The sequence below is a fragment of the Dipodomys spectabilis genome, unplaced genomic scaffold (genome assembly GCF_019054845.1).
Source record: "Dipodomys spectabilis isolate Male_0828 unplaced genomic scaffold, ASM1905484v1 ptg000069l, whole genome shotgun sequence".
NCBI lineage: Eukaryota > Metazoa > Chordata > Mammalia > Rodentia > Heteromyidae > Dipodomys > Dipodomys spectabilis.
In genome coordinates this window covers 24045001-24098305 of record NW_024870746.1, presented here as the reverse complement: position 1 = coordinate 24098305, position 53305 = coordinate 24045001, and the positions used below count along the sequence as shown (strand labels likewise).

Here is a 53305-nt window from a genome sequence, read left to right as displayed (position 1 = left end):
CAATGGTCTCTGTTTACTCCATCATGCCACCAACATTACTTCTCTAACAGCAAGTCTCAATCTATCATGGCACTGTTTGAAGACCTCTGAAAGTTCTCTCCTTTCAGATCAGACCCTAAAGTTTTCAGCATGGCACACAAGGCCTTGATAACCAAGCTACAACATCGTCTATCAATTTTCATTTCCCATTACTTCCCAATTCATCCTATTGTTCAACCACAATGACTATCTTACTTGGAGTACTATCCTGATGCTCCTTGAAGCCTAGATCAAATTCCGAGTCATCAGGAGAGACTTTATCCTCTAAGGGAGCATCAGTGCCCTTACTACTATGGTAGTTTGTTCACCCCTAATTCTTATAGCAGAGTTGTGGCTGGAAGCCCAGAATCTGAAACATGGCCACCAATGTGTGAGTTTCTCATTACATACTTTGTTGCTTTGTATCCAGGTGAATGAGAGTAATGAAGTTTCTGCCTCATAGGGTGGTAGTGAGGACTAAATGGACATGTGTAGACTTTAAAATGGTGTTCAGCAGGCAGCAAGCTACTATTTGCTATCACTGTTATTCATATTTGTCTCTCACCCCCAAGACTTCAACTTCTTTAGACATCTCTGGTCCTAGCCAAGTAGCTGATGCCTATAGGATGCCTTTGAAGAATGGAGGTTGAAGCTGGGGACCGGTGGCTCATATCTGTAACCCTAACTAGTCAGGAGGCTGAGATCTGAGGATCACTGTTCAAAGCTAGCCTGGGGAAGGAAAGTCTGTGAGACTTTTATCTCCAATTAAAAAACAAGTCAGCTCAAGTGGTAGCGTGCTAGCCTGCTAAAGGACAGCACCCAGGAGCCCCACTACTGGCACAAAAAGAAAGAAAGAAAGAAAAATAAAATAAAATGGAGAGACCAGTCCAGCTCTAAGGTTGGAGCTACATGCAGGTCCTGATGGCTCTGCCTCTTGGATGTTGAACATGTTGTGTGGAACACAAGGCACATACCTCGTGGACTGTCTGTGCAGGGTGGATCCGGAAGTTGATTGTTGCCTGGGCCATGGAGGGGATGACATTCACCTAGGGAGAGAACCACAAAACGGTACCTGAGCCCACTTCAAGTCTTCTGCACCTAACCCCTGCCCAGAAACACGAATTGCCTCCAGGAGTGACAGAGGAAGCTGTTTTACTTTGAGGCCCCAGGGCTTAATTTTTAGTCTGCCTTTGTCTTCTCTGAGCCCTTGCTATGTGGTTACATTTAGAACTAGAGGTTAGGTCTTGGTCCTAATGGGGTCATAGGAACTGCATAGCAGGGTTCTTCTCTGTTTTGGCTCTGTGCAGTGCTATCAGAAGCCTTCTGTATGTCCTTTTAAGGGCACCCTGGATATTTTTTTCTTTTTCTTTTTTGGTGGTGGTGGTGGTGGTGGTGGTGGTGTGTGTGTGTGTGTATATGTGTATGTGTGTGTGTGTGTGTGTTTGTGTGTGTGGGGGGGGGGGTACTGGTGATGGGGCTTGAACTCAAGGCTGGGTTCTGTGCCTTGACTTTTCACTCAAGGCTGGCACTCTGCTACTTGAGCCATACTTCCATATCTAACTTTTTGGTGGTTAATTGGAGATCAGAGTATCATAGATTTTCCAGCCTGGGCTGGCTTTGAACAGTGATCCTCAGATCTCAGCTTCCTATGAAGCTAGGATTACAGGCATGAGCCAGTTTAGCCGTGTGATTCTGATAACTGTTTCTTCTTTGAGCCTCTATTTCCTCAACTGGCAGTTGGGGCAATGCTATTCATAGGATTCTTAGAAGGGTCAAATAGAGTGACAAATGTGGAAGCATGCTCGGGGAGAAAACCTCCCACTTTGAAGCAAGAACATATATCACTCGATTGGAAAGCAGTACAGGCAGCTGGTCAGGTCACACACTGAACACACCAGTTAGTTATGCTAGGAATTCATTCGGAGGCACCATTCACTCATATCCAACTTGGGCTTCAGATTACCAGTGCTCTTCAAGGTCATATTGTCCCCCAGGCAGATGGCGCCCCCAAGGGTGCTTCCTAAAGATGTACTGGTGTTACTGATGGTTATAGGAATGGCCTAAGTTCCAAGATTCCAGGAAGGCCCCTGGCTTGATTCTTTGGTGTCCCTTAGTGGCCAATCCAACTAGAAGTGGACCAATTTACCAAAAAGTCACTTTTGGAGCAAATGTTGTCTTTTTTTTCCCCCAAGGTATTGACTCACCTGAACTTATCTCTAGAAAAGTAAACCTCATATAAAAATTATGTTTGCTAAGGCCATCTAATATTTAGTAGGTTTTGGGAAAAGATAGCATGTAAGTTTTAAGTGCTATATATATTACACCTATTAGGTTTTATAAATGCAAGGGAGCTTCTCTTAATTTAGTATTACATCAGGAGAAAATATATTAATTACTCACTAAATCAGTTAGGTGGATAAGTCCTTTTTTTTTTGGGTCTGGTTGTGGGGCCTGAACTCTATGCCTAGGTGCTGTCCCTCAGCTCTTCAGCTCAAGGCTGGTGCTCTACCACTTGAGTCATAGCACTACTTCCGGCTTTTTTTCTTTTTGCTTATGTGATGCTGAGGAATCGATCCCAGGGCCTCATGCATAAAAGGAAAGTGCTCTACCGATGAGCCACCTTCCCAGCCCCTGGATAAGTCTTTTTTTTTTTTTTTTTGGTCCGGTAGTGGGGCCTGAACTCTGGGCCTGGGCGCTATCCCTCAGCTCTTCAGCTCAAGGCTAGCGCTCTACCACTTGAGCCACAGCGCCACTTCCGGTATTTTTCTTTTTGTTTATGTGGTGCTGAGGAATCGAACCCAGGGCCTCAGGCATGCAAGGCATGCGCTCTACCACTGAGCTACCTTCCCAGCCCTGGATAAGTCTTTTAAAACATGGGAATGCTTTTTTTTTCATACTTGGATTTTGAACTCAGGGCCTCAGGTTCATGTAGCTTGCTTTCTTGCTCATGTCCTTAGCCTGGTCTTTTGCTGGTTATTTTGGAGATGGAGTCTTTTGGCCTTTTCAGCTCAGGGTTGACCTCAAACTTGTGCTCCTCTGGATCTCTGCCTCCTGAGAAGCTAGGATGACAGGAGTGAGCCTGACATTGAGAATGATTAAAAAAAAAGATCTCTGATGGTAGAAAGGTTAGAAACCTTTAGTCTATCTGATCATAGTGGTAAGTAAATATTATCCATGTTGAATTCTAGCCAGAGTACAGATCGCAAGATGCAACTTGCAAACAGCTCCTCTTCATATGAGTATAATGGTTGTTTGAGGAAAGAAAGTTCCTCTCAAGGTCACTAGATACTCACCACTGAAATGCACATAGAGAAAATTTGGCCAGTAATTTCAAGGGCTTATAGACCTAGCTAGACCTCTTGACTCTTGAGGACAGAGGACAATGATAGAGAACAGCATTTATCCTTATTATTCAAACTATAGCTAGAAACAAGATAGATAGTCCAGGAATGGAGGAGGAAGTGGGCAGGGAGCAGAAGGCACATGTGACAACCTTGCCTCTGATAATCATACCTTGATCCCTGCATTGAACATGGTGAGCGCCGTGGTGGTCCTGACCAGAGCATTGGTTATATGATTTCTTTCCATTAGCCTAAAGCAAAGGGACTGAGGTCAAATGGTAGGAAGAATTAGCCAATGGGGAGAAAGAAAGGATTGGAAGTTCACCCACTTTTCTATATCATAGAGATCTTTAAGACTGAGAGAGGTAACCCATATATGTATATTATTAGATGTAGCATCTATGGATTGGGATTAGTCAGGCCTGGGCAGGCCAAGGAGAGGGACTGAGTGGTTTGTAGGATTGGGGTGGGGGATTCGGAGGAAGATAATACTTTACCTGCCTACAAGGGGTTGAAATAGCCACAGATTGTTCAAGACCACATTGGTAGGAAAGGGAAACTGAAAGGGAAAGAATAGGTTAACAGGATCAGAGGGACTGGCCCAACCTTGGGGCTGTCGCTGAGGCCTGAGTCTCCCTATCCAGGCTTGCTTTGGGGCCTTGAGTGGTCAGTTCAGTTGGCTCAGACCCTGCTTAAGGGCGAGAGAGTTTTTGTCTGTCTGGATTTTTAGCTGATTGGTTAGAACAATTGTTTAGCAGCCCCAAGGATGAGTTGGAACCAACTTCTAGAGACTGGGTGTGTTAGGTCATAGATACTCCCAGAAACTCCAGGGAACAAGCCAGGTCTCTTGATCAGGTTCAGCTGTTGGCTGGGAGTGGGGAAGCATGGCAGAACACTGGTCAGCACTAAGGTCATTTCCTTACTCCAAAGGTCCCTTCTCTGCCACCCGGTGGCTCATCTTCCACAGCTAGCAGGAAGTAAGTGATTTTTCTCCCATACCTCATTTGCCAGTTGCTTTATTGTCATCTTCAATGGCCCACTTCCGAACATGTTTGGCATTGGTGTCTTCTCTAGTCTGAGAGAGAAACAGAGTTCTGAAGAGCTAGCCACTCCAGCCCAAGATCAGAGGCCCAAAGAGGAGGAGGGAGATAGGAGGATATTTTAACAAGCCTGATCAGAAGGTCTGCCATTCACCTCCCCATCGCCTCTACTAGTGCAGCTTTTCTGAAGATCTGAAGGCCCCGTCTGGACCACCTTTCCTCTATACTACCAGCAGGAGCTTTTCCTTTCCACCAGGTCCAAATTGGGCTCCCTTCCTGCTCCCTCCCCACTGCTGCTCTGACATCCTGTGTGTCCACACTGCAGCAGAACTGTTAGTCTCTGCCAACTGTGACTCTTCAGGCCACCTAATCTTTCATTCCTTACTGTACGTCTGTCCCCTGGAGCAGAGCCTTCACTATGGTCGCTACCCATTTAATATTTGATGAGTATCATTCTTCCTCTTACTTCCTCCCTCCCCGTCTTTTATCATTTTTTTTTTTTTTTTTCTTGTGCCAGCCCTAGGGCTTGTGCTGAAATCTCTAAGGTTTTTCACTCAAGACTGGCTCTCTTCCACTTGGGCCACACTTTCACTTCTGGCTTATGGGTGGTTAGGGATAGAGGTCTCACAGACTTTCCTGCCTGGGTTGGCCTCACACCACGATCCTCATATCTCAGGCCTCTGAGTAGCTAGGATTACAGGCCTGAGCCACTAGTGCCCAGCTTCTTCCTACTTTTCTTTTTTTTTGGTCTGGTCATGGGGCCTGAACTCTGGGCCTGGGCGCTGTCCCCCAGCTCTTCAGCTCAGGGCTAGAGCTCTGCCACTTGAGCCACAGCACCACTTCCGGCTTTTTTTCTTTTTGCTTATGTGGTGCTGAGGAATCGAACCCAGGGCCTTATGCATGCAAGGCAAGCGCTCTACCACTGAGCCACCTTCCCAGTCCCTTCTTCCTACTTTTCTAAGCAGGTGAGTACTACTCTTGCTGTCCTGGCCCACAGCTGCAGTCTTTATTAACCTTCTCCTCCTGCCAAACAGGCAGAGAATGTAGATAGCTCTACTAGTCATTGCCAGCTTGTGATTTCTAACTGTTTACCTGGACTCTGAACTACCCAGCTCCCTGACCTAGCTTTTGTGGGCTGCTACCTGTGAGTCCTGTGGAAATACTCATCAATCTGACCCCAGCCCCTGTTTGGGTGCTAATGGCTTCTCTAAGCCTTACACTGTGACTTCCCATCTCAGCTTCAGGGCAGGAGGATTAGTCTAAATGTCACTGGGAAAGTGCTAGGTCTTCCATCTGAAGCAGAGCATGGGGCCAGGAGATGCTTACCGGCTGACAGCAGCAGACAGGATACCAATGCTTGTCTCCTTCGGAGGAGCTGAAGAGTGGCCCGGAGTCATATTTACTTTCAGCAGGAGGTCAAGTGCCCCCTTCTCTGAGACTGAAACCCTATAGAAGAGGATCACAGAGGGCCCTCCTGTGCTATCCCAGAAGCCCATGGGCCCATGGGCGTGGTGGTCTGATGAGCAAGAAGGAGAAGCCCGGGTAGTGTGAGGATCAAAACATCTAAGGGTTAACACTAAAAGGATGTTGTCTCAGCAGGGTTTCCAGATACTAGTCATCTCAAATGGGGTGAGATCCCCTTCCAAGATGGAGGGTGGGGAGCTTTACTCACATGGCAAAAGGCTTCTTGAGGCTAGGAATAAAACCATCCAAGACGAAGCTACCCTCATCCACAAGGAAGGCTAGCTTGACACCCCTTGCCTGCAGCAGTGCTGAGATCTTCAGAGCTCCTTTCATCCCCGAGACCTGTAGACATCCCATTCAGAACCATAGTCTTTCTCAGTCAGAAATAGCTCTTAAGATAGCTAAACTAACACTGATTCAGCTTAGCTAAGAGTTCTAGAACCTCCCTTCTTTATCTTCTTCCTTTGGAGGTGGGCAAGGCCTAAGGCAATTCTACTTCCCAGAGTCCTTCAATGTCAGAACTGGAAACCCTCCCTACCCCGACTTCACAAATGAAGAAACTGCGACTCAGAGTGTGATGTGATTTGCCCAGGTTCAAAACCAGGAGCATTACTAGAAATGAAACAGATGTTTCCCAGGTGCAGTTGACAGCCTGTCTCAGACATTATCAGAGATCTGAATATTAACTATTCACATTTACAACACAGAATGGGGAATCTGAATGTGTGTGTATGAGGGAGAGGGGCTGGTACTGGAGCTTGAACTCAAGGCCTTGAGCTCTCACTTGGCTATTTTGCTGGTTAACTGGAAATAACAGTTTCTCAGATTTGTCTGCCTGGGCTGACATTGAACCACTATTGTCAGATCTTAGCCTCTGGAGTCGCTAGGATTATAGGCATGAACCACTAGGGCATGGCTCAGGAATCTGAATTTTGTTCACAGTCCGTAGACAATTCTGGCACCCAGATCACTGGAGAAGTTGGCAAACAATCACACCATATCATCATGGAGGCCTAGCAGTTGGGGAGCACACTGGATTAGGGGGAAGCCCCCACCCACCAGAGATAGCTATTAGGTGCGGCAACTCTACCTCCTCATCATGGCCCAGTGAAATGAAGAACGATCTCTGTGGGATATAGTTTCTGATCAGTAGGAGCTCCAAGGCCTGCAGGATTGCCTAGAGGTTCAAAAGAACAATGGAAGCAGAAGAGGGCTTAGAATCTAAGCTGAGAAGGAGAAACATTCAGTTGTGTTGAATGTGTCATCAGGGCTGGTGAAAACCGGACTTGATAGACTCTCTTCAAGAGAATAATTGGTTCAGGGGACCAGTCGTTCAGGACGTCGTTTAGCTCTGCACAAAACTTTTGCCACCAGGAGAAGAATATAAATATTGGAGCTGAATTGTCTACTCCAATCCCTATACAAGGTCCAGAAAAGGGAAGTGACAAATGGATGGCTGGAACCCAGGTTTCCTGGAGCCAAGATTCTTTCAACGGGAGCCTCCTTCCTCCTAGAAGCTAGCCAAGTGCTCCCATCCTGGAAGATTCTTTGGGCCCCAAGGCAGAGGAATCAGCATTACAGACCATCACGGAGTTCTTGTTGTCCAGTGTGCCCCGTCCATGGATGAAGCCATCGCGTTCCAGCCCAGAGAACGGGGGCACTTCCCAGCCATCTTCAGGGGCAGGCACCACGTCAAAGTGAGCCAACAGCATGTAGGGCTGCAAGCTGGGGTCTGAGCCTTGTACAGTGAGCAGGTGGCTGTACTGTCCCACGACTTCATGTTGGACAAAGCTGGTGCTGAACACTTTAGGAAAAACTAGATACAAAGGGATAAAAAGCAGGAGAGGAAGCTGGCTTCCCATCATTTCCTACTGCTTATTTTTTTTTTTTTTTAAGTTAACATGCATTATCCTTTAGGAAGCTTGTGGAAAAAAACCAGGCTGGATTCTGCAGATCCAGGTCAATCTCTCAGATTCTTCTTCCTCATATTTGAAAATGCTGTGTAATGACATGCAACCAGCCCCATCGATAAGGTGTTCAGTCTCCCAAGTCTGGCACAGTTTGACCTACATACTACCAAATGTAGAAACCTTTGCCGATGAGGGCTGTATTTATTTTGAATACAGTACTTTGCATTATCTAGGTTACTCAGGATCCAATCTAAAACTTATATTTAAAAATTACTGCCAGACCTAGTGGAACATGCCTGTAATCTCAGCACTCAGAAGGCGGAGACAGGAGGATAAAGAGATTTAAGGCTAGCTTGGGGTACATAGCAAGATTCTGCTCCCTCAGCTCCCCCTCTAAAAAAAAAAAAAAACAAAAAAAGAAAATTCAAAGCTGAGTGTAGTAATTCACACCTGTAATCCTTGCTACTGAGAAGGGTGAATTCATGAATATCATGGCTTGGAGGAAGCTGGGGTCAAAGTGTGTGAAACTCTATCTCATTCAATAAAAGTCATGTAATTAACGGTCACCCCACCTACAAACGTAAGACCCCATCTTAAAAATCATGACAGCAAAAAGAGCTGTGGTTATGGATCAATTGGTAGGAAGTCTGCCTAGAGTGTGTGAGTTCAAAAATCTCAGTACTGTAAAAAATTCAAAGAAGTTTTTATTTTAATAAATCAGCATGCCTACTTATTATATTTTATGGAGATAAAGTTTACTTTGTCTGGCACAAGGCCACAGTACTGCATACAGGGGTGAATGTTCACAGGGTTATTTAAATCACAGAAAGGCTTAAGCAAAAGAAATTCAGGAACATTGCCCAGATCCTGGGGCTTGAACTCAGGATATGGGCACTGTTCCTGAACTTGGTTTTTTGTCGGTCGTGGGGCTTGAACTCTTGTCCTGGGCGCTGTCCTTCAAGTCTTCACTTCAAGGCTAGCACTCTACCACTTAAGCCACAATGCCACTCCTGGCTTTTTTCTGCTTATGTGGTGCTGAGGAATTGGATCCAGGGCGTCATGCATGGGAGGCAAGCATTCTACCACTGAGCCACCTTCCCAGCCCCTCTGAACTTCTTTTGCTTAAGGCTGGCACTCTACCACTTAAGCCACAGCTCTACTTCTGGTTTTAGGTAGTTTAGTGGAGATAAGAGCCTCACAGACTTTTCTTCCCTGGACTGGCTTTGAACCCAATGTTGGAGTTTGAACATTCACAACATTTTCCCTAGCTACATGCTATACATTAGATACTAGAACACTAGCCTTGAGCACAAAAGTCCAGGGACAGTGCCCAGGCCTGAGTTCTAGCCCTGGGACCTGTACAGAAAAGAGGGGGGTGGGGGGGGGGGAGGAAAGAAGGGGAAGGAAAGAAGGAAGGAGGGAGGGAGGGAAGGAAGGAAGGAAGGAAAAGAGAAGGAAAATAAAAATAAAAAGACAGCTTCTAGATTTATTGAATTTTTAGTGTTCTGCCACTTGAGCTCCACTTCTGGCTTTTTGGTAGTTAATTGGGGATGGGGCACAAGCTGGCTGCAAACCCCAATCATCCAATCTCAGGCTTCTGAGTAGCTGGGATTACAGGCGTGAGCCACTGGTGCCCAGCCTCAGGAGCCTTTTTCTTTCTTTCTTCCTTTCTTTCTTCCTTTCTTCCTTTCTTTCTTTCTTTCTTTCTTCCTTTCTTTCTTCCTTTCTTTCTTTCTTTCTTTCTTTCTTTCTTTCTTTCTTTCTTTCTTTCTTTCTTTCCTTCTTCCTTCCTTCCTTCCTTTCTTTTTTTTTTGGGGGGGGGGTCATGGGGCCTGAACTCTGGGCCTGGGTGCTGTTCCTCAGCTCGTAAGCTCAAGGCTAGTGCTCTACCACTTGAGCCACAGCGCCACTTCTGGCTTTTTTCTTTTTGCTTATGGGGTGCTGAGGAATTGAAACCAGGGCCTCATGCATGCAAGGCAAGCGCTCTACCACTGAGCCACCTTCCCAGCCCCATGGAGCCTTTTTCATAGCAACATAAACATGAACATAAGCTAAGATCATATGCTATATAGCCCTTGACAGAAAAAAAAAACCTGTTCATTAGATAGTATCTAATGTATAACATGTAGCTAGGGAAAACGTTGTGAATGTTCAAATTCCAACCCACAGCAATGTGGCTTAGTGTTTCAAAGGGCAAATCTAGTCTATTCTCTCTCTGCCTCCACTCTTGTATTTTTCCTATTATACTTCTTCACTGTTTACAAACTCAGATCATTAGGAATTAAACTGTCCTCTGATCAGTGACAAAATATACATCTTTATCACCTTGTAGAAGAACCATGTCTCCACCACCATCTCTACCACCCCCCAAGCACAGTTTGTAGCTGACCTTTGCGAATGTATTCTCCAAACTCAGTCAGGGCTGTAGTGTTGGATTCCTCATGGCTAAAAGACACTGTTGGAATCTGGATGGCACCTGTCAGAGTTTAACAGACAGAGATGGAAGATTAAAGATGGCACAGAATCGGGCATTTCTAATTAAAAGAGAAATTCTAAAATCCTTCTCAGGCATGGGTAGTCCTGGTATGTAATACCACCATCACTGGGAAGAGTGATGTAAGAAGATCATGAGTTTCCAGCTAGACAGGGCCACAGAGCAAGTTTGAGGCCAGACTGGACTATATAGTGAGACCCTGCCTCAAAAACTGTAGCAAAACAAATAGACAACAACCACCACAAAAAGCTGCTCCCCAACAAATTCTTCAGTCTTTGCCTGGGTGGGGAAGCATATTTTACCAACCGGCTGTGAAGTTGTTCGGTCTGATCCTATCAAGAACTATAGCTAAGACTTGAAAGTCAACAAATCTAGGAGTTTTTTTTTTTTTTTAAAGAAATTCATAAATCTAGGCCTGAGATCCATGTCATAAATATCCTAATGAACCTTGGCAGAAAAGTAATCTCAACCTTCCACCCCAGGCTCAGTCCACCTTCATTCAACCCCAGCGGCTGGGTTTTGGTCCCCGCCTCTGCCTGCATGCGCATATCTACGAAGGCAGTTTCTCTGGATCCACTATTCATGGAAAAAATCAGGAGCTGAGCCCACTGGTGAGGACGCATCTCATTATCCAGCATGATCTAGAACTCTGCAGAAACTCTCCTCTCTCCGTGGAAACAGATGTAGAAGATGAACGCTCGCAGGTGAGCCCAGGACCCGGGTTCACCTTTGAGCGCCTCTTTCATCCCGACGAGCTCCTCTTCGCTGAACTGAGCAGGGATTCGCGGGGCGCCCCTGTCCTTCTGGCCATCGGATCTGGAGACACAGGCAAAGATCATAAGCAGCACAGCCGCCAGGGCCAGCATGCAAACCCGAGCCATACTTCTCCGGAGCCGGGGCTGTCCGTCGGCAGCAGGAGTTTGGACCTAACCGCTGGCCTGGCTGCTCTAGTTCCCACCATCTGCCTTAGTCCCACCCCACTCCCACACCTGACCAGTCACGCCTGGCTCGGGATGCTGGCCAGCCAATCGACGGGACGACTACGCCCCGTGCCGCAAGGCCCTTTGGGGGTTGTAGTTTCTCACTTCGTAGCAGCCCTGTGACTAGCTGATGTGAGGTAGGGCCTTAGGCCAGGGTTTGGACTAGTGCGTCCTATCTGCTCTGAGACATTGGTAAACTCCTGGCTTTTGAGAACAAGTTCAATTAAAGGGAAACGCAGAGAAGGGCAAAATAAAACCAACAGAGCTAATCAAACAATCTGTTTCTGGCTTCTGAAGTACTGATATTGACTACTATCTATCTAGGGCTAAAGAACTGTAAGCTGAAGTTGAGTATTGAAGACTCACACTTATAATTTTAGCTACTCAGAAGGCTGAGATACGAGGATCACAGTTCAAAGCCAGCCCAGGCAAAAAAATCAGTACAACTTTTATCTGCAATTCACTAGCTAGAAGCTGGAAATACAGCTGCGGCTCAAATAGGAGAGAGCCATTCTTGAGCAAAAAGAGCACACACACACACACACACACACACACACACACACACACCTTATGCTACAATGGTCAAAAAAAATCATGTAGAGCCATAGAAGGAAAAAGAGAAAAAACAAGAAGTAAATAATGAAGCTGTTACTGGTTTTTTTCCCCAAAGTAGGTCCTTTTACCCTCTTGGAATTGCAAAACTATTAACAAGACCAAGCACCAATTAAACAGAGAAGGAAACTTTTATCTTGATAAATAAAAAAAAATAGGTGAAGAGGCAGATAAACTGGAAAATCAACTTGCTCAGTACTTGGATGTAGGAATATATATAATATAAAATATTATATATTATATATATATATAGAGAGAGAGAGAAAATAAAGTGAGGGAAATCTTTTCTGGGTGTGGGTGGAGCTTTCACTCCTTTCGTGATTCTTTCCAAAAGTCACCATGGCAGTTACTGTCTTAGCCCTGGGATGTGTGGTCATTTAGCACAAAGATAGGATTGTGAGAAAGGTAGAGGCTGTCTGAGAGTCACCCTGGCAGCCACCTTCCATCCAGCCAGTTTCATCTAATCCACCTGAACTGGAACTTCTAGTCTTCTGGCTTTCATAAACAAGATGAGCGTGGGTAGGTACTTGGTTAGGTCACTCAGCAGCTTCTGGAAGTTAATGATATATATTTACCCAGTTTTCCAGGACTGATCACTCCTTGCCCACAATAAGTGTGTGAGGTCTGGGGACTCCAGCCTGCTCTGCCACCTCAAGGGTGAGCTGCCCTGGTACTTCCGCTTTCATTTTGCCCTGCATTAGTAAACCTGTTCCTGCTTGCCGCTCCACTGTGTTCCTCCTTGTATTCTTCCTCTGATGAGATCAAGCATTTTCTGGCCTCTGGACCTGGTGACTTAAATCCAATAACACTTTGACTGTATCCATAGTTAATGGTTTCCTCTGCTGTTTTTGGCCAGACTAACAGCTTTGCTGTCTTCAAATTACTCCACTGAAGCAGTGGTCTATACCTGTAGTCCTAACCACTGAGGAGGCTGAGATCAGGAAGATTGTGGTTGGAGGGTAGTCCCAGCAATGTGTGTGTGTGAGGCTCTGGCAAAATGTGTATGAGACTCCCGTTTCAACTACTAAAAGTCTACATGCTGTGGGATGTGATTGTCACCCTGCTACATGGGAAGCATAAATAGGAGGTTCAAAGTTCGGGCTGCACAAACACAACGCCCTATCTTAAACATAACAAAAGCAAGCTAGGCACTGGTGGCTCACACCTGTGATCCTAGATACTCAGGAGGCTGAAATCTGAGGATTGTGGTTCAAAGCCAACCTGGACAGGAAAATCCAAGAGACTCTTATCTCTAATTAACTACCAAAAAAAAAAAAAAAAAGAGACAGAAGTGGAGCTAAGGACCAAATGATAGTGCAATAGCCTTGAGCACAAAAGCTCAGGAATAGTACCCAGGCCCTCAACTGGAAACAAACCAAAGCAAATTGGACTAGGTGGAGTCACGGCTCAACTGGTGGACTACCTGCCTAAGTAGGCACAAGGCCCCACATTTAAATTCTAATACCACCACCACCAACAACAACAACGAAAAATAACAATAGAATGGTAATATGTTCTAACTTTCCTCTCAAATAATACTAGGACCATGTTGTAATTATACAACCTGGGTAAAAATGGGCTTTAAAGATACGTTTTTTTTAGCCAAGTGCCCATGGCTCATACCTGTAATCCTAGTTAGGAGACAGATCTGAGGATTGTAGTTCAAAGCCAGCTTGGAAAGCAAAGTCCATGAGACTCTTACTTCCAATTAACCACCAGGAAACCAGAAGTAGAACTGTGGTTCAAAGTGGTAGAGTGCTGGCCTTGAGCAAATAAAGCTCAGGGACAGGGCTGGGAAGGTGGCTCAGTGGTAGAGCGCTTGCCTTGCATGCCTGAGGCCCTGGGTTTGATTCCTCAGCACCACATAAGCAAAAAGAAAAAAGCTGGAAGTGGTGCTGTGGCTCAAGTGGTAGAGCGCTAGCCTTGAGCTGAAGAGCTGAGGGATGGCACCCAGGCCCAGAGTTCAAGCTCCACGACTGACGAAAAATAAAAAATAATATTTTTTAAGGTATCTGATTTAGTTGTTCCTGGTGTGCCTCCCACTGAGCCCCCTTTGGGGTGAGAATTCTGTGTGATGTTACCTGCCAGCCATGTCCTGCCTCCTTCTTCCTACCTAGTGGCTCTCCTGATGTGGCAGCTTGGGAAGTGTTCTGCTCTCACATTCATGACAAGCTGTAGTTACTGCAGAGCTCATCCCCATGGGCCACCGTGGCTAGTGGAAGAGGTGTGTGTGTGTGTGTGTGTGTGTGTGTGTGTGTACGCGCACGCGCGCATGTGCTTGCGCGCATGATACCAGGAGAGGGTGTAGGTAAAGGCATATTGCAGGGCTCCCTGGAAGGCTGTTGCCTTTCTCACGCTACCATGGTAACCTTGGTAATGCAGCCTGCCTTTTGCTTCCCATCCCTCCTTGGTTCATTCCTCTGGATCCCTGGGATTGCTTCGAAATAGCCTGGACATTGTCATTGGCTACAGATTCTGCTTCAAGGGCAACACAGGCTAAGACAACATCACTAGAAAAATATCTAACACTCAAATGGGTGAGATGCCACTTTGTTAATTTATCCCAGTCCTACTCTCCAGCTGAACAGTAGGATTAAGCAAGGTTAGTTTATTTTAAATATCTGTTTGGAACTCATTGACATCTCTGTTCTTGAACTGTATCTCCTTCCTTCCATCTCGCCAGTCCCACATGGAGAATGTCTGTTGTTTGTCTGTCTCCCTTCCCTCTTTGCTTTGTCTATTCTGTGGTCCTTCTTCCTTTTCCTTCCTATTTCTTTTCTTTTTCTTTTTTCCCTATTTCTGTTTTCTTCACACCTTTGCTCTATGTTTCTGTGATTCTTCCTGTCTCCTCCCTTTCCTACTGCTACTCAACAAAAGTTAGGGGTCAGTTTAGCTTGCTGGGTATTTGAGTCTTGTGGCTTTACGCTCCTTGTGATACCTCACTAACAGAGGGTGGCGGGGGAGGCAGTATTTGATCTGGTGTTTCCCCAATTTAGGATTCTGTAGGCTTTGCTGAGTACTGATGGTCTTGATCTAGAACAGACATTACATAAATGAGGAAGAGCTGATGGAAATGGAAGGTCTGCAGAGGAAACGATGGAGCTGTGCACCAGTGGTTCATGCCTGTAATCCTAGCTACTCAAGGGACTGAAATCTGAAGACTGAGGTTCAAAGCCAGCTGGGCAAAAATATCTGTGAGACTCTTATCCTCAGTTAACCACAAAAAAAAGCTGAAAGTGGAGGTGTGGTTCAAGTGATAGAGCTCCAGACTTTAATAATAATAAAAAATAATAGTAATAATAATAAGCAAGAGCATGAAGCCCTGAGTTCAAGCCTAGTACTAACCAGCCCCCCTGTTCCCCTACACACAGAGAAATGATGGAACTTTGACTTCCTCAATAGTCACTGAAACACAGAGCTGGCTTTCAAAACCAGTCCTGAGCATATAGACTACTCAGTCTAGATTTCTCTCCTTGATCGCTGCTCTGCAGCTGGATTATGAAAATGTTCATTCCTAGGAGCGAAAGACCAGAAGCTGGTGTTCCAGGTGCTCAGAGGCCCAAGTGCTAGCCAGCTCGGGTCTATGTTGCATCTTCTCAGGATGGTGCAAAGCCAATCCATCTGTCCCTGGAGGGGACTTGTTTGTTGCTCTGTAAAACCACCCAAATACGTGCACTTCAAAACCACTTTATTACCAAAATGAACAAAAAGGAGAATGACACTTAAATTAAATAAATTACACAAGCATCGTGAGAGGTTCTCAGCCCTCTTTGGGAATCCTATCATTACAGGTCATTATCAGGAAGCATGTTTAAAAGTATTGAAATTCTGGATTATTCTGTTACATTGTCCCCTTCTGTCCTGCCTCCATCATGTTCGGAACTGAGCAGACTGTGTGACATTTATGTTCTTTCCAAAATATCCCAGGCATTGAGTTTTCTTCAACATCTTCCCTTGGCTCATATGCTCCCAATCACACCTCCGCCAGAGCTCCAAATACAGCCATACATGTCTATCAGATTCCTTCTGGAGCCCCAATTCCAGGTCAGGGTGAATTAGCAATCCCTTCCAGTCCTGGGGCTGGCTTTTGAGGATTAATGATCATTTCAACGAGTCCCCAGAGGACCTAGACACTTGGTTCAAAGGGTGTCACTGCCTTGGGTTGTCCTGAGTCTCTGTGACCTTTTCCCACCTCTGAGGCCTGAGCTCCACTTTGAAGGAGGTGGAGTAGGGGAGGTGAGTTGTCATTGGCTAAGGTTTCTTGTCCGCTTGGAATTTGGTGCTTCCGAGTGCTGGGCACGGTGAATCCCAGATAACATTGTCTTCTGCCTTCCAAGTTTTGAGCTCCCTTGGCAGTCAGGATGGCATAATGAATTCACAGAGAAGCAATGCTCATGGGCCAAAAATGTGCTGGTTCTTTGCCAGCATCAGCTCCTTTAACTCTAAGAAGATTTGCTAGCTAACAGACAGCAGCTAGCGAATGCGACGTCTGGCTGAAGTTAGGAAGTGGAATTAAGGTTGGGCCTGCCCAACCTACTCGGGACAGAGGTCATAAAGCAGACATAGGTGAGAGAAGCTAAAAGATCTTCTGTGCACTTCCATGGATATTATTATTATTTAAACAAAACACTTACAATGTGAACCTATCTACTTTCAAGTCAACAGTGGGGTTCTTCTTGTCATCTCCCTACATACATGGAGAACTTAACCCCTATTTCTTTCTTTCTTTCTTTCTTTCTTTTTTTTTCTGTGGGTCATGGGGCTTGAACTCTGGGCCTGAGCATTGTCCCTCAGCTCTTCAGCTCAAGGCTAGCGCTCTACCACTTGAGCTACAGCGCTACTTCAGGTTTTCTGGTGGTTTATTGGAGATAAGAGTTTCACAGACTTTCTTGCCCGGGCTGGCTTTGAACCGTGATCCTCAGATCTCAGCCTTCTGAATAGCTAGGATTACAGGCGTGAGCCACTGGTGCCTGGCTCCCTATTTCCATCTATCCCAGAGGAAGATGGCCTTTGGTGTGGAGATGGTCAAGAGCCTGCAGAGGAAGGCCCCATCTGGACCAGCCCCTCCTCTCCTCACATCTGTAGCTGTTCCCTAGGGACTTACTTGCCTCTTCTTGTCTAGTGGAAGGACCCTATCACAGCTTTATGCTACAAGTAGATAAATGGCAAGTTAAAATGATGGATTCTTTGCCAAGCAAAGAAGAATAAGGCCAATTTCCCTAGGGGAAGCATTTCCTGGCGGGACCTGGAGGCTGAAAAGCGGTGGTGGAGGGACTGTCAGCGTCCAGGTCCCCCTCAGTTTGCCTGGCCTGGTACTGGCAGCTATCCCTCTTCCATGTTTCCAGTCCAAAGAGAGGTTCTCCCAAGCATTTGTACAGAATGAGTGATAACTGTTGTTAGGTTGTCAGAAAGTTCTGCTGGTCTCCTATCATCCTTCTGGGTTCCTATGCAGCCTACAGTAGAAGGGGGTGGCATATGGGTAATGGTGGCGATGTTTCAGGAGGTGGCTCTTGGTAGGCTGTCCCTGGGGAGGTGGCTAGAGATCCCCGGCTACTTCCCAGGCTGAGGTCTGAAGGCCTTGGTGAGGAGGGAGGATGCGGAGGGAGGGACAGGGCTGTGGGGAGCACTGGATCTCCGAGGTACGGAGCTGCCTAGGCACAGAGTTGGGGGCAGCTAGAGGGGGGTCAAGCCTCAGCATCCTAACCAAGTTCATCCCTGTGTTCATTGATATCATAGCCTACGGGCCATAGTGCCCCAAGTCACCACATGTTTTACCCTTCTGTTCTTGGCTCATTCTGAACATCTGGAAGTCCAAGGGATCCATCAGCCCCCCCCCCCCCACCATAACCAGGGCAGGACATGGTGGGGGTGGGGTAGAGTGAGCAGGAGATTTGCCCATTGTTGGTCCTGGGGGACATAGGAGGGGGTATTCTCACCTCCACAGAAGCAGGGTCCCCTACTTTCCAAAGACACAGGAAAGGAGGGAGGGGTTGGGAGGGGAGGAAGAAGGAAGAGGAGTTAAGAGTCCTGGTGGATGTATTCCCCTCTCCCTTGTCGATCCCCGAGATACTGGGCTTATCCTCCACAGAAATCCCAGGTGCCAGGCACTCTGCAGGCAGCACAGGGAGCAGCCAGGCCCTCACAGGGCAGTCAGGGTCTCTGCATGAAACATGCTCCCGAACATCTCCTGCAGGGGCCACAGGAAGGAAGGACAAGATGAAGGGAAAGTCTTAGAACGGTCAGCCATTGCCGGTGGCTCATGCCTGTCAACCTTAGCTACTCGGAAGGCTGAGAGATCTGAGGATAGAGGTTTGAAGTCAGCCTGAGAAGAAAAGTGTGTGAGTCTGTGATCTCCAATTAACTACCAGAAAGCTGGAAGTGGAACTTGTGGCTCAAGTGTTAGAGCACTAGCCTTGAGCAAAAAAAGCCAAGCAAGAGCTCAAGGCCCTGAGCTCAAGGCCTCTGATTGCCCAGCCAGAATGAGGCATGTGTATGTGTGTCAACAGGGGAGACAAAGGCTAGCTTAATAGGTGAACTGGCATAGCAGTGACAGGAGAAAGTGCTAGAATCTGCTTGTGGATTGTATCCTGTGCTATGTGAGCTTCCACATGACTCTCCTTGGCCTTTAGTTCATTAGGTAAAATAAGGGTAGAGTTGTGAAGTTCTCACTATGAGAAGCTATTTAATCCCATACAGGATTCATTCCCACACCTCCCCCCCCCCCCCCCCCCCTGCAGCTTGGGGCTTGAATGCAGGGCCTGAGCTGTTCCTGAGTCGTTTTTTTCCCCCCTCAAGGCTAGTGCTCTACTACTTAAGCCCCACTCCCTTTTTTTTAATGGTTAATTGGAGATAAGAGTCTCACGGACTTTCCTGCCTGGGCTGGCTTCAGACCACAATCCTCAGATCTCAGCCTGCTGGGTAGCTAGGATTATAGTCATGAACGACCAGCATTTAGCAGGGGCCTTTATCTTGTCAACTGACGTCTAACTGCAATTAGGTCAAGCAATTAGCAGGTACACCTTAAATGCCACTGAGTTAGTGGAAGAGCAAATGGCTCCCCACACCACCTGTGTGGGGAACAAGTGTTACGAATGTGTTCCTGGTGTCTAGTTGGGTCATGGGGCTTGTCTAGGACCAAAGAGTTGAAGAACAGATGTAGGTTCTCCACAATTTGGTCCAGCGACTCTCCCCTCTCTCAAGATGCCTTTTAGGGAATAAGAAGAGTGAAGAAGTGCTCCCAAAAGAAAGATGAAGCCAGGCACTGAAGGCTGAGATCTGACAATCTCAGATCTGAGTCTATGAGACTCATCTCCAATTAACCAGCAAAAAGTAGAAGTGGAGACATAGCTCAGGTCGTAGAGTGCCAGCCTTGGATGAAAAAGCTCAGGGACAGGGCCCAGGCCCTGAAAACTGGTGCACATGTGCATAAAAACACGCATGCACGCGCGGGCACACACACACACACACACACACACACACACACAGAGAAAAAGAAGAAACTTGGATGGAATTCTGTTACCTTCAAGGTGGCTGCTCTTGCCCAATGGTGATAGGCCAGTGTGCATCTGTATTTAGAGGCTTACCTTCCCCACCTCCCCTCCCTTCCAGTTTGCCCTCTGCTTACCTGCTCTAAGTCCCAGTAGCTGGGGCTGTCCTCCTCTGAATCGTACAAGGAGAGCTCAGTGTCCCCGGGAGCCTGAAGGAAGGAAGCAGGAACAGAATGAGATGTGGCAATAGTTGGTGCATGGTGGCAGGCTCTGGTGGGTGCCATGTTTCCTACATTTCTTGTCTCTTCCCTGACCTGGGCCATGGTGCAGCACATTGTGCCTTCCCCTTCCACTGGGCAATTGTACTTAGGGCTGTCCTTCCTTCCCGGGCCAGTAGAGGCTGGGAAGGTTTCCTGGCTTGCAAGAGGCATTGGCTTGACCTTGGGGGAATTCCTTCCCTCTCTGTCTGGGCTTGCTTAACGAGTGGATAAACAGAGTCACTTTGCTGGCTGCTTCTCCACCATGCTGCTGAGAGGAGTGTAAGTGCATGAAATTTATATAGGAATATGCTCGGCAGTAGCTAAATACATGATATGAATGATTTATAAACGTGTAAATAATGTATGCTATATAAACTGTAACACTGGCCATTATTGGTGTAGTAACAGGATTCAGGCAGAAGCTATGCTTACGGATGGAGCTCGTGAAGCAGGAAAGCCTGGTGTTCCCAGTCTCCCCCTTGGTATGAAGGGCAGATGCCCAGGCCCAGTTTTTCCGGGCAGTCTTTGTGCACTTGGAACAGATGGCTTCACCTTCATTGGTCTCTTAAGGCAAAGAGCAAATCGTAGCTCTAGGGACAGATTTTTTTTTTAACAGAGGCAAGGGGGGCACATACAGTCTAGGGAGGCCAAGGACAGGGCTGAGCTAGGAGAGGGGAAAGCTGGCTTGGGGAGACGGGAGCTAGGACCTCTAGTAGCCTGGGCTTGTTTTTTCCTCTCTTTAGCTTTCTAGAGTCCTAGATATTATTTGTGTCTCATTTGCATATTTCTTCCTGAGCTAGTAAATTAAATGTCAAGAGGCTGAGACAAAACTCAGACTCAGCCTCTTCATCCATCATCAGTCTGAAATCTCCAAGCTCTGCTAAATTAAAACAGGCAGGCAAACTCATCTCCCTCCATTTCCCCAAGGCCTGTTTAGAAAGAGAAGGTAGGGAGAGACTGGCAAGGCTAGAATATGGGGTGTAATTTATGGCTAGAATATGGGGGCAGTGTGCAGTCAGGATGTTAATGTCAGCACAGTCTAAAAATCATGTATGAATAGTTTTGTGTGTGTGTGCGTGTGCACACGCACGCACACACCAGTACTGACACTTGAACTCAGAGCCTGGCCACTGTCTCTAGCTTTTCCTTTTCTTCTGTTTTTGAGAATTTGGTCTTTTTGTTGTTGTTGTTTGTGTCTGTCCTGGGGCTTGTCCCTGAGCTTTTGTGCCCAAGGCTACTTGTGCCTAGAACTATTCTTACTTGAGCATTTCTTCTTAGCTTTTTCCTGAAGGCTGGACCTCTACCACTTGAGCCACAGCTCCACTTTGGGCTTCTTGATGGTGAATTAGAGATCAGCATCTCATGGACTTTGTCTCCTGAGTAGCTAGGATTACAGGTATGAGCCACCAGTGCCTGGTTAAAATCATGTATGAATTGTTTTTGAGTGACCAATGTGTATAATTATCATTTAATCCTAAAACATGAGCAGAAGGAAAGCCCTGTGAGGTAGGTTAATGGTTGAGGTTGAGAAATGTGAGATGGCAGAATGGGTTTTGTTACTCAAACCTTGTCTCTCCTGTGTTCTCTGGGGTTCTTGATTCCTCAGGTGCAAAGAACTTACCCCTTGGAAGCTGTGTCCCGGGGCTGCTTCTCTGGCATTGGCCTGGGCAAAGAGGACAGCATCATGGATGCTGGGAAACACATGGTTGCGCTCTACACACCCATCCTCAAAGACACCTCCGTGGCTGATGTCATTGTACACCTGGGCTGGAAAGAGGCAAGAGCACCTTCAGAGAAATAGAGGCCTTTGTGGGTTAGAGCTGTGAGAGGGGAAGGAGGTGGAGCCAGCAGGGAGGAGGAATTGAGAGGCTCTAGTTTTGTGCTTTTTGGTGGTACCAGAGGGCCATAGCATTGGTCATTGCAATATCACTTCTGGCCAGCAGGGGGCAACATGAGTTTGAGGATGCTGAGTCTTCAAAAGGAAGACTGCAGAAGGAAGCAGTCTGATGTAGAGAATCTGTGCTTTGGCTGACAAATCCGTGAGAACCAGGGCTATGGTCTCTATCCTCTAAGGCCTATCCTATCTCTTTTTTACCTAGATGTTTTCTGTAACTTCCAATGTATGGCAGACCCCTGACTTATCAAAGGGTTTCAGGAGGGATTGTCCCAGGAGGGTGAGAGGAATCCACTGATTAACTCTGGAGCAGGTTGGAGCAGGTCATGGTCATTGCAGATTGTCTCTGCAGGGTCTCTGAAGAGCCCAGAACATGCAGCCATGCTGGCTGGGACCCTCTGCAGGAGTCTCTCTCTCTCTCTTTCTCTCTCTCTCTCTCTCTGCATTCTCTCCTGGGTCCTTGAACTCATCCCTGTACTTGGTACATATGCTAACTCTGAATATTCATTCCTTGATGAGCAGCCATCCCTTTGGGGCTATGTAATGTGTTCTTTTTTATATTTAAGTGTGTGTGTATTTAAGACTGTATTGTGATGTCCATGGGTTGTTAGGGTGTATAGACAAAGATAAATCTGTGTTTATATAGATTCATGGAATTTCTTATTTGGAGAGGATCCCTGAGTTCATTAGTTAGTCCTCTTAATATACATGGATGCAAGCTGGGCTGCATCCATGAGCTGGTGGCTCATGTCTGTAATCCTAGCTACTCAGGAGGCTGAGAGCTGAGGATTGCAGTTTGAAGCTAGCCTGGGTAGGAAAGTCTGCAAGACACTTTTTTTGGGGGTGGGGGTGGGGTCCAGTCATGGGGCCTGAACTCTGGGCCTGGGCACTGTCCCTCAGCTCTTCAGCTCAAGGCCAGCGCTCTACCACTTGAGCCACAGCGCCACTTCTGGCTTTTTTTCTTTTTTGCTTATGTGGAGCTGAGGAATCGAACCCAGGGCCTCAGGCATGCAAGGCAAGTGCTCTACCACTGAGCCACCTTCCCAGCCCCTGCAAGACTTTATCTCTAATAAACCATACAGAAAAAGCTGCAAGTGGTGCTGTGGCCCAAGTGGTATAGTGCTAGCTTTGAGCACAAAGAGGCTCAGGGACAGTGAGTGCCTAGGCCCTGAGTTCAAGCCTGGGGACCAGCAAAAAAACTCCAACCTCCACCCCCAAACATGACTGCAAGTGGATCCTTACACGGATAAAATGACCTAGCTCAGGATACACAGCAAATCTGTGATGGGGCAGATTAGAATTCTGTCTGTTCTCAACTCTACACCTTCCTCCAACTTCCCTGTCTCTTTTGACTTTGTATTTGGAGTGCTTAGAAGCGGCAGTAGTTTGGGGGCCTATGGGGGTGTTCTCATTCAATGTCCCACCAACCTATTCCCACTCCATCCCCTTGTCTGTCCTCTAAAATGCCCCTCCTTTTCTTACCATGGATGTTTGCCAAGAAGACCTGGACTCCAATCTTCTTGTAGGTGGAGCTCAGCTAGAGTGTGGAGGGAGGGAGCGGAAAGGAAAGGAATGTTCTGAGTGGGCTTCAAAAGTGACCTACAAAACGCACTTCAGAAGGGAAGCCAAACAAATAAGCAGCCCTGAGAGCCCTGGCTGCCGGAGACAAAAATAGCAGGCGAGCAAGCGAGTGAGCGCGCGCACCACTTCTCTCTGGAGTGTTGGCTGAAGGCTTCTCTGGAAAGTGGGGCGGAAATGGGGCTTTGCCAATGTGCCGGGCTCTTCAAGTCACGGCAGGCCCCCCCCCCCCCCCCCCCCACTGGACCTGGGGCTTGAACTCAAGGCCTAGGCCTTGAGTTCACTCAAGGCTAGAGCTCTATCACTTTGAGCCACAGTGCCATTTCTGGTTGTTTTTTTTTTTTTTTTTGCTGATCAAATTGGAGATTAGAGTCTCATGGACTTTTCTGCCCAGGCTGCCTTCAAACTGTGATCCTCAGATCTCAGCCTCTTGTAGCTAGGTGCTACTAGCGCCCAGCACTGAGGCCCTTCTTTCTTTCTTTCTTTTTTTTTTTTGGTCGGTCATGGAACTTGAACTCTGGGCCTGGGCTCTGTCCCTCAGCTCTTCAGCTCAAGGCGAGCGCTCTGCCACTTGAGCCATAGCACCACTTCTGGTTTTCTGGTGGTTTATTGGAGATAAGAATCTCATGGACTTTCCTGTTTGGGCTGGCTTTGAACCATAATCCTCAGATCTCAGCCTCACAGGTGGCTCACACCTGTGCCCAGCTGAGGCCCTTCTTATGGGATCAGATCTTGGCACTCGGTGCTTAATACCTAGCTCTGCCTCTTTCCACAACTGTGTGGCTTTAGGCAGAGGCAGCGGGGTGGGGGGGTGGGGGGGGTGAGAGGACCTTGGCTCAGGCCTGGATGACAGGTCTAAGCCAGGGAAGCAGGTAAAGACCCAAAGCTGGGGAAAGGGCCTTCTCTCTGTCCCCAGCTGGTGGTAACCTCAGCCTGTACATCCTCTGCCCTTCTGTCCTCCTGCTTTGCTGACTCCCTGGTCCTAGAGGGCCCACTGAAAAGCCACCCAATGGGCATCATCCATTCAGTATATTTGGCCCAAGGAGTGGGGTGTTGAAAGTTTCTTCTCTCTTTAGTTGGCCAGTATATACAGGGAAGGCAAGCTAACTTCTCCTGAGGAACCTGGCGTGGGTTCCTGGGCACCTGAGTGGGAACTCGAGGCGGCCTGTGCTAGGGCTGGCGAGCAGTGGGGCCTGCGGCTGGGCAGCCCTTTCTAGCTACCCACTGCCCAGCCTGCTCTGTAGGGAGCATCGTCCTGGTTACTTCTGGAGAGAAGACAGGTCCTTAGGGCCCTAACCTCCCTGGCTTGTTCAAATGAAGATCTTGCTGGGTGCCAGTGGCTCACATCTGTAATTCTAGCTCCTCCAGGAGGCTGAGGATCATGGTTCCAAGTTAGTCCAAGCAGGAAAGTCCATGAGATTCTTATTTCTCATTAACTATGAAAAAGCCAGAAGAAGAGTATGCCTCAAGTGGCAGGGCACTGGCCTTGAGTGAAAAAGCTGAGGGACAAGGCCCAGGCCTTGAGTTCAAGCGCCCTTCCCCCCACAACGGGGACCCTAAGGAAAGGGAGCCTGGGGGATTGGGCGAGGGAGGCCCTGCACTCTTCCTCTGAGGATTCACCTTGGCCAGGGTTTTGATCCCCATCAAATCCACAAAACTGACTCCGCTCAGGTCAAGGATGAGGGTGTGGAAGGTGATGAAGGGCGGAACGCTGGCCAGAGTGTCACTGGGCTCCCGTGGGGACTCAGCAGAGGCTGGGGGCTCACAGGGGGTGGCTGAGGAGGCATCGGGGCTGAAGGTAATGTAGGATATGCTGGCACCATTTGCAGGAGTCTGGTTATTGTTGGGGTCGGTCGGGGAGGGGCTCTCGAAGTCTTGCTGCAGCTCCTGCAAGGAGACAGTCTGTGGAGGGGGTGGGGGGAGGAGGCAGAGTCAGAGACCATGGGACTGGAGAAGACTTGGCTATAGGAAAAGCCAGGGAGAGGATGCGGGTGGAGACCAAGAGCTCAGCTCCGCGGCATAGATTCCGGCCCCTTCCTGAGGTAGGGCCAGCACAGTTGGTACCACACAACCTGGACAAAAGCAGACAAGCCTTCCAGAGAAACCCCAGCGCCTCTGCCCCTCTCTGTTTGGGGAGGAAGACCCTTTAGGGATAGCTGATCGCTTTTCTGTGTTTGTCCATATTTGCCTGCTTCTCCCAAACTCCCACAACCACTCCATCCCCTTGCCAATCTGGATTGGCTGGGCACCTGAACATTCGCTACTGTCCTTATCTGGTGCTGCTTAGAGAGGTTCAGAGCCAGGACAGAGTGCAGACATGACCCAGGGAGCTGGGGAGCCAGAGGCAAGAGCAGACGAGGCCTGAGGTCTGTTCCTGGCCTTTGTTCACCTTGGTTTTCATGAAGAGAGACTTCCTCTGCTGCATGGGGATCGCTCCCCTCTTCTCCTGCTTCCTGAGGCACTTCTGCTTGGCAAGTAATACTTTCTGGGGATCCATCCCTGTCTGTGGGGAGACAAGCCAACAGCCATCCTGACCTGTACCTTGGGTGGGGTGGCCTGCTGTTGACTCCCAGCTCGCTCTGCTTCCATCTTCCAGCCACTCATTGTTCAGCCCTTCAGGTCACCAAGGCCTGAGCCTTACCTTGGCAACAACCTTTTGCCTGAAGATCTCAGAGTTGGCAAAGTAGAGAGGGGAGCAGTAAGTGACGATCTTAATCCCCTCCATTTCCTGGGCCTGTGACAGGGAGACTGAACTCAGGTTTTGGAAATGTCTTCACTATCTTTTTTTTCTTGTTTTGTTTTTGTTTTGTGTGTGCAAACACTTCTTGGGGAGAGGAACAGAACAGAAGAGAGAAGTCATCGGCATGGATGACCTACCCGGCTGTAGGTCTTGGGGTTCACGTAGATGTCAGTGTCCATGACCTGGGCCAGAGCATAGCCATTCCGACTAGATAAGGAAAACAAAAACGTAAGCCATGCCACAGGCCTACAGGTCTGGGATGATGCTGGGGGCGGGCTCACAAGGGCCCAGGGCAGGCCAGGATCCTGTTCTCATCCGGGACTTGTTTGTGCTCATCTTTCTGCATAGGAGACACATGTTTGGTGGCCTGTGGCTAGACTAGGACAGGTAAGTTCCCAAGCACGTGACATGGCCTCGAGACTGGGGCTTGTCTGACAGGCCTTAAAATCACCACTTCCTGATTCTTCATCCTCAAGAAGAAAAGACCTTCCCCATTCTCCTTCCTCTGGCCCTGCCCCTCTGCCTGGTGCCCTCAGCCTAGATGACTGGATCCTTTTACAGGAAGAGCACAGCAGTAGTCCTCTGCCCTGGTGCCCCCCTCCCCCATGATACAGTGACCCCACTACTGTGCCCAAGTGGGAGGGGCTGTTACTTACAACTGCGTCTGGAAGACCACAACCAGGACTGAGAAGGCCACACCCACGGCCACTCCGTATGGCAGGCTCAGGAAGAAGGAGGAGAGGAAGCTTACCACCCACACGCACTGTGAAAAGAGAGATGTCGAAAGTAGGGCTGGGGAGCAAAACGGCCTCTTTCAGGAAGCCTTCCTGGATTAGTTTAGCCCTTCTCAACGAGCACTATCTCAGACTATGCCTTTTTTTCCTTTGTCATAATATTTTCTCAGTGGTGTATACATTTGTGCTTTGGCTATACTTATTTATTTCCCTTAGATTGAGTGTAGCTGCATGATCTTACCTATTTTTCTCCTCCCTCCCTCCCTGTCTCCCTCCCTCCATTCTTCCCTTCCTCCTTTCCTCCCTCCCTCCCTTCTGTCTGTCTGGAGATCTGTCTGCCATGCTGGAGATCAAACTCAGGACCACACATGTGCTAAGAAAATTCTGCCTTTTTATAGCAACTCTAGCCTACATAGGGAGAGGAAGGGATGAAGAAGGAATGAAGGGATGCACAAGCCCCTTGCTAGTGAAGGCTTCAGTGAGCAGTCAGTAAATGGGAATTTCCATTTGTTCTCATAGGGAGCTACATATGCTTGAAAGGGGTTGAGCTCCTGAACTGATGGCCTGGGTCTGGGGCCTGGTTGTGTGGGTCATCCGATACAGGCCCTTAGGAGCTCTCAAATGAGCCCTCTCAGTGAAATCAGTCTGTTTGGATTCCTATGTCAAGGCTCAAGTTGAAGCCAGGTGCTGGTGGCTCATGCCTGTAATCCTAGCTACTTAGAAGACTGAGATCTGTGTGTCATAGTTTGAAAGCCAGTGTTGGCAGAAAAGTCCGTGAGACTCTCACCACCAATTCATCAGCCAAGAGCCAAAAGTGGAGGTGTGGCTCAAGTAGTAGAACACCAGCCTTGAACAAGAAAGATAAGAGAAAGCACCCAGGCCCTGAGTTCAAGCCTCAGTACTCACATACACACACAATGCTCAAGTGGCCACATGAGGATGGGGTGTGGTAAAAGCAGGTCCTTGGGGTGGAATTAGGACCACATGTTTTCTTCCTTTCCCCATTGCTCACTTACTGGTATGTGGGGGGAGAACCCCAGATGGAACCCCAGATGGATCACCACCTCTCTGGCTTGTAGATTTCCTTTCCTGAATTGCATGAGTGAGCCACACCTCCCTTTCCCAGGAGGCAGGACAACCTGACCTGGAGATCCCACCTAGACTTGGCCACTTTCTTCCTCTGTGGCTTTTGAGGGTTTTACTCAACCATTCTGAGCCTTGGCCAGCCATCTTTAAAGGAGGTGAGTAAATACCCTCTAGGTTATCTTAAAGAAGATAATGCAGCATTGGGATATGCTGCCATAGCCTTTATCACCAGCAGTCCCAGATGGTACAGTGGGGCAGGGCCACTAGCCACAGTAAGTTCTGCTTGGGGAACTCTCATGGTTAAGCTGGGCTTTCCCAATGAAATCTCACTTAATCCTCAGGAGCAGAGGATGATGCAGAATCTGACTTCACAGCATTTAGAAATGAGGAAATAGAACCCCAAAGAAGTCTCATCACTTGCTCAACACCCTGCGTTTCACATTGCTTTTTTGTTTGTTTGTTTACAGGCTTTTCTATGAAATGGTTTCCTTTTGCACTTTTGGAACTATAAGTCATAAAAATAGTTAAGACCTAAATCTTATTGAGTATAGATACAGTTCACGTAACATACACTTTTCTTCTTTTAACCCATTTCTTTCCCAAAAGCAACCCAGGGGTTTCAAGAGCATGAGATGGTCACTTCACAGATGAGATGCTGAGAGGCAAAGGAACTTGTGGTAAGACAGAGTCAGGAAATGGTTGCGTTAGAACCTGAACATCAGAAAGTCTGGACTCTAGATCACTGCACTGTGCTAATTTGGAGCCCAGAGAGCTCATGCTGAGGTTAGGTCACAGAAGGTCAAGGGCATGGATGGGTGCCCGGAAGCTACCCAATACCTACACAGTCCAGCTTGCTCTTTCTCCACAGGTAATAGGGGTCCGCAAGTTGTTTAAGAGAGTTTTTGAGGTTGACAGCTATCAGGGCTCCCAGTACAGCCTGGAGAAACAGAACATTGTTCCCTGTCACCTATAGGAAGGAGCAGGATCATATACTTGATCCTGGAGCCTAGTAGGATAGAGTTGGAGTTCTAGACCATTCCCCCACAGAGCCCTCAATCTCTTTGCTCGAGATAGCCACTAGAGGGCTGGGATTCATCCTCACCCCATGTTTGTCTTTCCACTTCCCTTGTCTCTAAACTCTCCTTGAGGGTGTATGAAGGTGTCTAGCAACCACAAGTGTCTAACATACTGCCTACGGAGAAGACTCTGAGGCCAGATCAGATGCTCAGCCTCAGTTTCCCTCATCTAAAGTGGGGACAATAAAACCAGTCTCGTCTCCTTCACAGGTGTGAGTAAGACCTAGCATGGCAATCTGTGAATCTTGCCCAAGCTCTCTCTGTCCTCTGCTTTCCCACTGAGCTCTTACCTTGGGAAGAGGATACAGGTAGGACCCCAGGACCAGCATGGTGACCATCACCACCAGAGACACACACAGGCTCGCCACCTGTTCAGAGAAAGAGTTGGGCACAGCTGGGCATGGTGGCTCAGCCATGCCTGTAATCCCAGCACAAAGGATGGTCAGTTTGAGGCAAAAATGAACTACGATGTAGTGACACCCTATCACAAACAAACAACAAACAAAGCAAAACACAGAGTTGGGGGCAAGGGGCAGCTGTGGAAGTCTTACTTTTGATTAATTTCCTCCGGATGCCTTTGATGCCATGGAGATTTGGGAAGATCTAGGCCGGCCTGCAGCGCCCAGCCTTGTCTAAGACAAATGTCCCACTCTCTTAGTATAGGGCTCACCTGGGATTTTCCTCCAGCTCCATCCACAGCCAGGGTGACAGAGAGGGCACAGCAGATGACATGGATTTTAAAGAAAGAGCCAAAGAAGTTGCTGCAGCCCAGGGCGATCATCTCCTGGGGGGCGGGGAGGAGAGGGGCAGGGCTGGTAGAGAGCAGAGACCCAGTCATGGCAGCCACGCAAATGGGGAGTCAAGAGGAGGTCAGCCTCTTGGTATGAATGCCAGAGTCCTCCACTCCTATTGCTCAGCTCAGCTCAAAGAGCTGTTTTCCCCTTCCTCTCTCCTCCTCCTTCCCTCTCCCTCTCTTCGTACGGAACCGAGGACTGAACCCTGCTCTTCCGGTAGCTGTATTCACAGCCCCCATGTGCTAGCTCATGTTGGTTCATCCTTGGTGGTGACCAGAACTACCTGGTTAGAATCCACATCGTAGCCATGCCTGCTGGCCAGGGTCCGGCCCATCGCCAGGTTGATGACGTAGCCCACAATGGCCAGGGAGAAGGCTGTGCCCACCATGTCCTTCCACTGCCACACCATGGGTGACACTGGAGTGGGGAACCTGCCAGAAGGCCAGAGAAGAGGCAGGGCCCAGGGGTGTGAGGAGAGGGAAGGCAGCTGAATTAGTTTTCAGAGACCCGCCAGGTCCCCGTTGGGTGCCAGGGTCTTGGCACAGCTTTTCCCACCCAATTTCACTGACGACAACCCCCTTTCCCCCCACAGGGCAGGCCACGTGACTGTTTACAAAGGAGGCACACCTGAATCCCAGATTCTTTCCGCTCATTAGTTGGCAGACTTACAGATGGTGTTCCCCCCCCCCCGCTCCCTACTCTCCCTCCCCTCCCCACGCCCAGTGCTGTGAGGCCTTTCCTCCCTTCCCTGCTTCAATTCTGCACAACAAGCTTTGCCCATGTCATCCTGGCACCCAGCACAACCCTGAGTTTGATTGATCCTCACACCTTCCATTCTGCATGGCTAACACAAGCCAATGCGCTAGAGCAAGGCCTAGCGCGAACAAGCAGCTGATCAGAGAGAATTGTTTAACAGGAGTGGGTGCCTGGGCTTGTCCCTGGAGTGAGGCAGTGAAGGCTCACTTTTCTTAGAGCAGCCAGCGCGCTCAGGGCTGGCTGTGTGGCTCTTCTAGGCAGTAACTAGTACTAGTTCTAGTACAGTCGTCCCTCACTATATTGTGGTTCACATAGTGCAGCTTCACCGTCTGAGCACGGGTTCTTAAAGAAAATACATTTATAGCGATCCCTCACCTATTGTGGGAGTTGTGTTCCAGAAACCCCCGTGATAAGTGAAAAGCCACAAAATGGTAATACATGACATGGTGAGGGATGATTAATGCTCCTGTTTCATGGATTTTCACCTATTGTGGGGGGTCTCTGGAATGTAACCACTGTAATTCATATGTGGTCAGGGTCATCCGGGTTCTAATGAATTGTCAAGGTCTTATCATCACCATCTAAGCCCAGTCTTTGGTGTGGAGTGGGGGCATCGGATCTCTGGGTCACCTGGACTCACCCACGTTGAATTTCTCCCACTATCTGCATGTGATACTTTTGGGGCATCTTATAGCTCCCGGAGATAGCCGTTGCCACCACCACCTGCAAATCCCAAAGCAGAGAACAGGGATTGTTCCGAAGTTGGTACCAAGGAAGCCATCTCTCCCAACTCTCTCTTTTCATCAGGGGCCTCAAATCTCAGTCTCTGGCCTTCTTAGGGCCATGCATGTGGAAAGGGGAGGGGGGAGGTTGAGGGACAATCTGAGGAGGAGAGGAATAGGCACCACATACAGGGGACAGGAATGGATTCACGTGTGACTTCCTGTTTGTGGGGATAACAGGGTGGTGGGGCGGGGAGAAGGGAGGGTTCCCCCTGCTCCTGGCTGGAGCTGGATTGTCCACCTCATAGCCCCTCCATCCTGAGGCACAGGCAGGGTTCTTACCACGATCATCTCTGTGGGGATGGGAAAGCGGATCTTGTGCATGTAGCGAGCATTGAGCTCCTTCACCAACACCAGGAAGATGCCGCTGATGAGGGCGAAGACCAGTGAGGCGATGTTGGTATGGGGGAGGTTTTTGCAAATGTCAATGAAGGTCTAGGGGAGAGAGCATCATGCTCACAGGCTCCCATCCTTTCTTCCCATGCTGCCCTACCCTTGGGCGCCTGACCCGGGGAAGAGATGCCTTCATGGTCCATGGAGGTCCCAAAGAGGCTCATTTCCCACTACTTTCTCCAGTACACATCAGTAGATCTTTCTAGAATGGAATGCTTTGTTTTCTCTAAAGGAGGAAGGATGAAGGTTGGACTTAAGGAAGGTCTTCTTGAGCTGGGAGGGGTTGAGACACTGGAATGAGGAACTAGTGGAAATGTACCTCTGGTTTTCTGCTGGAATTAACTAGAGAGCCTCCATGACTTTGAGATCACTGGGGCGGGGGTGGGGGGGGGGGAACCCTGGAAAGTTCTCTGTCCAGGGGCTCAGCCAGCCCTTGTTTGAGGCTATGTCAAAATAAGCAGCTCAGAACTTCCTGAGGCAGGGACCTCTGCCCCTCTGCCTGCCCCAGGCCCACCCCATCAGCAAGACCTGTTTCCCAGACGTACCAAGACGATAGAGCCAGGGCCCGTGTAGGAAGGGACGGTCAGGCCGAAGATGTACTTGAGCACAGAGATCAGAATCTGCAGACCAGCTGCTGTCATGAAGCCCCGGATGAAGGACTCAGAGAGGTAGATAGCCACAAAGCCGAACTGCACAATACCCAGGCCAATCTGAGACAGAGACAGAGATGGTGGGGGAGACCACAGATGGTCAACCCAACCCCGGCTTGGAGTTCCACACGGTCCTGTAGAGAAAGCAGCCCTCCGTGACCTTGTCCTGCCCTGCCCAGTGCCTTGAGTGGTTAGCCCCAGACCTGTGGTCCATTAGGGCATGGACCTCTTTGTCCCTTCACCTTCCAGTTCCTTATCTGAAATTGAGCCAGGTCCTCCCCTAAGGCTTCCTCTCTCAGTCAATGACACCGTCATGTACCTTGTTGCCTAATCGGAAACTCGGGGAGTCACCCTCCCTCACCTCCCACATCCAGTCTTTCACCCAGCCCTGTTAATGCTCCATCCTTCCACCCCCCTCCCCCCAGCTCCCTCGCCACGGCCACTACCCTACTCTAGCCCCTGTCACTCCGGCCAAGCCTCTCTCAAATCTCCCAACAGGTCTCTGCCTTGCTTCAAACCCACCTGTCACCAATTTCTTATAGCCCCAACAATCCTTTCAAAGTGTCAGCTTGAACCAAGACAGGCTCCAGCTATCCCTGGCTCCTTGCCTACCTTTCTGGCCTCTTCTTTTAGGCCTCTCTCCCCTAGGCACACCAGATTCCTTGCTTTCTCCTTCCTCGTCAGATTATACTGTCATGGGCCCCAGTGCTCTTGGGGTCTGGACCAGCTTGGCTGGCTGGATCAGCCTTTCTGCTTGTTCGTTCAGTTACTGCTAACTTTTACTCTTGCTTCCAGACTAAAGTCCAGGGTCACCTCAGCTCTTCCCTGACTCTCTCCTGGGTTTCCTCAGTGTTTGCAAGTAACTCTACAGGTGCGGCTTATCTCCATGTACACAAATCTCTCTGTTGACATGGCTACTTCCTTTGTCTGGCTTGGGAGCAACTTGTGAACTGGGCTCACTTTCTTACTTCTCTTCGTATCCTCAGGGCATAGCCCAGTTCCTATCATGGCAAAACACCTGAAAAACATTACATGAACGAATGAGGGAAAGGTGATTCCTGAGACTGTGCTTGCTCTTGTGCTCTTCCCGCTGGCTTCCCTCCCGAAATCATAGAGGAAAATCTCTGTGTTCAGTTCACAGTGCACCCCTGGTGCTGTGGCTTGGGGCAGAGGAGGCTGGAAGGGGCGGAGGGCTGGGTTTCTCCAAGGTGAATTGGAGAGAGGCTTCAAGTCTTTTAGGCAGACTTTACACTCAGGACAGCTTTATTTAATATTATTGCTAGTCTAGGTAAAGTCTTAGATACAGGTAAGAAGATACTCTGTGTGTATGTGCTGGTCCTGGGGCATGAGCTCAGGGCCTGGGCACTATCCTTGAGCCTTTTGTGCACAAGACCAGTGCTCTACTACTTTTAGCCATAGCTCTATTTTTGGCTTTTTGGTGACTGATTGGAGATAACAGTTTCAAGGACTTTCCTGCCCAGGCTGGCTCTGAACCTCAGATCTCAGCCTCCTGAATAGCTGGGATTACAGGCATGCACCACTGGTGCTTGGCATTTCGACCTTTTTGGCCTTGGGAGAGGAAAGAGACAGGAGGCAGAGCCCTAAGTCAGATTTTGCATCCCATGGGGTGGGGGCTTTGAGGGAGGGCCAGGGCAGTCTGACAGCAGAGGTGAGGCCTGACAGGGCTGGGGGATTGCCCCTCTCACCTGAATGACGGCAGTCAGACAGGCGAGCGTGGCTGACACGTGCAGCCTCTCCGCCTCCATGGCTGCTGTGTCTATGTAGCTCTCATTGGTGGCATTATTGAAGACCCGGAAATTCGACTCTGGGGCCAGCTGCAGACAGATGTTACCCACCAGGATGCTGATAACCGCAAAGGTACCTGTGGTGCCCCACCCAGTCAGCAAAAATCAGAGGTTTGGAGCACACCCATGGAAACCAGCCAGGGGCCCAGGCCTGCATTGTTCCTCCTGGAGGAAGGATTACTGCATAGCCCTGGGACCAGGCCCTTTTGCTCCATCTCCCTTAGCACCAGAGAACTCCAAACGTGCCCGCAGTGGCCTGCCAGGGCCCACCTGGGGGGTTGATGGAGATTTCTCACATCTGTTCAGCTTATGTAGTATACGGCTTGTTTGGCCAAGAAGCCCTTCTCTCCTTCCAGAGAGGAAGACGGAAGAGGCCATGCCAACTGAGCTCAGTGATTTCTCCAAGGTCATCAAAGACCTGGTACTCTCCCTCCTCTCCCCCACCCCCCAACCAGGTCACCCTGCCTGCTGATAGGGGAGAGGCCTTACCTGGCACCATCTGGTGCACCCCCCCCAAGAAGAAGTAGGTCAGGAGGGGGAAGAAGGAGGAGTAGAGGCCGTTGACTGCAGGAAGGTTGGCCAACAGAGCAAATGCCATGCCTGCAGGGCACAAAGAGATGAAAGGTTCAGGGGTGTGGTTGGCTTACAGTGGTCACGGAGGGACTGGGTGGAGGTGGGAGAATGTGGGGGAGCCCAGGCACCTTGTGGCACCTGGATACATCCCCCGCTGAGTCCACCCAGCAGGTCTGGTATGATGTAGTCTTTGATCTTGTACTTGGGGAGCCAGGACAGGATAGGCAGCAGCCCAAACACCACGGTTTTGACCTTGGCCGAGGAACACCTGCAGGGGAAGAGGACAGGTTGGAAAGGGATGATAATATCTTACTCATTCTCAATTTGTTCAGATCTGGCAGGAGTCTGAGTGTCCATATGGTGCTGAATGCCAGGAAAACTCAGGGGAGAAGGCTGGAGCTTTGTGTGTGTGTGTGTGTGTGTGTGTGTGTGTGTGTGTGTGTGTCTGTGTCTGTGTGTGTGTGTGTGCAGTGCAGGTACTGGGGCTTGATAGGTACTGCCCTTTAGTTGTTTCACTCAAGGCTGGCATTTACCACTTGAGCTACACCTCCACTTGCAGCTTTTTGGTGGTTAATTGAAGCGTCTCATAGACTTTCCTGTTCAGGCTGGTTCGAATTGTGAGCCTCAGCTCTCAGCCTTCTGAGTAGCTAGTATTACAGATGGGAATGAACCACTGGCACACAGCAGCAGGAACGTTCTCTGGAGAGTTTGCAAAGCATCAGCTGGAGGCCTTTTTACCGCTAGCTCCTCACTTGGTAACGCAATAAGACTTGGTTTCCAGGTACGGCTTTTCAGGGTAGTTCAGCCTTCTGAGGTGTCGGGTCCCCAGCTCAGGTGACGTTCGTCCAGGAAAAGCTCCTCTGAGATCCTACCTTCCTCAGTGAACATAGGCCTGGCCTCATCCTGGTCTTCCACAGTTCCAGCTGCAACTTAAGTTGTAATTATTTGTCCTTCAACTGTCTCTAGTAAGCAAAGCCCATGTGACAAGAAGTCTGTCTCTGCATTCTTGCATACCTTGTGTTTTACAGAAGCATGCTCCGTGCGCACTTGTTGCATAAAAGAATGACTGCACAAGTAATGGATGGCTAATACTGAACAGCAGTCTGAGTGATGGCTGCCTGCTGGCCTTCTTTCTCGAACTGAGTACTGAGTTCTGATACTCTCCCTGTTTGTTGAACACCTTGAAAGCTTTTCATGGGAACCCGGAGCGGCGGGAACAAGAGCCTATGACTTCAAGGTGGACAGCCGGTAGATTGATGACAGGAAGAGGGTGGCGATTTGCTTTTCTTCTCCCAGGTGAAGGAACTCAAATACTCAGGACCCAGCTGGTGACTCACTGCCCTCCTCTGATTAAGCTTCCTTTTCTGCTCGGCACCAATTCTTGCTTTTTGCTGTTGCTCAACAATAGTTTCCCTGACACTGGGGCTCCTGGATGTCACCCAAGGCTGGAACCGACACAGACAATGCTTTGTGCCTTAAAAAAAAAATCTAGGCAGATTTTTCTGTCCCCAATAACATCCTGCAGAAGAGTGGCTTGCTGCTTGTCTCCTCTGAGGTACATGGGTGCCTGTCCTGTCTCTGGACGGTGGAAGGGGAGGTCTGTGTGTGAAATTGTTTAATCCACCCCTACAGCCATGTCCCAGGAGAGAACCAACCCTTGCAAGGGCTCTACTAGGTTTCTTTGTGACAGAGAAAAGTGGACTTCCAAGCAGACAGCTGGCTGGGGGAAGAATAATAACTCAGAGGCTCATTCATGCGCAGCTTTACGTGCAATTCGGGCCATATGTTGGGCAAAGCAATCTACGGTCTGAAAGAAGAGAGCTAGAAACAGATGCCAAACACCTGCCCAGAGGCCCCGAGGGAAGTGGAGGGAGGGATAAGCTTTCTAGACATTCTTTCAGCAGGTATTTGTGGGAACACCTTCTGTGTGCCAGGCACTGCTCAAGGCTCCTATGCCAGCAACATGGGAATTGTCAGCTCCCTACCTCTTTTATAACTTTTTATCACCCCAACCTTTGAATACAACAGTAGATCCCCATGCTTTTTCCAGCACAAAGACTAAATCCAAGGGCTGGTAGAACCCACCTGAGGGTCACAGCTACAGGAAGCGAGTGGCCAGGCGCTAGACACCAAGGCCTTGACTATAACTGCAGAGATGGAGCCTCCTGAGAGATGCAGGGCTGGGCTGGGCTTTGAGAAAAATCTCAAGTGGGTGATTCCCCTAGCCTGAACCAGTTCCACCTGCAGCTCCACTTCAGTCCCTGCTAGTGACCTCAATCCAGGTAACTGAATCAGCTGTTTCCTCAGTGGCACGAGGGAGCGGAAACCAGCCCGCAGCCAGGCCTGCACAAGGCCTGCCAGAAGTCTGGGAAGAGAGAGGGTGAAGCTTGTGGCCTCGGGCTCCTGGGGGTGGTCTGTGTGTGGGGAAGTGGGTACGGGAGCCTCTGGGCAGCCCCTTCCTCTGAGGCGAGGCTGTATTCTGTACCACCACCGTCTAAGAATCAGAGAACAGAAAGAGCCTGGGGGCTGGGAAGATCTCAACATGGAAGGCTCCAAAGCACCCAGGAACTTAAGGCCTCCTCTAGGAATTCTCTAGACCCAGGAGGAAAAGAGAGGAGAGGGTATATCTAGGGTGGTGGTAGTGTCAGGTGTTTGGGCAAGTAGGGAGCAGGGCACGGAGAGGGGCTCTGAAGCCTCCTGCTCTCCATGTCAAGCTGTGTCCCTCTACTGCTCCTTCGAAGACTCCAGAGATGGATCAAGACAACGGGAAGGCCCCACGTAAGTGGCCAAGGGTAACCCTTCTGAAATGGTGGGTAGTTCTTGATCCTCCTCTTTATCCTCTCTAGGAGTCCCAGATGGGTGAGGTGTTAGGCTCTTAAATTCTGGGTTCAGAATCTCCCCTCTCCTCCCCACAGTTTCCCTAAGCCCAGTCTTAGAGTCCTGGTGGAGGAGGCCTATCCCATTTTGGTAAGGAGCAGAGCAAAGAGGAGTCTGGGCTCTCAGCCACATTACCTGAAGGCATTTCGAAGTTTCTCTCCCACTGGGTACGTCCGCTCCTTCTTCTCAAACTCATCATCGAAGAGGGTAAGAGAGTACGCAGTCCTGTCTACCACGTAGCGGGGCCTGGGCTGGCTCATGTCTGGGGCATTTATGAGCTTGGGGAAAAGCAGAGGAGGAGAGGGTGAAGGGGCATCATTCAGTGCCAGCCAGGCCTTCTCTCTCCAGTCCTCAGGGAAGCCAAGATTTATTCTGGTCTTCCCCGCCCCCATGCAGCCAGGTGCCTCCCTGCCCTCCCTCTGTCAAGTCTTTCTGCCAGACTCACTTCTTTTGGTGCCTTCCTCCCCGAGCACTGATGATACACACGGCTCGCCCTGGCTGTTTTGTTTGGCGCCCAGCACGTGGCTGGCATGCCACACACCTGTGACATCACTGTCACCCCCGCCAAACACCAGGCTCAAGGGAGATGGGAACACAAGAGTAGAGGCCACAACTGCATTCAGCACCTGGAGCTGATGGCTATGGTGACCCCCCCCCCACAAACCACTCTCCTTCTAGGCCTCAGTTTCCCTGGCAGAAAGGCTCACCCCCTTTAGCCAGTCAGCTTGGAATAATGAGAGAAAACAGCCTGCCCGGAGGCAGGGGGATGACCAAGCTGACCTCAGGAGGACCTTCTTGAATAAGACACCTAGGACTTCACCAACAGGTTTCCCCAGGAGGGACAATGGTGTGTGGGGGAACTCAACATGGTACACTGCCAGCAGTCTCTCCCACAGCTTCCTGGGCCTAGCCTTTCCCCCACCCTTGTGTACTGGTCTCTTTGCGCTTTGCGCAACCCTACTGGCACTCCAGTAACTGAGCTGGGTAGAGCTGGGTGCCAGGGCCCTTGAGGAGTTCTCTCTCCCTCTCTCTCTCCCCTCCCCTCCTCTAATTTCCAGTCCCTGGTCCTGTCCCTGTGCCCTAGAGCTGGGAAAAGCTGCTTTGATGGGGATGCTAGGAGGGAGGACTTATATTTGGGAAGTGGCCTGTATGTAGTAGCTGTGGCCAGTTTGGAAAAAGACTGGAGATTAGGTTGGACAGGTGTAACCCCATGGGGTGAGGGTGGCAGTTGGGGATGCCTCTGGACTCCCTACGGGAGTAACTGGGGGGTTGGGGAGGTTAGCAGAGGAGTGTAGGCTGCTGGATGGCTTTTGTGGAAGGTTCCAGAAACCTGGCTTAAATCCTGGCTTTACAAGGGAGGGAGACATGGTAACATTGGCTTTCTTTCTTTTCTTTCTTTCTTTCTTTCTTTCTTTCTTTCTTTCTTTCTTTCTTTCTTTCTTTCTTTCTTTCTTTCTTTCTTTCTTTCTTTCTTTCTTTCTTTCTTTCTTTCTTTCTTTCTTTCTTTTTTGCCAGTCCCAGGGCTTGAACTCAGGGCCTTGATATTGTCCCTGAGCCATTTTGTGCTCAAGGCTAGTGCTCTACCATTTGAGCCACAGTGCCACTTCCTGCTTTTTTCTGAGTAGTTTATTGAAGATAGGAATCTCACAGACTTTCTTGCCCAGGCTGGTTTCAAACCTTGATCCTCAGATTTCAGCTTCCTGAGTAGCTAGGAGTACAGGTACCTAGCAACATTGCCTCTTTGAACCTCATATTTCGCATTAGCAAAATGAAGGCAGGCTCCTTTCTCACAGAATAGTTATAAAAATCAAACCAGTTCATCAAGAAGCGTTTAGGTAAAATGGAAAGAATGATACAAACGCGAGTTCCTGCCCTTAGCAAAGTTGTGCTCAAGTTGAAGCACCCGGGTTGGGGCATCCAGGTCCTTTGGTGATGAAATGGACCTCCATTGAGACTGACAGATAAAGGTGGGACTTCTGGCAAAACTCCATGATACTACCCAATGGAAGATAATTTGGGGGTCGGGGGTCCAACCCCTGGCATTTAGTAAGGACGATGCAAATGCTTGTTGAGTGAATCATCCAATGGTGTTTGGAGGAGACATGGGCAGAAATGAGCGAGAACCATGGCATGTGAGACATTTCCAAAGGACAAATGCTGAGTGGCACCAAACAAATAGCTGGAGTTTTACAGCCAGAAGGACCTGAGTTCAAAGGGTTTTTTCATCTGTAAATGGGATAATAACAGTCATAGGCAGTTGCTATGAGGATTAACTGAGATCAAGTGTGCAGAGCACCCTGGCCTTTCCTGGGCACTCCATAAATGGTAACGGCGATGATTACTATTATTAAAGTGGGGAGTGGCTTTCTTCCTTATAGAAAGACCATTTCCAGGTGTTCACCCTTCACCTTGCATGAGGTAAGGTGGGCTTGCTCCTCCCTGTCCAGGGTCTGACTTTCCAGCTTGTTTGCTCTTTGGGAGTAATGAGTAGGAGAGGGACTCAGAGCTCTGGACCTGGCTTTAGAAATAGGCTCAATTTCAGTTAGGGAGTGGGCCCCAGGCCAGAGACCACACACAAAGAGATGACAAAAAATGTCAAGGCAGAGCCAGGTGCCAGTGGCTCTCACATGTAACCTTAGCTAGATCTGAGGATGAAGGTTTGAAGCCACCATGACAGTAGTGTCTATGAGATTCTGGTCTCCAGTCAACCACCAAAATCCCAATGTGGAGGTGTGGCTCAAGGGCTAGAGTACCAGCCTTGAGTAAAAGAAAGCAAAGGAACAGTACCCAGGTCCTGAGTTCAAGCCCCAGTACCAACACACACACACACACACACACACACACATACACACACACACACACACACACACACACACACACACACACACACACACACAGAGAGGTAGGCTACACCAGGAAAGGAGAACCCTGTAGAAAATGACATTTTGAAGCCTTTACTTCCATGCTAGCCAGCAAGTGAGGACCCTTGAAGCTTTCACCCAGACAGCTTTCAAAGTCTATCTGTTCCAATAGGAGACTTATGAGGGTGAGGTGCTATTAATTCCTCATCCTTTTCAACGGTTTTACCCCAACAATTCTCCCCATTTCCTTAGTTCCCCATTTTCTTTCTCTCTGCCGCCCAGTCCTCCTGCCCTTCCCCCCTTCAGCCTTCACATTCAGCTCTTCAGTCTCCTTCCTTCCTTCCTTCTCTCCTATATATTGCCTCTGTGTCTCTATTCTGCCCCAGATGCTCAAGTTGGACTTCATACCTGGACTATTCACTCATTCTCTGGCCTCTGTCTTCCTAGGTTTGAGAAGGATCAGTCCAAATTCCTTATTTTGGCATTTTTGACTTAAAAAAAACCCTCTGGTATGGTATTTATTATTATTATTATTACTATTATTATTTAATCCTCTGGCCTGGTGTCGCTGGCTTCAGTAGGTTTGTTGGCTGGGTGACTGCACCATCCAGGTGGATCTGTTCAGCACCTCTAACAAGCTCAAGGTTCTGCTCAGACTTTTCTCCTCACTCCAGGTGCCCTGACTCATTTCTGCCATTCTAGACCTGCCCTTCCTTGAGAACGGCTTCAGTTCCTCCTCCTCCTCTCTCCTCCTCTGCTCCTTTCTGTCCTCTCATCCACGAAACCTCTCCTGACCGCCTTGTCCCTGCGTGATCTCAGTCCCCTTGAATCTTTCTTGGCTCCTGTCCAGCCCATACACTGCTATTGGCTTTGGCTATTCCTAGCTGTCCATCAGGACAAGGTGGGAAGAAAGGGGCGTGGCAGTAGAAATCCTTCAGAGAACAGCAGGTGGGTGACTCAGGTCTCCTCTGCCCACTGAGTTCTTTAGGATTCCTTCCAGTTGGGGACTGGGCACTGGAGAGTCCCTTGTGTCACAAACTAGCAGAGGGGAAAAGCCCCCTTGTTTTACAGCAACCCAACACCTGTTCCTTTCCCATGATTTGTTCACTTCATTCTGGGAATGGGGTGTAGCCAGGGACAAGGCCTGGGGAGCTTTAACAACCCCTCTGTACCTACCGCACAAAGGAAGGAAAACACAGCAGCCAGTTGGAATCGGGAAGTTCTGTCTTGACCAGAACTTGAGGGCGGCACAGGTTGGTGAAAGAGGAAATGGAGTCTTGGAGAGAGGTGAATGGATCTGAACCAGAACTTGATTCCTACTCAACTGCTCCTGGCAGAAGGGGCTCCAGACCTCCCAGGGGGAATGGTGATGCCTGCTTTGGCATCCACAGTGCCCGTTCCTGGCCATTGGGTGGCCTGAGACAGGACTTCTGAGTTTCGTTTCTCCTGCCAAGGGCTCTGCCTGGAGTCCACCTCCCACCTGGCTTCAGCTAGCCCAGGACAATGATGGAGTTAAACTCCACAGGCTCCAGAGTGGCCCCAGCTCCTGGTGAGGAGTACCCTCACTTCCTAATTCTGCAAAGGGGTTCTGGTGGGATGAGGCGTAGCAGGGGAGTCCGCTTCATCCCCAACTAAACCCTCAGGCCTTGCAGTGTGGAGGAAATGGGGATGGAGGGAAAGGGCGAGCTAGCATGGTGAGGAGGGCCTCACCTCTTGTAGATAAGTGGTGGGGATCCTCAGGGCGCTAAGACAGCCATGGGGTCCTACCCCCAGAGGGGCTGAATTGGAGTGGGAAGGTGAAAGTGGCAGCAAGAAAGGGAGGGAGGTATGGCGGACATGACAGTTTGATCCCAAGTTAAACACACAGCCCTGGCAAGTGATGGCAAAAAAAAAAAAGTCAAGTGCTCTGTTGCCATAGGTGTATTCACGAGCTCCACCCATCACATGGCGGCGGCAGCCCCCTGGCCGCCTCTCATCCCCCTATAGGATCAGGAGCAAAGAGCAGGTGACCTGAGAGAATATTGAGGCACAAAAAAAGGTGGTTTGCCCCTCCCCCACCGTGGAAGGAAGGAACCTCATCTCCAACAAGCTGGGGACTTACAGGGGGAACTGGGAATATCAGGGGGATAAAAGGAGAGAAGGGGAGGAGAGTAGAAAGTAGGAAATGTGGGGGGTGGTCTGGGTGACTGAGGGACTGAGGATCAGGGGGAATTAAAGCAAAAGGCAAATGGACTCTGTGGGACCTCTCCCCCCTTTCCCCTCCCCCACCAAATCTCCCCCATTATAGTAAGTGCCTGCAAAAAAGTCCACTGGGACCTCATCTTGATCACATTTCTAGTTGGGTTTTTTGTTGCTATCTTCAGAGATGGGCTCAGGCCTAGTGCCCGAGATTATGCATGGAGAGGTTTGGAAGGGTGCCTGGTTCTGGTAAGTGTGCAATAAATTCTGACCATTATTATTACTGTGATCACATCTGAGGATTCTCTGTCTTGCTGCGTGGCCTCAGGCAAATAACTTCATCTTGCTTGACTTCTCCTCACCCCTCCACCCTAGCTCTCGGCCCCCTAACCTTCCAGATGTTGCCAGAATGGCAGGGAAGAAAAGCAGTAAATATTTTTAGCAAAGGGCAGGATATCTGGAGTGCAGGAAGTTTCAGTCAGGTCTGAGATCAGATCTTGACCTCTACTGACTTTCTCTCTGGCTTTGTCTGGTGTGTGTGTGTGTGTGTGTGTGTGTGTGTGTGGCTGGCTGTGTGTGTGTGTGTGTGTGTGTGTGTGTGTCTGGCTGTGTGTGTGTGTGTGTGTGTGTGTGTGTGTGTGTGGGGTTCATTGACGCAATTGTGCCAGACATGGGAGTAGCCCTGGCTTGGCCAACTACCCCTGTGTCCTTATCACTAGTTTCTACCTTGTTGGCCTCTGTGTTCTGGGGAGAGGAAAGGTCACTTTGAGGCTTCCCCTTGGCTCTGGCTGCCCACTGCCTTCCTGCCATCACTGTGAGACCCCCTGGGGGAAAGGGTAACCTCTGTCTGGCCAGGGTCAGGGTATGAGCCCGGGATGGAACTGGAGAAAGGGGGATGGAACTGGAGAAAGGGGTTTCAGCTGGAGTCTCTGTCCCTGGAGGGAGGAAGGAAGCTGTAGAGACTTCTACACCCCTAAAGCTTTCCTTTTTTCTTTCTGCGGTTCCCATGTTTCCTGGGTAGATCTCCTGTCTCTTCCTTGCCTTGGTCTAATTGTCTTCTGGGTGATGTCAGAGAGGATGTCCCTAAAGTATGGGTCCTCTTTCTGGTTGTTTTGTGATCGTATTGCTTGTAGGGGAGAGTCTCCACTCCACTCACTCCACTCCTTATTTCTTCCTCTTCCCTGCTCTCCCTGCTGGGGACAGGCGGGCAGAGGCTGCCAGGAGGAAAAGGGTTCCGGCAGAAGGAATTGAAGGAAAAGGGGGAAAAGGGTTCTGACAGAAGGAATTGAGGCAAGGCATTAGGTAATACTTTCCAACAGTGAGACCTGAGCAAGGTCGTGGGATCCTTGAGACATGATTAAGCTTTAAGCTTCTAGAAGTCTAGTCTTACTTGGAAGTCCTCACAAGGAGACCTATGAAGGTTCAAGAATCAGGACCAAAGTCCATTTTGGCCTTGAGGTAAGACCAGGTCAGCTTCCATCCACCAAGAAGTGACCCCCTCACACTTTGGAGTTTGGTCAGTGTCAAGCTGATGCCCACTCCCTGGGCAAGCTGACTCTGGCTGCCTATCTTAACACATACTTACTTTATCCTGACATGTGCCAGTCTCTGGGCACTAAAAGATGAAAAAGAATCCATTTCTGCCCCAGGATCTTAAACAAATGAGCTTCAGAGCTGGCAACCAGTCTTCAGAAAGCTCTTGCCACATTCTGAATACAGGGCTGAGGTGTGTGTGTGTGTGTGTGTGTGTGTGTGTGTGTGTGTGTGTGTGTGTGTGTGTGTGCGCGTGTGCGCGCGTGCATGTGTGTGAAATCATGGGGTTCTAGGAGAGGGCTGTCTTTGTGAGTGAAGATATTTAGGAGGGGAAATTCTCTTCTACCTGACCTCCTTTTTAGATGGGGAGCTGAGGGGCACACCTCTAAGCTGGTTTTCCTCTGTTGCACAGACCCAATGGGACCAAGTTTGAGTGGGCAGTTAGTACTGGAATGATAAAAGATTTGCTTATCCTGGGTTGAAGACCCTCTAGGTTGATTTCCAGGAATATCGGGGCTGCTCAAGGATGGCTTGGGACCCCTAAGAGCTACAGGCTCAGCCGGGTAGAAGCTGGAGGTCTATGGAGCTGTGAGACAGGGCCTGGGCCCTGCTCCCCTGCCTCACAGAGCTGCTCCCTCTTCCATTCTTCCCTTTCCTTCTGCTTCTTCCAGCTTTGCAGGCTTAATGAGGACAAATGAGAATCTATGAAGTCCGCGTTAAGGGCCCAAGCTGGTGGTAGGTGAACGAGTGCAGGAGGAACTCTGCGCGCAGAAGGAGGGGGAGAGGGCTGCACACACGGAGCAGCCTATGAGCCAGACATTAAGAGCTCTTTGCTTCCAGGACTTGAAAGAGAGGGAGAGGCAGCGCCAGCAGCTTCAAAGGCAGGCGCCCATGGAAGGCTCACTACCCACTGTTCTTTTCTGGAAGGCTTGCCGGAGGAGATCACTGTTTTACCGTACTCTTTGGTGGGGAGTGGGGTGTCTAGTAGTCTCCCCCATCCTAGCCTTTGCCTTATGTGATCTTCCCAGCATCTGAAGCCCTTACACAGAAGTGGGGGTTCAATGGGCAGGTCTAAGGGGATGAGCAGGGGGCTGTTCTCAAACTCAGGGTCCAAAGTGCCCTTCCCACTTGGCACGTACCCACTGCGTGACTGGCTGGTCCCTGTTCGCCCTTCTCTGTTACCCCAGTGCCCGCCCTCTTGCAGGGATGACCCCAGCCCCGTGGGGTGGGCTGGGCTGGGCTGGGTGGGGCTTACCTCAGGTGAACAGAGCTGGCTGGGCAGGGCTGCAGGTGCGTCTGGGCAGCGGGCAGCCGAAAGGTGTTCCTGAGGTGTGTGAAAGGACTGTGCTCAAATAATCCAGGGAGGCGTTTATAAATAACTTCACCCCAGGGCCACGGGGTGAGCCCCGGCTTCTGATTGGTTCAGAGGGGAAGTGGTTTTGAACACTACACCATAGCTAAGCCTGAGGAGATAGGAAAAGGAGATAAGGGGAAAAGGTCCCAAATGAACAGCCCTTTTTTTGTTTTACCTGGGGAGCAGGGCTGTTTGATGGGAGCTTGGCACTTCCTAAATCTACCCCAAAGACAATAGATCACATTCAGTGGGGTCCCACCCGGCAGGCTCCCCCAAGGCGGCCAACCGAGGAGGGGCACAAGGCAGATTCCACTCTGAGCTTGCTGTGGTGCTGCTCGCTGGGCTGGGGGTCAAGCCAAACAGCCTCTTGGACAATGGGCACCATTGAGGCCCCCTGAGGGGTGGGGTTGTGGGGCCCTTGCTTTGAAGGTTGAGATCTAGGGGAGTAGGGGGGGCAGTGGACCTCTGAACACCCCTGGGGGAGGGGATGAGGCATGTCCAGGAGGCCCTGAGCGCCCATTGTGGAGGCTTGTAACCTGGTTCGCAGGTGCTTTCCTGACCCTGTGACATTTGGGAAATCTGCATCTCAGTCTATCTCTCCTGGTGGTGGGGAGAGTGTCCCTGTCCCCCTTAACTTCTGGGGTGGCATACAGAGAGAGCCTGGGAACTTAGGGTAGAGGGAAGAGCTCAGTAGACTGTGCTCAGTACAGTTCTATGAAGGGTGGCCTAGGCTGAGCAAGTTTCCATCCCTGGGCCTCTGTCACTTCTAGAAGTCAGTGTCTGCCTGAGTTGGGGTGCTACCCAGACTGTGCCAACCTTAAGGGTTAAAGCTACCCATCCCATGCTCAGCCATTCAGTAAAGACTCAGTAGGAGGGAGTGGGAGGATGGGGAGACTCTCTCCATCCATTGGGAAAGAAGAGCCCTTCCTGAGGACAGGTGCCCTTTCTTGAAGACATCTAGAACTGCATTCTCTCAGGGCTCACTTCCTCCCATCTAGCCACCATGGAGTCAGTATAGGTGCTTCAGTGAGGCACCGCTAGAAGTTGGGGCAAAAGTAAAATGAGCTAGTTTCTGTACGTAATACAGACTCAACAAATACTTATTGAATGGAAGAATGAATTGTTGGCAAGCCCAACAATTATAAGCCTTGCTTATAGGGGCCAGGGAAATACCCAAGGTCATTCACAGCTGTCTGGCTGTAGCCAAGCAACTCACTGAAGAAAACCAGTATGCCAGGACCCAAGTATGGCTGCCCCCCAGCCAGGAAGGCTCTGTGTGTGGACACTGACTCTGGGACGAATGTTGTATTGCTCATTCATGCCTGTGGCCTTTCTGCACGCCCCTTCCTTACACTGCTCACAATGAATGGTGATTAGGTGCTTAATTGCCAGTTGGTCTCCAAAGACTGTGTGGCCCATGGGGAGGGCTTTGTTCACAACTATATCCCTACCGGTTTGGTGTGAGCAGGGTAGAGTCTTAGAACAGAGCAGGACCAGAGAGCAAGAACTTCTCCATGAGTTTCTAGCATTGTCCAGTGTCATAGGTTGCCTGACCTGCTCTACATTTTGGCCAGGAAATTCCTAGAAAGCAAATGAGTCATCAGGCTCTTACTATAGCCAAGTGACAGTGGCTATGAAATCAGACAACCAAGTCCCTTTGCTGAGGTGCCATGCCCACGAGGGAATCCTCTACCTGTACATCTGTCTGGGCAGAGAATGTGTCGCCTACTAACTAGAGCATCCTGCTGTCTGCAAATATGTGGCTCATTTACTCTGGCAGTACTGGGGATGGAACCCAGGGTCTCATAGATGCTAGGCAGGTGCTCTGTCACTGAACAGACATCCCATTTTAAATGACCCATGTTCTTTTCTGGGTTACACCAGTGGGTCTAGCGTGAATCTATTTCATGTGAGTTCAATTCTCCAGAGGCTGGCCTACTTTCCATAGTAACACTTGGCTTTCATACAGATTGTCTGGTTTAGTTCTCACACCGGTGACGTAATACAGGCATGCTATTCTCATTGGATGGGGGGGGGGGGGGGGAGGAGGAGGGAATAAGTGAACTGAAGTTGATTGAAGTGAAATAACTCACTCAAGCTCACAAAGATCTGGATGGAAGAAAGAGGAATCTAATTTGGATGTTTTGATTTCAAATCCTCTGCAAAGCTAAGGATGAGGCTTTCTTTATCCAACACCTCCACCTTTGAGACACACTCAGCCTTCTTTTTTTTTTTTGGGTCCGGTCGTGGGGCCTGAACTCTGGGCCTGGGCGCTGTCCCTCAGCTCTTCAGCTCAAAGCTAGCGCTCTACCTCTTGAGCCACAGCGCCACTTCCAGCTTTTTTTTTTTTTTTTCTGCTTATGTGGTGCTGAGGAATTGAACCCAGAGCCTCATGCATGCAAGGCAAGCGCTCTACCACTGAGCCACCTTCCCAGCCCTCAGCCTTCTTTTTGAGTAACTTCCAAGGTGTCTGAAGCCTGAAGTACAGGTGTTGACTTGAGAACTTGTTGGCTTTTCCCCCACAACTCTTCACTGTCTCAGCAAAATTCTGTCAGGGAGGTCTTACATAATAGGACAGGAAGGATGAGCCCAGAAGTTCCCTCTGCAGTTATCAAGGGAGATAGACAGAGGTCTCAGAATCTGGGATGGGTCGTGGATGAGGGGCACATCACCAAAGAAACCAGAGCAAAAACTGGGGAGGCCAACAATAAAGAAGAGAGCAGGCCTGGTGGCTGAAAGCACATCTTAGAGGTATGTTGGGTAGATGTTTTCTGTGGGACAGAATTAGAGTTGGTGAAGGGAACACAAAAATATGGAGCCGGTGCGGGTGGCTCACGCCTGTAATCCTAGCTACTCAGGAGACTGAGATCTGAGGATCAAGGTTCAAAGCCAGCCCAGGCAGGAAAGTCCGTGAGACTCTTATCTCCAATAAACCACTAGAAAACAGGAAGTGGTCCTGTGGCTCAAGCGCTTGCCTTGAGTTGAAGAGTGCAGGGACAGCGCTCAGGCCCAGAGTTCAAGCCCCACGACCGACCCCCCCCCCCCAAAAAAAAATATGGAGAAGCAGGCGGATAGGTAACAGAAGCAAAAAAACAAAAAAACAAAAAACAGGTGAAGACTCAGAAACAAAGTAAAAGGAGCAAAAAGCATATTGATAACATATAATAATAGTTCAGTCTTGGGTTTTGTTAATTATGTTTTCATGATAAAAGCAGGTGAACGTTCGCTCTCTACTGCTTAGGAGCAGTGCAGATTCTTCTCTACCCCACCCTAGGGTGGTAAGTTGTTTCTGTCTGTCCGTTCATCCATGCATGCATGCAAACATGCATACTTCCATCCACCCATCCACTCATCCATCCATCCAAAACCCCTTTGTTAGTGCCAGGATCCTGTCCTGTCCTGGGGACACTGAGATAGCTAAGACAGATTTCTGATCCTGAAAAGATATAGTGAGATGTCAGGGAGATGGAGGCCATTGTGATAAGGAAGCTGAGTGCTAAGGGAGAGGAGAGCCTGGAGGATAGAAGGGAATATTTCCCATAGGAAGATTGTAGTTTGGACCCAAGATTAAGGTGGATGGATGCTGCCCCTCTATGCACTGTTGCAAGGACTTCCTATCTGCTTCCTCAGCTTTCTCTCTAATTTCTGAGTCCATTCAGTATCCTCTGCTCTAAACCCATTCTTGTGTTCTCCCATGATCTAGTAGTACTTGGTCATCCTCTGACCTTGTCTTAGATTACCCCCCCCCCCACAGTCACTCATTCCAAACAAGTTTTCAGGATTTTCTGAGTTATTTGATTAAAACCATAGTATTCACAAAGTGCCCTCCTGCCACACCTCATATTTGAGATGGTTCAGTTAAGGAGCAGCTATTTTTTAGACAAGCACACTGAAGTTAGACTTATAAGCAGAAGACCAATTCTGCCAGTGCTGCCCATCTTTGGGCCTTGGGGCTTATCTACATGTGTTGGCTTCTTGCATGAGTGCCTGGTGGGGCCTGTGCCAAGGGTGTGGGTAGGATCATGTTTGGGGCAGAGTAGCCTAGTGACTTGAGCAAACACCTCAACGCTGAAGACAGAAAGGTCTTCCCTCCTGTCTGGTGGCATAGGACCTGACCTGACCCTGCTGCTGCCAGGTTCATAAGCATGCAGGGCTTGGCAGAGTACAGAGCTCCCCAGAGAAAGGCAAATCCTCACTTATCTCTCCAGGGAAGCCCAGGGATCAGCACTCCAGCAGAGATACGGAGGCTGGTTAGGACCTTGCAGGGAGGGGGGTTGGCAAGGTGAAGAAGAAGATTCCAACAGGGCTCTGTCTTCCACACAGGGAACCTGAGCTCCTACCACATGTCTGGCACTGTGCTGGGCAAAGGCAATCAAGACCCAGTGAGGACCAGACTTGGGAGGTGAGTACTGTGACAGGAGCAGGCAGAAGGAAGCTTCCAGAATGCACAGGACCACAGGACTGACTGGAGGATATTAGACCAGAGCTTAGCATGGGCCTCTGAGGTAGGGAAGATCTGGTCAGGACCTGTCTGGAAAGTCAGGTCAGATTGGGCCACAGACTCTCCATGTTACACTCTACTGTCACAGAGAGGGAGCTGAGGACTGGGCTTAGGGTTCATCTGTTCACCTCTGTCATTTTGCAGATGAGAAACCTGAGGTCCTAGAAAAATTTAGGGGCCAACCCAAGGTCAGCGGGAATGTTGAGGGCAGAACTGAGGAGACAGCTCACTCTGGTGGGTCTTGCAGGACCCCAGCCCATCACTCCTCTCAGCCCTGAGCCACAAAGCCAGCTCTTTCCCCACAGAGGCCAGAGGTCGCTCAGGGGACCTCCTCTCCTCCCAGTGCTCCATATTGCTCTCCCAATGTGGTCAAGCATGGGCCATGGCCACAGAGGAACTGCTCTGCTCAGCAGGGCCCTGACTGCCTCTGTTGGAAGGGAAGCAGGTGTGCAGTGTGGGGCCCAGGAGCCCATGAGGGGATAAGGCTCCTAGGTGGGCTGGTCCTACAGCTTCTAGAAAGAAGAGGATCTGCTCAGAACCAGAAATCAGTGGCCTGGGTGAGTCTCCGAGGCAGTTCACGCTGCCCTGGCAAAGCTGAGAGCTGGTGAGGAAGGGAGAGTTTCAGGCTGTTAATGTTGATTGACAGCCTCCTGGCTGCGATTCTGACTTTGGGGCCTTAAGCCAAGCACACATGGAGTGTGTACAGGCATTGCTTTGAAGAGTAGGGTGTAGAAAGCCTGGATCTCCAATTCAGGGAGAACTGAAATTGCTGGAGAGGCAGGAAATTGGCAATCTTGGGTTCCAGGGTCTGGCTTGGGTAGTGAGGGAATCAGGTGAGAACTTAGTGTATTGTGACTGTGGGATTATTGGTTAGGAAATAAGGCATTTCCATCTCTTCCTTCCCAGTCAATGTTCTCTATGGGACTAGCAGGTGCCTCTCCCCCACTTTCCCATCCGGTCCTCGCAGCTCATGTTTTCCTCAGTGACTGCTGGCCACACGGATCTCTACTATCTGTGTGCTGAAGGCTGAGTGTTGAACTCCACATCAGCCAAGGGTGAGATGTTCTGGGCCTTTCCAGATGTGTTTCATCTCAACAGCTCCTCGAAGCTAAGTATGTACAGGTACTTGAGAGGCACCAGGAGACGGTAGGAGGAAAGCAGACTTCAGGCTGCTTCTGAGTTCTGCTAGTCATGTGATCTTGGGCACTGCATTAATTCCTGGAGACTGAATTTCTCCACCTTTGAAAGTATGGCATAGAGGCAAAAGAAGGTGCTGATGTAAGATGAATCCCTTCCCTTTGGCACAAACAAATGGTCTGTGGGTGATCACCAGCCACTTGGTTATTTGTCTGCCTCCATCATCTCTCTGATGCCCCTTTGCATTCTGCCTTTCAGCCACACCCCAGCTAGATGACAGCCTCTTCACGCCACCCTTGCCCCTGTAGCCTTCTCCCACTCCCTCCAGGAGATGCAACTGAGTGACAGAATGGGTTCAGGGAGGCTATTTTCTCAACTGGTCCAGCACAGCAAAAGCATCAGAACATCAGCTGTGCCGGAATACTGGCACTCTCAGGAGCGTGTGTCTGTGCGCGTCTACAGTATGAGTATTGAATGATATCAGCCCCTCATTCTCCAGTGCTTCCCTGCCTGGAAGAAACCAGACTCCTGAGAGTTGGATCACGCTAGGAATGAACAAGAATCTTTCAGCCAAGCCTCCTCCAGTTCACCCTGGAGAGAGAGAGTGAAGGGAAATATGTGCAAATTGAGTCTTGCTCCAGGGGCTGTGGTTTGGGAACAAGTCCAGGAATTTATCGGTGACACCTTCAGCAAAGCAAACCTCTAACTGCTGTTGTGTTGTGTTGTGTTTTGTGTGTGTGTGTGTGTGTTGTTTAGCCTTCCAAAATCAGGGCACTTAGCATGCTGTTCTTCTGTCTTCCTCTTTCCAGCAATTTCCTTTGAACCACTCAGGAAGGGCTAAGGTGTCAAGAACAAGTTTTCCACCCTAGATAAGTAGCAGGTCCCATTCTGGGCAGGGCACTGGGGCTCCTCAGCCAGGCCAGCTCCTGCCTGTCTCTCTCCCTCTGGGACTTACAGTTGTGATATGTGCTTGGAAATCCTTGAGCAAGGTGGCCCAGGCCGAGGGTGCAGGAGAGAGCTTCTCAGAGTTTCCTGGCACTGTGGGCAGACCCTGGGTAAGTGAGGGAAAGGCTGATGGGGTCTTGCTGGGGTCCAAGGCTGAAGAAATGTCTTCAACCCCAGCCTCTGAGTAAGGGAGCAGCCTTCAGTGTGAGCAGATTCTAGACTCCTGCGAGAAGCCTTGGTTGGCCGGGGCTAGTTCCTGTCAGCACTCCAGGCCTGGGCTCCAGCCTGGCTGCTCACAGAGTCGCATTGTTCCCTGGGAACCTCATGAGCATTTAGCTTGTCTCTTTCTGCTGGTACATTTGTTGGCTGTGATTCTTGCTGGAGACATCTTCAAGGGGCAGGCAGGATGCCAAGCTTGTGGGCAGGATCCGGGCTGTTCCACAGTGCAGGGAGTGCAGAAGCAGCAAGGAATCACGGCAGCCGATGGCTTGGGGGGGGGGGGCTGTTTGCTAAGGACAGGAGCGTGTCACCACTTGATGCCATCTCCGGTCCTCAAAGGGAGTCTGTGAACAGATGCTCCAACCAGTGTATCCTGGCCCTGGCTCCACCAGGAACGAGTTGTGTGCTTACAGGCAAGTTACTGAACTTCTCTGGGCTCTCACTTTGTTCTTCCCCAAATATGAGCAATAACAGCACCCACTTCAGAGGGACATTGGGAAGATTAGACAAGATAATGCCCAGAAAGCAGTGAGCTCAGGAGCCAGCGCTTTCTCCATCCTAGACAGCCCAACCCACCAACATTGATTTACCCCCATTCCCTGCCCAGTTGCTATGTTGTCCCCTCCTTGTTCACATATCCTTCAGTTCACGCCGTATCTCCCTGTAAACTGCCTGCTCACTTTGGTTGTCTCTACCCTTTCATCTCACGAGCTATCAGGGATTTGACTCCTATGTTATAGGAGTCTTCATTTCTGGAGCATGGAAGGGAACTTGGTCATTTTATTTCTTTGTCATCTCTCCTCCTCCTCCTCCTCCTCCTCCTCCTCCTCCTCCTCCTCCTCCTCCTCCTCCTCCTCCTCCTCCTCCTCCTCCTCCTCCTCCTCTTCCTCTTCCTCCTCCTCCTTCTCCTCCTCCTTCTCTTCCTCCTCCTTCTCCTCCTCCTCCTTCTCCTCCTCCTCCTTCTCCTCCTCCTCCTCCTCCTCCTCCTCCTCCTCCTCCTTCTTCTGTACCAGTACTGGGGCTTGAACTCAGAGACTGGGCATTGTCCCTTAGCTTTTATGCTCAAGGATGCCACTTGAACCATACCTTCACTTCTAAATTTTGCTGGTTAATTGGAGTCAGGGACTTTACTGTCTGGGTTGGATTCAAACTGGGATCTTCAGATGTTAGCCTCTTGTGTCGCTAAGATTACAAGATGTGAGTCACTGGTGCCTGGCTGGAAGTTTTTTTTTT

At 49.6% G+C, this 53305-nt stretch overlaps 2 protein-coding genes across 2 annotated transcripts in view; both read right to left on the bottom strand.

The window, feature by feature from the left end:
• The window catches only part of Pm20d1 (peptidase M20 domain containing 1), a 21751-nt gene extending 10550 nt beyond the window's left edge, over positions 1–11201 (bottom strand). The window contains exons 1-10 of the mRNA XM_042682169.1: positions 10995–11201; positions 10163–10249; positions 7447–7679; positions 6954–7040; positions 6072–6205; positions 5726–5845; positions 4359–4434; positions 3857–3918; positions 3532–3610; positions 993–1064 (exon numbers count right to left, since the gene is read on the bottom strand). Of these exons, the coding sequence (XP_042538103.1) occupies positions 993–1064; positions 3532–3610; positions 3857–3918; positions 4359–4434; positions 5726–5845; positions 6072–6205; positions 6954–7040; positions 7447–7679; positions 10163–10249; positions 10995–11148 (1104 nt within the window). The 5' untranslated portion in view covers positions 11149–11201. The remainder of the gene's footprint in view (positions 1–992; positions 1065–3531; positions 3611–3856; positions 3919–4358; positions 4435–5725; positions 5846–6071; positions 6206–6953; positions 7041–7446; positions 7680–10162; positions 10250–10994) is intronic.
• A 6797-nt stretch (positions 11202–17998) lies between these two features.
• Slc26a9 (solute carrier family 26 member 9) lies at positions 17999–45254 on the bottom strand. Its single transcript, XM_042682071.1, has 21 exons — positions 45172–45254; positions 37480–37622; positions 34596–34735; positions 34384–34494; positions 33796–33971; positions 31985–32149; positions 31329–31481; positions 30905–30987; positions 29792–29939; positions 29385–29498; positions 29005–29082; positions 28480–28575; positions 26475–26581; positions 25956–26025; positions 25720–25812; positions 25468–25581; positions 24699–24980; positions 22983–23037; positions 21228–21373; positions 19484–19555; positions 17999–18046 (listed from the first exon to the last, which is right to left on the bottom strand). Exons 2-21 carry the CDS (start codon positions 37602–37604, stop codon positions 17999–18001), a joined length of 2376 nt encoding a protein of 791 aa, XP_042538005.1. The 5' UTR covers positions 37605–37622; positions 45172–45254.
• Positions 45255–53305: the final 8051 nt, after the last annotated feature.

Excerpts from the sequence above, each read along its gene's own strand:
- Slc26a9 (XM_042682071.1), bottom strand. The coding sequence starts at position 37,604 with ATGAGCCAGCCCAGGCCCCGCTACGTGGTAGACAGGACTGCGTACTCT. Across the intron at positions 31,482-31,984 it reads GCCCTGGCTCTATCGTCTTG|ACCTTCATTGACATTTGCAA; the intron begins GTACGTCTGGGA and ends TCTCTCCCCTAG. Across the intron at positions 26,582-28,479 it reads GAAAGAGCAAGCTGGACTGT|TGCGTGTGGGTGGTAAGCTT; the intron begins GTAGGTATTGGG and ends CTCTTTTCACAG.